The 57258-nt window shown below is 31.4% G+C and overlaps 2 protein-coding genes across 2 annotated transcripts; one reads left to right on the top strand and one right to left on the bottom strand.

Moving 5' to 3' along the window:
* Positions 1–219: 219 nt before the first annotated feature.
* Positions 220–18681, bottom strand: LOC122271137 (venom allergen 5). The gene is made up of 9 exons (XM_087162617.1): positions 18436–18681; positions 16860–16947; positions 13886–14064; positions 12739–12842; positions 9198–9307; positions 5474–5608; positions 3325–3581; positions 1116–1279; positions 220–223 (listed from the first exon to the last, which is right to left on the bottom strand). The coding sequence occupies exons 1-9, from the start codon at positions 18535–18537 to the stop codon at positions 220–222; spliced, it is 1143 nt and encodes a 380-aa protein (XP_087018743.1). The 5' UTR covers positions 18538–18681.
* An 11775-nt stretch (positions 18682–30456) lies between these two features.
* On the top strand, positions 30457–56493 carry LOC107453071 (cysteine-rich venom protein AnHyalC). Its single transcript, XM_043051334.3, has 9 exons — positions 30457–30601; positions 32389–32680; positions 34210–34297; positions 39646–39842; positions 42167–42270; positions 46542–46660; positions 47767–47904; positions 54093–54349; positions 56259–56493. Exons 2-9 carry the CDS (start codon positions 32405–32407, stop codon positions 56370–56372), a joined length of 1293 nt encoding a protein of 430 aa, XP_042907268.1. The 5' UTR covers positions 30457–30601; positions 32389–32404; the 3' UTR covers positions 56373–56493.
* The last annotated feature ends 765 nt before the right edge of the window (positions 56494–57258 follow it).

The following is a 57258-nucleotide window of genomic DNA, read 5'->3' on the forward strand; positions in this document are numbered from 1 at the left end:
AGAAAACAAAACGATGTCTAAGAAATTATTTCGACTTCTTAGACATCGTTTGGCATTAAAGAAGGGAAAAAACAAATTTGGCATTAAAGAAGGGAAAAAAAGCTTTTATCATGACGCGTTTATTTTGCAGGAGTAAGAAGGATATTATTTCTAAAAGCTTACACATGATCTTTCAAATTGTGTCAATAGTTATGCTATGTAAAATCTTTCGCAACAGTTTCAGCTAAAACAAACATTTTGTTGCATAGAGTTAGTATAGATGTGTTTCCATAATTTTTTTCAATCCCTGTATTTTCAAGTAAAGCATACTTTAAATTCATGTAAACATTTAGAAAACAAAACGATGTCTAAGAAATTATTTCAACTTCTTAGACATCGTTTGGCATTAAAGAAGGGAAAAAACAAATTTGGCATTAAAGAAGGGAAAAAAAGCTTTTATCATGACGCGTTTATTTTGCAGGAGTAAGAAGGATATTATTTCTAAAAGCTTACACATGATCTTTCAAATTGTGTCAATAGTTATGCCATGTAAAATCTTTCGCAACATTTTCAGCTAAAACAAACATTTTGTTGCATAGAGTTAGTATAGATGTGTTTCCATAATTTTTTTCAATCCCTGTATTTTCAAGTAAAGCATACTTTAAATTCATGTAAACATTTAGAAAACAAAACGATGTCTAAGAAATTATTTCAACTTAATGCAGGGATGTCAAGTGCTCTGCTTTATGCAAAATATTTTTTGAACAGGTCGAAAATTAGTGATTAAAACTTTCTGAATCTTGCATTAAGTAGAAATCTTCATAACTGCTCAAACCTCAATTAACGGAACCAATCGGTATTTTATAGCTGTATGTCTAAATTATTTGTGCATAGTGTTTAATAAATTTTGTTTCCTTCATTTTTATTAAAACATTAAAATATAACTTTTACTTATGCTGGAAAAATAATTATGCAAATCAGAGTAAGCTGCATTTCCGATAATAAATGTGGCAAGTGAATGTATAAAAAGGTGAAGAGTTTATTTTTCTATGATAATTAATTAATCCAATTTATAAAACACAATTTTGATATTTCATTTATTGATTATAATTGAACAATCAATATTGAAAACTAACAATTTAAATAAATGAATCAATATGATTAATCCTATCAAATGATAAATCATTTTACTGTACTCAGAGTGTGCATTACTTTTACAAGGTTCGCTGTCCAATTCAATCTCTTTGATTTCAAAAAACTGCGGAGGGGCACCGGCTGGTACGCTCATCTTTATGCTCAACTGAAATACAAACAGGTTGGAAGGTTTTATTCAGGTTAATTTGTCCTCTTTTTTCTTTTAATTCTACAATAATTAAAATAAAAAAGTGGCCACCCTGCATAACTTTTGATCTAATGATTGGATTTTCACGCTGTTCACGAGATGCAGCAAAATATGTAAAACGTGATATTGTGACTCAAGGGATAGAGCGTTCTCCTTCCAAAGAGGTAAACCGAGTTCGAATCCCAGCGATGACTGGTGGATACCAGGGATGCCAACTTCTCCGCCTTCTGATAAAGTTTTAATAAATTGGTAGCGAATTAAATTGTAAGACTTGTAGAATAAGGATAATTTAACCTAATCAAAAGTGTAGCCACGTAATAACTGCAATTAAGTTACTTTTAGTATGATGCTTAGAACATTTCATATGTAGGGGCGGAAAAATTACTTAAAATAAATAATATTAAACTAAAAATAATTTAAATTTTGTTACCACTAGAAAATATTTATTTACAAAGCGAAGCAAGTTGGGATCTCTACGATGCGAATTCCAAACCCGGCTCGCACCGACCAAAGTGCTGACGTAAAATATCCTCAGTGGTAGACAGATCATGAGTTAGAGTCCCCTTGCCATCAGGCTAACTGTGGGATATTTTCGTGGTTTTCCTTTCCATGTAACGCATGGGCGGGTAAGTTCCCTCAATAAGTCCTTCACGAGGTCAAAATTTTTTAAATACTTGATGCAGAAGTTCCCTTGTCTTCTGGATTAGGTTCAAAATTACAAGGATACGGAGCTGATCATTGGTAGTCGTAAGCCCGAAATTAGGTCGGCTATTCAACGGCGGTTATTAGAAGAAATTAATTAATAATGATTAACATAAAGGTAGGGCATGAAATTTCTTTTTTGAAAATGCTAACCAGACAAAAAATTTCCCTCGCTACTTGGCACAAAAATATAACTATTTTTTTTAAAAATAAAGTTAACAAGTGAAGTATGAAGAACATTTAGGATGATTAAATCCAAGAAAGAATAGAGACAAATTTAAACTCCTTTGTAGCAAGTAAAATAATATTTATTTAAAATTAGGTTTCAATAAGGCTTTAATGATTCCAATATCATCCATTAAAAATCTCTTTTTAAAAAAAAAGAAAGAAAAAGATCCTAAATGTTCCTTTACTTTTAACACTTTATGTTTGTATATCGCTGCTTTTCGGCTCTTAAATAGCATGTGTCAAGGTTAAAACATGCTGAAGAGGGATGCATTTCTAAAAAGTTTGAATAAATCATTGAAATTTCGTAAGCGTTCATTTTGATCTGATGCGTAGGGACCGAGGGAGATGCGGAATCAGTTCTCGTTAAACTGTTTTACCGTAAAGAACTAGACTACGTAAGCAGGTCCTCGGGCTAGTGAAGCAGAAGAGCTATGCCCTCTTCAGAGGATCAAAATTTTGATGGTATGTCTTTGGGTCATCCTCAGGGATGTTTACTAGACCGTCACTGCAGAGTTATAGTGCATAAATAAAGTACCTAAATAAAGTAATATATAACGTAGATAAAGTATTGACCTACCATTGCTGTTAATTGATTTCAGACTCATACTGTATTGTGCTTTTTTTAGTATAGTTCATTCAAAATAAATTTAGATGACGTAAAGTTCCTGTATATAATTTCTAAATACTTTTGTTACATAGTTGTTTAATCAAGTTGAGTTTTTACAAAAATAATCTTTGACTGTGCTGGGATCGCAGAGGAATTTGAATTTATGGATATACTGTTGTAAATTTGCTCCATGAATTCTGCTACCGTGCATAAAAGTAGCAAGAGTTGTTAAGATATTGTGCTAAAATAATTAAATTATTCTTACGTTTATGATTAATTGATAATTTTTTTGAATTATTATATCATGAAAATCCTGTTTGACAATCAGCGTACATAAAAACAAAGAATATTAAAGATCAGCAACACCCTCAAATTGAACAGAAACCATTTTCCTTAAAGTTTTTAAATTTTAGATTGTCTAACAAATGTTCAGTATTTTAAACATGTATGTAAAGTGTCCATTTACCTTAAAATATCCTTCGAAACCCATTGGTAGGGAGCTTTTAACAAATTGCCAAGGTGGATAGGAGAAAATCTGAATCGCTCGTTTCCCATTTTGTCGTTCAAACTCAAGTTTCAAAACGCTGGCATCAAAATCACCATCGACGTTTGGACCTTTTCGTATATTCAGTCTTAAACAAGATCCATTTCTTGCATATATCCACTGCTGAAAATTGGCCACAGCACTTTGTTGTTGCTGAACAACTGTGCTCAGTATAATACCTGACACATACACAAGAGAAGAAGTATAATTTTAGGAAGCTATACATGGGAAATTTTCAGTATATATATATATATATATATATATATATATATATATATATATATATATATATATATATATATATATATATATATATAAACACAAATTAACATGAAAAACATGAATAAAATAAAAATAAAAAACTAAATGGTAGAGAAACAAGAATGGTAGAAGCAAAATAGTCGTTGTCAAGACACATCTAATTGCCATAAATAATGCGATATTTCTGAATAAAGAATAATTATCCTAAGATAAAAATTATTCTTTATATGTGTCGATATCGCAAAAAACCTATTGTTGTAAAAAATCATGAAATAAAAGAAAAATGTAAAAGGAAATCAAACTTACCGGCGTGAATTAAAACGCGGTTTAGGTTTAAAAGTACAATAATAAAACAGTTAACAAAAATCACGAAGATGTAAAATATTGCTTATAGCTTGAATCGAATATAATAAAATTAAAAAAACATTTGATCGAAGAAGAAGAAAAAAATGTTTAGGTAAAATATTAGTGCTGCCATCTATGAGAAACAATTAGTAAAAAGGTAATAAAATTGAAATAATAATAATATATATATATATATATATATACATACATATATATATATATATATATATATATATATATATATATATATATATATATATATATATATATATATATATATATATATATATATATATATATATATATATATATATATATATATATATATATATATATATATACACCGAAGAGCCATTACATTATGATCACCCTGCTAATAACATATAGGACCACCTTTTGCCCTCAAAACTGCTAGCACCCGCCGTGGCATTGATTCCACAAGGTGCTGATAGGTAGTCGGAGGTATCTGGTACCAAGCGCTCACCGACCGGTCCTACAATTCCCTCACAATGCGAGGGCGTAGCGTGGCAGCAAGAATTTGCTTTTTAAAGTAGGACCACAAATGCTTTATTGGATTAAGGTCAGGTGAATTTGAGTGCCAAGACATGACTTGAAAGTCACTGGAATGTTCCTCGACGATTCTACCCTTATGACATGGGGCATTATCCTGTTGGTAAACACCATCTCCCGCAGGAAAAACTGTTGCCATGAATGTGTGAACCTGGTCTGCAACTATGTTTAAGTAGCTTACAGACGTCAAGGATTGTTCTATGAGGATTATGGGTCCTAATGTGCCCCATGAAAACATTGTTCCTCGGCGAGAAATCGTGAAAACCTGGGTGAGCCCATTGTTATAGATGGAGGGTGGTCATAATAGAATGGTTCTTTGGTATATATTATTTTTTCTCCTATTATGCGTTTTGTTGCTCAAGTAATTAAATTATTATGTGAACTGAAATATAGTTTACTTCATATTTGCTCTATTAAATATAATTTTAAATTTTTTTTTTATGATTTAAGCTATAAGCACTGTTTTATATATTTCTTTCTTAGTGAATTTTTATTAACTGTCAGATTAGTATATGTATTTTTAAGGCATTTTAACTTTACACCACGTCGGTAAATTTGCTTTCTGCTTTTTTTCTTTTATCTCAAACTCATTTTCATTTGAATTTTTATTTTTTGACGATATAGATGCATTATAAAGAGTAAGTTTTATCTCAGAATAATTATTCTTTAATTTGAAATAACGCATTTACCATCGTAAACGAATGCGTCCTGAAGTGAACCTTTACGTTTTACCATTAAGAAAATTTCTATTTTATTTTATTTTATAATTCTTCATTGTGTTTATATATATATATATATATATATATATATATATATATATATATATATATATATATATATATATATATATATATATATATATATATAAACACAATTTATATATATATAGAATTACCATCAATTGTTCTTACGAATTCCCATGTTGCAGATCCTTGTGGATAAAACAAGCAGTTCGAATCTCCTTCCTGAAATGAGCAGTAGAAGAGGCGTGTTTGTTTGGGAGGCAGAATCGGTGGCGTGCCTGATAGTCCTGGAAAAAAGTACATTTAACCCTTTCGCTCCATCTGTCACAAATACGTGCCAGCATGAAACCGTATCAATCAGGATAAAAAGATAAAACTGGTAATCAAAGTAATTCTTTAGCAGTTTATTTGTGGGCGGGGTTGTAATTGATTTATTTAATTCACCTTTACTTTAATTCAAAATGAAATTATTTAGTTATACTTTGAATTAACATTGATAATATATATGATTAAACTAACAATATTTAAAGTTAAAGCAAAGTAATTCTGTCAAATTAGCAACGCCTGCATTTAAGCTACCGTTTTTTTTATTTAATTACATTCTGATTTTGTACGAATGCTTTTATGAATCACCCGCCCTCAAGGGGTTAGTGGATACTATGGACGGTTAACTCAGAATAAATTAAAGGGTTCCCCACGGACTTTTAAAAAGCACAACAAGAAAATAAAGTTTAATTTGAACCTCTTTTGGCAATTACGAGGATGTCAAAGGGAATTTGAATATCTGACTCTGAGGTCATGTATTTAACATATTCATATTCATAATACGTCGGTTAGGTTCTGAAAATACGTCGGTTAGAGGTCAGTAAGAAAAGATGGTACGGACTGTCAAAAGCATAAGAAATCTTAATGAAACTAAGCTCTGATATTGTATTTTGAAACGTTCCTCACTATATTAACTACTTTGTGTTAACACATCTAGATATTAAAGAACAGAATTTGAATTAATTAAACTTAAAAGAAAAGTAAATTTAAAGAAGTTGATAAAACAAGTTTATCATTTTCTGCGGATCAAAGAATCGTGATCCCCGATGAGTTTTATGAGAATTTTTAGAATTCATCTGGTACAAAACTCCTTTTCCAATTTTTTTCTTGAGGAAAAAATTATTCTATCTTTTTTTAATAAAACACATACTAAATAATGAATTTATATAACATGAAACTACCACTAAATATGTTAAATACATGAATATAAATATTTTGAATTTCGTATTTCTCAGGTAGAAAATTTTTCAACTGTGTAATTCATGTTATTGATCCCGACTTCTTAGACAGAAAGTGGGAGGTAATAAGAAACTGATTCAATTCTTATATGGGCCCGAGGGGTAAAAAATATTCTGTACTTTAATAACTTTCTATAGGGAATTATCTTGCATGTTTTACTTTTTTAAAAAGGAATTTTAATGGATTATTTGTTAAAGGAAACCACAGTAATATAAAATAGAGTGCGATTTTTAAGATTTTCTTTCCTTAACCGGTTAACGCCCCCAGAGTCATACATTTAGGACAGTTCCTTTTTTCAAATGCATTCATTGTGGTGGGAAACTTTTTTCAGGATTTTCATTTATTTGGGTGAATTAAAAGATTCACAGATACCACAATGATTTAGTTATTTATTATTACATCTATAATTATAAGGAGCAAGTACTGTTACATCAATCAAAGACTTTTTGAATGCCCAAACAGTAGAAAAACCAATTAATTTCGATAATATATCATACCTGCCAAGTTTTACTCTTTCCGAGAATGGATTTTCAGAGTGGTTGTAAAACTATAAACGAAAAACAATCTGACTCAAAAATAAATTTATATTTTGATCCCGTTGAAATTCGCTAGTGCAAGGATTATTATGCTTTGATGTAATTATTAATATGTAGTGGTGGTCAAACTCATATTTAATTATCATTATAATTCAAAAAGTTATTTGGAATAACCCGAGTATTGCTACCACTTTAAATATAAAAATAAAATCTTCCGGAAGAGTTGGCAGATATGTAATATTCATACATAAAATAAATTTTAAGTCATATATTTGCTACCACTTTCTTATTTTAACTATATTCTTTATGAAATGACTCGTTCGATAAGTGGATATCCTTCACAGTGGTCTGATCGGAATAACTGTATAAAACCGTGTGGAGGCTCAAGATAATTCAAGCGGCGTTGTATTTAATGCTGCTATAGTTTTTCACACTCGAATATAATCGAGTATTGAAAATAACAATGTGAAAGCTATGAAAAAAAAAGTCGTTTTACTGATATTTATCATTTACATAGGATTGCAAGCTATAACACTTATTTATTCAAGAATAAAATGTAGCCTTTTTACATGGAACGAAAGTGCAGTGTATTAAAATTGTCCACCAAAAGTAAAGTTGAACCAGAAGAGGCAGCAAATGGAAACCTTGTTCTAAAGTGTGTTTTTTTTACAAAAAAAGTGATTTTTTTGGCCTGTTTTATTTTTAAAAAATCTGTGCATAAAGGGGTTAACCTAAATGACTCACTACAAATTCCAGTATCTCAAGATTATATAATGGAAAAAGGTCACACCTGAGGTCTCAGACTCCCAGTTCGAAGTTTATGTCTGTGACTAAGGCAAGTATTTCCTATCCTAGATTTGCATTTTACTGTAAATTGTTATTTTATTTTGATAATTTTTTTTATCATAATAGATCAGCCTTAGTAAACGCCCCCTTCCTTTTCCGTAAATTTTAAATGAAGGGTCAGATAAACCTCAGGGTGAGATTCCGAAAATGATTTTATATAGGTATAGGAAAGCATGCATTCATCCGTAACAAAGCGAAGAATTTTAAAAATGAAATGTGAGTAAATCTTTTTATACTTGAAAAAAACGAAAGTAAGATAATGAAAAAAAACTCATGATCACAGCTCTAATTGTAGAAGCAATAATTTGTGAAGGTGCATTAATGGGTTAAAGCAACACCACCTAGAAGAAACAAGGTTTCAGCACGGATCAATTTAGTAGTTCGATGTAACGAAAATAAACTACGCAGTGGAGGATAATAAGAAAGATATCACTACGTTCGTGTTACTAAGCAGTGGAGGAAAAAATGAAAAAATGTCACTACGTTCAGGTTACAAAGCTGCGCAGTGGAGGAAGAAATAAGAAAGAGATCACTACGTTCGGGTTACTAAGCTGCGCAGTGGGGGATTATTACGATAGATGTCATCAAATGCCGTCGGTGAACAGCCGACCCAATTTTTAGGGTTCATGACAACTAATGTTCAACAACGCAGCCTTGTAATTTTGAACTCAATCCAGAAGACAAGGGAACTTCTGGATCAAGTATTGGGAGAAATTTCCTTTGTGAAGGACTTTTTGATGGAACTTACCCGTATTTGCGTTACATGGAGTGGAAGACCACGAGAACCTCCTTAGGTTTACCAACCGGCAAAGGGACTCATGATCTAACCCATCATCCGTCACTAACCCATAAATGATCTCACCCATGAACGTTTTATCCCCTAAGCCATCTCGGGGAGGCATTGGTTAAAGTAGGAGTGCATAAAATAGGTTTATAGTTGAGTTGGCATGCATGCAAAAGGAAAGTTACGAAATCGAATAATAATAGTAATATTAAGAACATAGCTGCTCGCATGCCATATATATCAAATGCCATCATATTTATCCAAATAAAAATGTATCTCAATTAAGTATCAGAAATTTTCCTGCATAATAAAAGATGTTCGTTGAGGCATAAAAAATGTGTCATATCGCTTTTGTTAAGTGTATATTATAGAATGGCACCAACTTAGTTTAATTTATAATGTAAGAATATGATAATATATATTTACGACAGAGTCCAGCGTATTTTTTGGGATCACGGCATGTCGATCCACAGCAAGAGTTGAGGGGACATTCTGAGCAGGGAGATCCTTCCTTATACATACGCTTCTCCCTTATGCTGAAAACGGAGAGAGAGAAGAAGAACGTTTTGAAAACATTGCGTTTTTTTTTATTTAAAAGAAAGGAACAAATAATGTGGTAACTTGAGTTATGAAAAGCAAAAAAAAACAAACATATTTATTATACAGTTTATATTAATACTAGATAGTGGCATCCCCTAGCAATTAGTTTTTGTTTGTTTCCGAATAAATAATTTCGTCGTAGTTTCTGTAATTTTGTATAATTTTAGCAGAAAGCAGAGTTTCCTACAAAATTGAAACTACATTCCTTAGCCATATTATTAGACACACAATAAGATTCTGTGTGAAATTATAATTATCACGTGATACTATAGGGGAGATTGGGGTCAATTGTAACAGAGCAAAAATTTCGAGTGTCGGGTTCTAGATTTGGTTCCTAGGTGGCGCACTAGGTGTATTTAATAAATCTACATGTACACACCTGATGGCAACCATTTTTATGTACTTTTGAACGAGTTACATCCCAAAAGATATTTTCACGCTACGCAAGTACTTTTTTGGTATTAGAATATTATATTGTAGCAAAGTAATTTTGTTTAAACAAATGAAAATTAGTAACCGAATATGTAAGTGGACACCTTAATTAACATTTCAATTTTAAAAAAGATTAGTTTTGCTAATTAACTAGCATTGTTTTTAACAAATGAAGCTGAAATGGAGTCTTGGGGACGATTGTAACAATAAGTAAAGGGACGATTGTAACAGCTGAAAATAAATAATCTTATGTTTACAAACCATTACTTAACTCTTTAAGAGCCACCAGTAGTTTCCTATATCATTTATATTATGTTGCATGTGCATTATTTAATTTGTCACCTTTCACAGCATAAATTAAAATTTTTAACCCCTTAAAGTTATAGGTTTAACCCTTTAGGTCTCTGCTCATTATTATTTTTACTCCTAAAATATCGGTACTATTTTGATCAATAAAAAAATATATCACAACTATGATAATATGTATAATTAACTATGTTTTAGTTGAATTTATGAACTGTTACAAATGACCCCGTAAGTGGGGACAATTGTAACAAGTGCACGACTGTCAAAAATTGTTAATAACTAATATAATAACATTTAAAATAAGGTATTTATTTATTTTTTCTGGTAGAGGATAGTCTACTTTACTCGTCTGTCAATTAATACTAATAATATATTGGATTTTTTCTTAGTTAAAAATAGTTAAGTAAAAAATGTTACAATTGACCCCACTCTCCCCTACAGCTTTATTGTTTTTACTCGGATGAAACAGGTTTGCACTTATTTACGCTCCTGTATCAATTGGTTAACATTGTAATATGCAATACGTTAAAAATAAACACAAATAGGAAGTATATAAAAAATCTCCTGAATTAAAACCCATTACATGTATGTTTAAATATAAAAGTATTGCATATAAACTCGTGCAAAACATGCAATTATTAAAAAACTACAGCGCGTCAAATAATTTGATCGAATAATTATAATGTACTGATATAATACTTGATATAATAAATATTCCATATTTATATAATATATCGTCTAATTTATCCTATCGTCAAATTTATATTACATACATCGTCTAATTTAACCAACTGATACACAAACGTAAGCAAGTGCAAATCGGTTTCAGTCGCATAAAAACAATAAAGCTGTATAGTATCACCTGATAATTAAGATTTTACATCTTAGAGTGCGTCGAATAATTTGGGCAGGGACTGTATACTTTATTACAAAGTTCATTTTAGTACATATGCAAGTAAGCAATTTACTTATATATGCAATAAAAATAATTGTGTTTGCTTACGCATTCGACGTCTAAACCTTTCCCTTAGAATATTATAAATATCTGTTGGGGAACATAAATTATTTTGCTTAGTAATCATGTTCTTAAAATAATATTTACAGTTAAACGTTTATTGCTATAACACATTTAGTGACCGCCATTTAATATTTTCGCTTATCAAACATGGAGGAGCAATTTTTCATACGCAATTGCTCCTCTGTGCATGGAGTTGATCGTTAAGTTCTAAGAATTATTTATTGAATCAGTAATTTTTTTACAATCGATAATCCCTCTCATTTTTGGCGATTTGATGCCAAAGTTTCAATTCTTGAGTTTCGGACGAAAGATATAATTTTTTCTCTATTCAAATGTGCATTTTTCTCATCGAATAATTCCGCTAGAGATGTAACATTCTTTTTTAGTTTAATTATTACCAGAGATGCTAACTTGCTAAGGATAAATATTTTCGAGTGGTAGTCTTTTAATGCGTGATTCTTGTTTTAAAAATTCCATTTATAGGGTAGATACTCACCACTACATCCAAAAAATTCGAAGGCTTATGTGATACGCCACTTTGTAGCAATAATGCAATTAAGGCCTGTCGAAAGTTTATGTTAAATCTTCACGTTCTTGAATCACGACTTTTGTATATACATAATCATCATTTATTAATTCTCATATTCAATTTTCTGTACATATTTATGGCAATTAATGTAAATATCTTTGTTCAAGTTGTAATTTTTTCGAATCAACGTTATATTTTCTGTACATATTTTCATGGCAATTACTGTAAATATCTCAGTTCAAGTTTGTATTTTCTCTAATCATGGTAATATTATTGTAAAGCTACCACAACGACTGCTTATATTCAAAATGTTTTTACCTCATTGTTGTAGTTTCACGATGAATGGGATAGGGGCCGCTGCGCGGCCCAGGTGCCCAGTTGTTTTTAAATAAAGTAAAAAAGCAATAATACAATTGAGCTTTCTAAAAAGCTGGCAGAAATATCTGAAATTCTGCAATTTTTTATTTGTCGATCTCTATCGTTATTTAAAATATTTTTCCGTATCCAGAGCAGTTGGCATCTCTGTATTACTTACAGAATGCGAACGAATACAATTATACAGGGTACGCGTGTAACTGTAAAAAAAACTGTAAAGCTGTAAATAAAAAGCTGTATTTTATCATGTTTGTAATTACCAGAATATTTTAATAACTATAAGAGAAGGTTCTTAAATCTGAAGTCTCGTTACAACTATCCTACCCCAGATTTATTCTGTATATAACCTTTCACTAAATTAATTTCACCATGTTCATTTGTTAACACAAACTTACCACCTTCAAACTATATATTTCCGACGAAGTATATATTCCTCAAACTATATATTTCCGATTTTTCTTTTTTTTTGATATAATTCATAGGAATCGTCCTATGAATTTTAATTCTAAAGTGAAAAGATAGTACTATTTAAATAATTTCAGCTAAACAAACAAAAAAAGAAAGGATAATATTTTTCAACAAAACTGGTATGACTTAGTTTAGATATATCTATTGCATTAGCGAAAAATGCAGTATATAATGTCTATCTAGTTACCTATGCAATATGTAACTATGCACTATGTAATATCTATCTAATGAATACTTACGCTGCCGGTGCATAGTCACATACATAAAGTTGTTTCGCAGTTGATCTTCCAACTCTATAGGATGTATATCCACAACCAATTCTATAGGTCTCCGCCCATGTCATCTATGAAACATAAAATGTTTATAATTTTTCAATTCATATGAAGCGTATTAAAGTACACTATGATGCACATGATCATGATGATGCATATTCAAATACGCGAATGATGATACATATCATATCAAATACGTAAATGATGATACGTACCATATGATGCGCATTCATAAACAGATAATTAATTGGCTATTGAACTATTGGATACTTAGTAATGATCATACTTAAACATGTTTAGAAGATTATAAAAACTATACAATTATATTATAAAAAGAATATTATAAAAACAATACAATTACAACGACACACAAAATTTTTTAACAAAATAGCGGGTTAATATCTGAATCGCGGGTTTTCAAACGGATAAATATAATTATATTTTTATACAAAAATTGGTAAAATTCTTATAGTAAGACAAGGTTTTGCCTCATTTTAAAAGAATAAATTTGCCGAGGCTCATTCGCAGTGAGAAAAACTTTGTTTAACATGGTCAATCCAGGGAGCATTTTTAAAATTTATGTTTACGCAATTTTTATTTTATATGTACGGAATGCATTTTGTTTTATTTTATACAATTTAATTCTGAGTTCATGATTATCAATGTTCAACTCCATAGCCTAGTAATTTTGAGTCCAACCCAGAAGATAAGGGAACTTCGTGATTAAGAATCGGGACAAACTAGCCTTCGTGGATGACTTTTTGATGGAAGTAACACGCATTTGCGCTACATAGAGGTCAAAACTTCCCACGTTTAGCCAGATGGTAAGGGGATTCAAACCCATGATCTGTTAACCCCTGAGGATAAGCAGCGTGGTAACGTCAGCAACGTGGTACGGGATAAAATGAATATTTCAGTCTGGCAGGACATAGGCAAGTGAAACCTCAGATGGTACATTCTAAATGAAAGCGACATACATTAGTTCTCTGTTGTTTAAAGAAAAGGGGTTACAAAACGTATAAAAGCAATTAGTTTTACATTTCTAGTGGGTTGTAACATTTGTTGAATTAGTGTTGCCAGACTTGTTAAACTGCAAAAGAATGGGTTAACTTACCGTTACAAAGTGGCCGTAAATGGGATCAAACTTAATAGATGGTATGAGACTTTTACTGAAATCCTGCACTTCGTTGTACCACGCTTCAATCATTGTTTTCCAGTCATGTTCCATCACTTCGCAATCTGCTTGACAAGAATATGTAAGTTCAGCCAAATTCTGTGAAATGGCGTAACTTCCTGGAAAAATAAAACTCGAAATCTTTCTCCGAGAAAAGTAGCACGTGGTTGGACAGTCATAATATTTTACATTAAATTCTGTTATCACACTTTTTATTATTCATCTAAAGCTTTTTTTAACTGTATTATCCTAAACATTGTCAGGACCATGAGCACATATACGTGATCACGTGATTCTCCTTTCATAGCCCATTGTATCCTATCTTATACGAGGCTTTCCGCCTCTAGCGACCCAAGATTACACTGGCGTAATCTCAATATGGTACTCTCATATAAGTCTCGAATTAAATGGCATACGTACTGTTTAGTAGTATGTATACACTAGAAGCATGCAGTGATAGTACGCAATCTCACCTCGTATATCTAGAACATTAATTTCGATTCAACGCAAATTCCTTTTGAATATTACCAGAGCTTACCACTCTTCCCCCACCGCAGCTCTTCATGTTTTAACAAATATTCCCCCTCTTCCAGACCAGATTATGCTCTTGTCATGCTCAACAACATTAACTCAAATAAAAAAAAATGCAATCTTCAATCATATAAGTTATAATCATCAGGACTATGAAAATAAATTAAAAAGGCCAATTTATCACCCATCTTATTATATTAAAAACAAAATCTCTTTAACTGAACAAGGTAACTACGATTTTAGAAAAGAAACTAACTACTTCACTGACGGTTCCAAAACTAAAACAGGCACTGCATTCGCATTTCTTAACAAAGCTCATTCAAAAACTTTCACCTTGGATATTAACAATTCTATTTTCCAAGCCGAACAATTGGCAATATTAGAATGTGTAAAACACATCAAAAATAACTTAAACTTTAATAGACAAATAAAATACATAATCTGGTCAGATTCTAAAGCCTCAATAACATCAATTAAAGACGCAGGATCAACCAACCTCATAACCAAAGACATTCAACATGCACTAATGGACACCGCCATTCAAATCTCTTGGATTAAAGCGCATAACAATAGAGAAGGTAATGAGAGAGCGGATGAATTGGCCAAAAAAGCAACAGAAAACATTAAAAATTACTCCTTTCCTCTCCCTGTTTCACACCTAAAACAATCTCTTAAAAAATCTTTATCAAGTAATTGGCAAAACCAATGGAATAATTCCGATAGAGGACGACGTCTGTTTAGCATCGTCAATAATGTCAACTTCTTCAAATCAATTCCAATTAAACAAGTCATCTGGTTCCTAACAGGTCACGGTCCCTTCCCTTCTTTTTTTCATTACCTGCAAATCTCGGATACAAACCTTTGTACCTGTGGTCATCCAGGTACACCAGAGCATTACTTATCAACTTGTCTTTACACAATATCTTGGCATACACGCCTTCCAAACATTAATAATTTATATATTTGGCAAAAAAACTTTCTTACAAATAAAACATTAAAATCTAAATTAATTAACGTAATGAACTTTCTAGCAGAAAATGACTCCTTATTAAAATTTTAATCAAATCGGACTTTTTAAGTAATCTTGATAGTGTTTATAACCTCTTAAACTTTTTTGATATAGTATTCAACCTCAGTTTCTGTATACAAAAAAGCAAAGAAAAAGAGAAGGGGGGGGATCTTTTTCAAAATTGTTTATTTAGTTAAGGCAATAACAAATAGTTTATGGCCTTTAAGTTTTTTTTCCTTTTATACTTCTTTTATTATTTTTGTTATTATGTGTTATTAACTTGCACCATATTTAATCTTTGTATTTTTTTAAAATATTGTGACTTTGTACTGATCTAAATTCTTAATAAATTCTTGCTGAATGGGCTCGTTCCTAGGCTGGAGTGGAGCCGGACCAGTAGCCAAGCTTTGGGCTATATGGTAAAGGGTCCATAATGACCTAGGTACATGTCCAAAGCTTGGAGAAAAGAAAAAAGAAAAGTGATAGTACGCATACTCTTATCTTTGTGCAAGAACTTCTTCCTCATTCAATGAATAAATTTTTTATAAATAATTTTTAATAATTATTTATTAAAATATGCAATCAGCATACTCGTTGACCCCATAACATCTTAAATTCTTAAACACGACGAATAAAAATAGTGAATATGTAATAAGCATATTCATTTACAGCATAATATCTTAAATTGTTAAAAATAAGGAATAAAAATAGTGAATATGTAATGAGCATATTCATTTACAGCATTATGTCTTAAATTGTTCAAAACGATGCATTAAAGTAGTGAATATGTAATAAGCTTATTCATTCACTGCATAATATCTCCTATTGTTAAATACGAGGAATAAAAATTGTCTTAAGTTGCAATTCAAGCAAAAATTAAAAAATTACTTTTCCAATATAAAAAAATTTTTTGTTAAATTTGCTTCCTAATAATTTAGTGTTTTGTCTTGCATGAATCACACATGAAATTGTATCATAGTTTTGCCATTTTGCTGATCTTTACTGGAACTTTTTGAATAATAAATACGAGAAATATTCCATTGTAGTTAGTTTTTCGTCTCTCCTTTCTAGTTTTCAAACGATGTGTTTATTTTTGGAACTGAAGAGCAAGTATAGGATTCAAATAAAATTTAAGCTATTTAATTCACTATCTGCTTATGGAAAATAAGCAAATCTTTCGGATCGTGTTTTGCACAACTTTTACTTACTTGTTTCGAAAATATAGATTGTAAAAAAAGCTTATGACGTGTAAGTTCAAGAAATTCTACAGATGAATTGTTGAAAAATTAGCTCCAAATCAAATAAATAAAAAAAAATAAATTAAACAATAAAAATATATTTTAGAAAATTCTGCAAAAATATTCTTTAGCTTACTCGAAGAACGGCATGGCCAACATTCATGCTCAAAAATACATTGTTCTGCCCATTTCTGTGCTATGTAAGCAAGTTCTTCATCCCATTCCTATAAGGAAAAAATAAAGCCATGTAATTGTGCTTTTTAGCATGATTCTTCGGAAGTTCTTTCGCAAAATAAAATTAAAAAACGCATAGTTCAAGTCATTAGACTCGAAGCGTAACTATAATTTTAAAAATTTTTTTTTGCAAATTTTTATGACTCCAGATAATGCAAGCATTGGAGTAGTTTTTAAATATTAAATAATTAGACCACAATTGCTTTCTAAGAATTGTCTCTTGTAACATGGTTTCGGATTGATAAAGTTTTGAGTAGAGTTTATCTTATTTTTGTTTTGGACATAGTGTCCAAATGAACTGTTGGAGTGTCAAAACGTGTTCGAAATCCCGGCTTATCATTTTATTCCATTTTTTCATGATAGTTGTTTTTTAAAAAAAAATTAACTTGTGAGTAATGAGGATTCACATATAATTTCCGAACGCGCCCTTTTTAAGACTAACCTTAGGGGTTAAATATATATACTCTAATTATCGAACATTGACAATGAGCTATGCTCAGTTTTGCTTATTTGGACGTTTTCCCCAAAATACATGCTTTTCAATAAAGATATGGTTGAAAATGGCGATTATATGACAACCGTGACCTTAAACTACAGTTTCATAGAAATTTTCAGCATCATGGTTGTCATGGGTATTTGAATTGTTCGAATTTTGCTAGCGGAGCAATGCAGTTTTTTTAGCACATTTGGAGTACCACATGACCACCACCAGCAAAGAAGCCAGACATATGACAGTAGTGCACGCAAACGAAGTGATCTCGATAAAGCAGGCGTATTGTATGGGATCCAAGCGTCCACGTTTGGTGGTAAGTCCCAAAAAGCAGAAGAGAAACTTTAGAGAAATTTAAAACGCGATTTCTCAGAAATCATGTTTATTGTGTTGGGCATTTAGATCGCATAAAAACTACTCAATCGATTTCGCAGAGAATTGATGTTGCTTCGGTGCGAAGAATACCTGTTTTAATAATTCTTCTAATAGCTAATTTACAAAAAATGACACAATGAGGTAAATAAATCTAGCTAAATTTAGGCAAAATGCAGTTTTTTTAGGATTTTATCACTTCTGCATCTACTGTTACTAATTTTCCCCATAAAATAAGTTTAAAATATTTTTCCTTATCTGAATTAAAATTGAAATTATTCTAACATCTAATGTAAGTAAACAATATCACGCAAAGCATGTTTCTTAAAAGTTTGTTTCTGGATGTGATAATACATTTCTGCAGTTTATGACATTAAGGTCCATGTATATTTTTTTAAGTGATATTTTCAAGGTAGGTGGCAAGTGTATATGTGTGCATATAAATCTTTACCTTTCTTGTAAACTTGTATATATTCAGGAAAAAAATCAACCAAACTAAAAGTATCACTAAGAAAACAAAACTAATTTCGGAGTTGAAATTCTCAGTCCCGAATAGGGTGAGATTAAATGCTTGTATAAATGCGGTAAAAAAATTTGTTCCTCCGTGTTATCTTACCAGCTCCAACATGTTCGATGCTGTGGGCAGACCACCTGCTCTAGATTCTTGACCCATGGCCACTTTATTCCTTTGTTGATTATGGGTGTTAAGAATGACCATTTTCTCTGTATATTGATCTTTAATGCCAATATCAATGAAGTCGCATCTACTACTTCTTTGTAGGCATACACTGTGGTGCTTGCTGAATCTTCGATAGATGGAGGGGCATTCTTCTAGTGCTGAGGCAATAAAATGGAAACCGAAAACTATAAATAATAACTGAACTTAAAACCAAATTTTTATACCAATTTAACAAAGAAAAATTTATCACTGCTTTAGCATTTTTGCATTACAGCAAAAAAACATTAAAAATACATATTTAAGAATGAAGGAAAAAAAAAGGACTCTGGGTAATGTAGTGATAAGCCACACTTTAACAAAAAGATTATCGATGCTCTAAAAATTATCAAGCGCTTCTAATCTTAAAAGGCAATCCCTTTATTTTCTACCTTATTTGAAAGGTGTTAAGCTGGCTTATAATACTATATCATCAAAAATTTGTTAAGTGTAAAAAATTATTGAAAAAACACAAATAAAAAATTTAACCTTGAATATAAGATGGCGAGGGTGGAAGCGTCTTAATATTTATTAGATTTGGGCACATTCCACTTAAAAAAAAAGTTTTTACGATATCATTTTTAGTTAAAATTCATTTGAATACTTTAACCATAAATCGTGCTGCGTAAAATTTATAATCCTGATATAATTTATATTGTAATTAAACGAATTTTGTCTCATTAGATTATAATCGCGTTATAATTAGTGTTGCATTGATTATAAATGTATAACAAGGTTATCTTACTTGACTTGCTAAGGGATATCTTATTGTATTTGCTGTTTTGCTCATCCCCCCCCCTGTTTATTCCACTTACAGAAATAACGGCTAAATTTATGTTCGTTAAAAATAGATAATGGAGTTTTCCTTAAGAAGTAACGCCTACTTTCTACCCAAAGGTTTCCGTCATCTCCCTCAAACAAAAATCGATTAAATTTCTAGGCTGCCAGCTCATGTCATTGGCTTCACTTTATGTTGAGATATGGTGCGCATTGGCATGCTTTTGTTTAACTTCGGTAACAGGTTCCATTTTCACATTTAACAGTTCAGATTTTAATATTCTTCTTATATTTATTTGATAAATTTATTATTAGTTTTATTATAGCCTCAAGAAAGAAAGGGATGCATACTTTCTACGCTTTTTGTAAACATCTAGTGACAGCTATGCTTATGTCTAACGTATTTTTATTTATTTATTTAAATTAATCTTCCACGCAACTAATTTCAAATTATTTAAAAGTTCATATACAACGCCACATTGTTCTAGCTCTTTCGAGGCGAGGCTTTGGCAAAAATTCTGAAGGCTTTGGTTTTTAAAAGTCTACCACTCTATGAAATATTTTGCCAAAAGCATAGTAGTTGGCAGGCCTGATATAACTAATAAATTTTCAAATGCGCTTATTAGCCGATTTATTATTTTAAAAACTTAAATGAAGAAAAATGGTTGTTCAATCGAAAACAATAATTCAGTTTAAATAAATTTTAAGAGGCACTGATGTCAAGAGAAATAGTACTACTGGGGTAAGGTTTTTAGGTAATTAATATAAATACCGTGATACTGTGACTGTAGACAGTATATTTTTATGCACTCGTGAATACGCAGCACTTGTGAAAACTGAAGTCTGTAGCCGAAGTCATGAAAATGGCAGTACACACCAATACATGCGATCTCCCTTCCCATATGCAGTGATGTCATTTTCTACTAATAGCGTGATCTGGCCACTTTGAAGTACTAGAGCTAACAAGCAATTATAATCATCGATATCTGTTCATAATCATTCTTAGTACTTTTCAGTACTAAGAGCTAATGAATTAACACTGTTAGACTTTTATTCTTTTCATAATGGAAGATTATGTATGCTACAGACAGAAATTCTGGCTTAAGTTCATAACCTGATTTTAAATTAACGCTTTTTCCTTAAAAAAAACCCTATAAGAGTGCAACTTTCAGTGAATTGGAATAAATATAAATAGTAAAAAGCTTTAAAATCCAAAATTTTTACTTGACAATTAGTATTTAGTCAAAATATTACATTCTCATTAAGTGTCTTTAACATGAATTATTTATAATTTTGAAAAGTCGTCAAATTTAGCAATATAAAGCACTATTTGGAAAAACTACAAGAAAATTATGTAAATAGTTTGTCATTATCTTAGTAGAAGCCAAAGGTTAGCTTTGCCATGAGTATAGATATAAGTACTTTAATGCTGTGTTTAGACTCCAGCAAAGCAATTACCAATTAGAAGAAGGCTAGGAAATTTTTCGGTAGGCCAGGCACAAGCGAAAAGTGTCCAAAAAATGCAGACCACCAACTTTTTAAATTTTTTTTAAGACATAAAAATTAAATAAAAATTGTTAATTTCCATGCGTTCGGCAAATTGAGTCAGAATAACTGAGTCGTATGCGATGATAGTTAATAAATGTTAATGAATTAGAAGTCAAACAAAATCAAATATATAACCAACTGATGAATTGTTTAACTCATAGACGTAACTTACGTAGTATGAATATTTTGTTTATTATTCACTTAGAATAGAAATCGGCTAACGCAAAAATAATTTCTATTCTAAGTGAATAATAAACAAAATATTCATACTACGTATTCAAATATTGATATTTATCTCTTCTTGTCTTTGCAAATAAAATATCCATACTAGTGTCCAAGGCTCTAGTTTTGCCCTTGGCGATAATTTTTGTCCATTTCTGATTATCATCATATACTTTGCGGTCTTTGCTTTCAATGACGTCATCTTTGGGTTACCACAACTTTTGTTTACCCGTATGAGATAACTTTTTGGTTTATTTACATATATATTCTTTTATGTTATTTACATAGATATTCATTTGTCTTATCTTAGTTACATACAGATTCGCCGAAAATGAGAGGGGCCCCCTACTGTAAACTATTGCCCTATTCAAATGCTACTTCTTTAAATTTTTAAAATGTAAGATTATTTAGAAATAAACTTAGACAATGGCAAAGTTGATCATTGATTTAAAAAATAACATTGAGAGTTTTGCTACATTTTAAAATTACTAATTAATATACTGTACAAAATACTATAGAATCAAAGCTAATTAAATAAGTAGTCATTAATTTTAAGCATCCACAGCAAATTTTAATGCCTTTCTTTTAACAATAACCTATAGCTGATAAGCGCCAATGACTGCTTTTCTGTGAAAGTTATATTGCATGCGAGGGACATTTAAAATGTCAAAATTACTTTTAGTACATGCTTCTGATAAAAACAATACTTTTCTACATTTTAAAGTTAAACTTTTCTTGTAAATATTACCTATGACTATTATAATGGAAATCCACATGCTAAGATGGTAAATATTTGAGCGATAAGTTTATGTAAACAATATTTTTGAAGAAACTTTCTTCATGCTTGATTTTTATAAAAATGCTAACCCGCATATTCTGAGACCTTAGTAAAGTAATGATTTTGAATGATTTAAAAACAAAAATCGTTACTAAAATATTTAAATAATTGTTTTTAACTAGCTGAATACTTGTTCTTCGTACGGGTTAAATGAAAAGAAAGGAAAATAATAAATGAGTACTGAATACCACTAAGAAATCATGAAAAAAACTAGAGGGCATATACAGACGCAATTGAAGAAAAAGAACTGGGTAAGTGACATTTTTAGGAATACTTATGAATCAGAGAAATTAACCCAAAGTTGCAACATTAATGTGGGTATGTTTAAAGTAACAGAATTGTTTTTGCTTTCATTTTAATCTATATTAGTTTTTAGTAATAGAGTTATAATAGTAATAACAGTGGTAGTAATAGTAATACAGAGATTTCAACTTTTTCCGCACAGTGGATAACTATTTTTGAGTGGTAGTTTTTAGTGCATGATTCTCGGTTTAAAAGTGAGATTTGCAGGATTTTTGCCCACCACTACTAAATAATTCGAAGACTTATGGTCTTCGCCATTTTGAGCTTCTTGAAAAGCTGGCAAAACTAACTGAAAATCTGCACAGTTTAGTTTGAAGTTCTCTACCGATTTTTAGAATATTTTGTCAAATCAGGGGCACTTGGCATTTCTGGTAATAATGGTAAAAGAAGTAAGGTTAATAATTATCATTTCAGTCTGAATGTATCACAGATGCTTAGTTCTTCCACTATGCTCTTCAATCAATAAAAATAAAATAATTTCAATTTTTCTTTTATTATTTGTTGCCCTTTCCTGTGGCTTTGCGTTATTATATTAACCAAAACACGTTATTTTGTAGTTCAGTTTTGTTGTTTATTCGTTAAAATACAATTAAGACTAACTGCACTTAGCAACACTTGGCGTGCTGATATTGCAGCTCAAGTTAGTCACTTACCTAGCATTTTTTTTCCTGGAACTTATTCCTTTTAAAGAGCCGTAAGTCATTTATTTCATCAGGATCGGTATCAAAACTGCTTAGTATTGGTGCAGTTTTATTAAATATTAAAAAAAATTTCAGTTTACTATTGAAAGTGATGTTTTTGTTTTAGAAATGAATAAATTGAAATTTTAGTGATATTAGTAGTTGAGATTGAATAATCAAAGAGATAATAAATAAACTAAAATACCACATTTTACATATATAGTCGTCTGTGGCATGTTAGCCACTCAGAATAACAAAAATTTGGTGAACATCCAAATGGAACTATCATGTGCATCGATAAATAAAGAAACAAAATAAATATCCGGTTAAATGACAAAACTTGATTAAATAGTCGGAGATGAACTGTATATACAACCTTCCCTCGCTGCTTTCCGTAAAAGTCGTTCGAAAGTTAGAAGGCGTTATTCAAATACTATTTCGCCAAGCACGCGTCTCGCTGAAGAGTTGTTCTTTATTTAGGTGAAGCTCAGTCATCAAACTAACGCATTAGAAGGTAGTTTGAACTTTGTAATGAATCTGCAGAATTTTAGAAAATGGGGGTTGGCGGCAGATATATGTTTATTAACCCTTTCGTGCCGACTGTCACTAATACGTGCCAGAATAAAAACGTATCAATCAGGGTAAAAAGATAAAACTGGTAATCAAAGTAATTCCTTAACAGTTTTTTTGTGGGCGGAGTTATAATTATTTGATTTATTTAATTCACCATTACTTTGTTAAAACTATTTAGTTATACTTTGAATTAACATTGATTATATATATGATTAGCTCCTTCCACTTTTTCTCATAATCCTAACATCAACGGCGAATCACCATAGAGTATTCGAAGTCAACAACATACAGCAGATCCCGATCAAAATCGAACGATTTCGAGGAGGTCTAGGACCTATACAATGTTACAACTGCCAAAATTATGGACATACGCAAAGCCACTGCAATGCACCTGCAAGGTGTGTAAAATGTGCTGGAAACCACAGGTCACATGAATGCAACAAAGACAAAACAACACCTCCAAAATGCTGTAATTGTTACAAAAGCCACACAGCCAACTATACAGGGTGCGAGACCCGCCCCAGCAGAAGGAGCCCTCGAGTAACACCAAATTTGACGCCTAAACTTGCTCACCGATTAGTGTCATTAATCAAAGAATTACAGGAATTGCTAAAAAATGAAGAAGTGCTCCGCCTTCTGCGAGGGATCATCGGAGAAACATCTCAATCGCAGTGAGTTTCATTTTTATTTTCAAGACTCTAAAGTTAAATTCACTGAACTTTTCACTGCAGACTTTTACTTACGTTAAATTAAATTACATTATTTTCTGATAATATAGCCAATTTATGCATACATATTTATTAACTTATGCACGTTAAATTCTTTTGCAAATTCTATTGTATTTAAAGAGCAATATTTCTCTGATAAAATATATTTACTGCATTTTCTCCAAATATGTTATTTAATCATATATAAAGGTATGATTTACCTATATTCATCAATTATGTCTTTCATTTTTCAAAAATCAATTATTGTACACATCAAATCATATTTTATCTTTATTTTTAATTTAAGTCTACCATCAATATTTCTAGTGCTATGTAAAAACGCCAATTTGTCATATTGAATTTTTTCATTGTTTTATTATTACACCAGTAAACGGCTTGATTTTCTTATGGCTACCACAAATCATTAAAGCATGCTAGATGGCTCCACTAAGGCTTTGCAAAATTTATGTAGAATCTTCATGATTTAGAATCCCGATTTTCTGTATATATGCTATCATCAATTTTTAATGCTCAATTCCAAATTTCTACTGCAATTAATGTAAATATCACAGATTAAGCTCGTATTTCATGTATATCCATCTAATCATTGCTGTATTCATTTTTCAATGGCAATTAATGTAAATCTCCGATCAAGTTTGTACATACTTCTAATCATGGTTACTTTATTATAATGTTACCACATTGTTACATAATTCAAAATGTTTTATTCACTGTATATAATTTTCATGATGAATGGGGTAGGGGCCGCTGCGCGGCCTAGGCACCCAGTTTTGTTTAAATAAATAAAATAAATATATATATGATTAAACTAACAATAATTAAAGTAAAAGCAAAGTAAGTCTGTCAAATTAGCAACGACTACATTTAAGTTACCGCTTTTTATTTAATTACAACTTGATTCTGATTTTGTACGAATGCTTTTCTGAATCATCCGTCCCCAAGGGGTTAATTAAGATCATAGACCCACCACCATTATAATTCAATCTATCACACCTGAATGCATTATAATTTGACACTTTTAGGTAGTATTGGGGTGTGGTATGCGTTTCTGTAATTAAGTAGTTATATGCATTCATTTCAAAGAAAGATCTTTTAATTCGTCTTCCTTATTTGTTAAGCTGCCTGTATTCCACAATACAATCGTTAATAATTTATTGCTATTGGGTGTATTAAGCATTATTGTTAACTGAGGACAAATTTGGTAATGAGTGTTGTACTTGAATTATGCTGCTATTTTTAGAATAATCAACAAGGTGCTTTATTTTGTCGATTTTAATTTTGCAATTTGTATGCAGTTCAACATTATACTTTTAACCAGAATATTTAAAAATTCATACGAGAGAATATGAAATGAATATAACTGCAATTACCATCTTGAAAAAAAAATATCTGTAGATCTTTTCGAACCTAACTAATTTCAGATGAGAAATCCTCAAATGCGAATTTTACTTTTACCTCAAATGCGAATAGTACTTTTCTTTCTTTATTTATTTAAACAAAACTGGGTGCCTAGGCCGCGCAGCGGCCCCTACCCCATTCATCATGAAAATTATATACAGTGAATAAAACATTTTGAATTATGTAACAATGTGATAACATTATAATAAAGTAACCATGATTAGAAGTATGTACAAACTTGATCGGAGATTTACAATAATTGCCATTGAAAAATGAATACAGCCATGATTAGATGGATATACATGAAATACGAGCTTAATCTGTGATATTTACATTAATTGCAGTAGAAATTTGGAATTGAGCATTAAAAATTGATGATAGCATATATACAGAAAATCGGGATTCAAAATCATGAAGATTCTACATAAATTTTGCAAAGCCTTAGTGGTGCCATCTAGCATGCTTTAATGATTTGTGGTAGCCATAAGAAAATCAAGCCGTTTACTTGTGTAATAATAAAACAATGAAAAAATTCAATATGACAAATTGGCGTTTTTACATAACACTAGAAATATTGATGCTAGACTTAAATTACAAACAAAGATAAAATATGATTTGATTTGTACAATAATTGATTTTTGAAAAATGAAAGACATAATTGATGAATATAGATAAATCATACCTTGATATATGATAAAATAACATATTTGGAGAAAATGCAGTAAATATATTTTATCAGAGAAATATTACTCTTTAAATACAATAGAATTTGCAAAATAATTTAACGTGCATAAGTTTTTTCATAAGTATGCATAAATTGGCTATATTATCAGAAAATAATGTATTTTAATTTAACGTAAGTAAAAGTCTGCAGTGAGAATAGTACTTTTAGGAAAGCAACAAATAGTTTTTAACCCCAGAGAAAACCCCAGACAAATATAAGCGATTTGAGGAGTTTAGCATGATAAATAACGCCTACTTTTTGTTTGGGGCATATTCCAAGTTAAATTGACCAATGAGAGTTGCTCACAGATTTTCAAGGTAGGAAAGATTCTTTTTGGTAGGAAAGTAGGGGAGAGGGGGGCACATGTGAACAAATTTTTTTATTTATTCATTTTTCAAAAATTATCATAAATTTCTCACAGTGAAGAAGTCCATATGTTTAAATATTCTTTTCTTTGTCTCATGGAATTTTTCGAGATTTTTCAATAAAATATTTTTTTACTTTATGATATTTTAGAAAAATGATTTCAATTGTTCACATGTGCCCCTATTGGGGGCACATGTGAACACGCCTGGGACATATATGAACAAGATTAAAAGCACGAAGCAATCATCATAGGTCAAAGAAAAAAAAATCTTTAATATAACAGATATAGATTCGCATTATACTGAAGGGGTTGTAGCTTACTATGTGAATTTTAATTGTACAACAGTATTGTCAATAAGAAACGAATTTTTCAGCTGTACAATAATTTTTCCGCTGTTGGGTTTTTCGCAACTTCATGTTCCTCAGGAGTTGTAATGGGTCTTTTTCTTTCTTCTCTAATATTCTGTCATGATTTTTTTTCTCTTCATTTTCGCTATCTTTTCATTTGTAGCTTTAGCAATTCTACCCTTCTCAGGTGTATCAGTTAATAAGCGTGATGCGCGATCAACCATTTAATAATAAATAAAAAAAATTTTAAGAAAAAATTAATAAATTAATTATGGAATATTAAATAATAATAATTTTAAATGCATGCATATTTTTTAAACTTATAATATTATGAGGATAAAAATCTTAATACTATGTAGGGGCACATGTGAACTGTTCACATCTGCCCCAGATGTTTTGTTCACAAGTGCCCCATCATCCTTCGTAAACCTAACTTGAAAAATAAAGAATTTTTAATTGAGTAAAAAAAAAATAAATAATTGTAATAAACTTACCTGAATGTTCATATAGTAGTCTGCAATAGTTAATTTTAGTTTATTAGCAGATTTATACTATGCTTTCACTTGAAGAAGCGAGTGATTATAATATATACAACACCAGCTGATACAAAGAAATTGTGAGAATGAAACAATAAAATGTCTCATTGCTCTGAAAGTTTTGCAGAGAGGTAGAACTAGTACTGCCATCAATTGAAAATTTTTCGATATTTTTTGTTTCAAATCATATTGGTAAAACATACCATGTTCACATGTGCCCCCCTCTCCCCTACTTTACGTAAAATGGCTAAAATATTTTTTCAGAACTTATGTATAAAAAATGAGGGCTAGAGTTCCAATTTGAAATGTAATTCATTTAAGCAGAATGACGTCACTTGGTGAGGTGGTTTATATGTTTGTAACCTCCATATTTTCTTTTATTTATGAACCAATTTTGGTCTGTTTGGCGTCATTAAAAAGATAAAGCTACTAGTTATGCATTAAAACTATTAAAATGTTAAACGTATAAAAAAAAGTTTTAAAATTTGCACTAAAAATATATTTTAGAGAAAATTTTGGCAAGTTTCAAGATTTTTTTGCAGAGAAGTAACAACTTTTATAAGTTTGAACTTTTTTCTCATGATGCTTAATAACCTACTTTTCAACATTAAAATAAAATAGGAGGGTGTCTTTTTGTTTTTAATCTATAAAAAAAAAAAAAAAAAAAATTGTTGAAAAGCCAAACAAAGAATTCCGTAATTTATTTACAATGGGTATCAAAACATTTTACAATATGCTCTTATTATTTATAGAATGAGAGAGGTTAAATTTAATTTTATAACTGACGTTGAACAGCTGATGCAATTTTGGGTTAAGGACTAATAATATTCAACTCCGCAGCCTAGAAATTTTGAACCCAATTCAGAAGACAAGGGATTAAGTAATGGAGAAATTTTGCTTTCGATGGAACTAACCCCCATTTATGACACATGGGGAGGAAAACCACGAAAACCTTCAGCAGTTTGTCTGACCGAAAGGGGACTCTAATCCGTCAACCACTGAGAATATTTTTACGTCAGCACTGTGTTGGTGTGAGCCAGCAACGGATTTGTTGACGAGCAATAGCTGGGATTCGAACCCGGTTCATCTCAGTGGGTGGCGAACGCTACTCCCTGACCCAGCACGACTCGACAGGTTAAATTTTTTTTAATTTTGTAACTGTCGTTGAGGAACCAATCCAATTTTTTTGGGTTTGCGATTATTAATATTCAACTCCGTAGACTTGCAAATTTGAACCCAATCAAGAAGATAAGAGAACTCCTGGATCAAGTATTGGGAGAAATTTGCCTTCGCGGTGGACATTTTGATAGAACCAACCCACAGTTGCGTTACATGGAGCAAAAAACCACGAAAACCTCCCATCGTCAGGCCATCGCAGGGATTCGAACCCGGTATACCTAATTCGAAGGCGATTGCTCTATCCCCTGCGCCACGACTTCTCCGAGAGGTTAAAATAATATGTATAATAATTATTGTGGTTTTCGATATTTCATATCACCTAATTTTCCACGTTTGGCTATAAACTTTCAAATTGAAAAGCAGCCAAATAATAAAATATTTTTGATTGTCATTAATATAAAATTGAATAATATAAATATGTAAATAAATAGGTGCAATTATTGAATGGTGCTTTTATCGAATTATATATTTATAAAAAATTTAACTATAGTTTAGTTTTTTTTTATATATAAACTGCATTTTAGTTTTTGTATAATATTAAAAAATGTAACTATATTTTAGTTTTGTTACAATATAAAAAAAATTAACGATACTTAGTGTTCATTTCGTTGTAATATAAACTGCATCAGTTTTGCAAATTTCTGTTTTGTCCTGCTGAATTCGTTGATAATTTGATAATTTTTAATTAACTATTTAAAACTTTCTTAATTTTAGTTACTTTTAAAAATGAAAGTTGTATGGTTAGACCATATTAAATTAATAGGAAAACATATAAACCAATTTGTTTCTATATTTTATTTTAAAGTTTAAACAAAATTGTATTTAATTGAAAAACTTAATGACCCACCCCTAGCTTTATGATTCCCAAAATAAGTATACAAATAAAATGCAAGATATAAATTAATGATAAGACAATAAATTATAATAAGTATACGATTTTAGATATGTAAGGCATTTTAGTTTAAAAAAATTACCCAAAGTGAAGAGAAAAATTTTATCCAAAGGAAGAAAATACCCTTAATGTAAAAAAGAAAAACCCTGCTAAAAAGATTTTAAAAATTTTTCTTACATTTCAATAGCATCAAAAATAAAAATATTGATTTTAGTCTGTTTACATTTCAATTATGCATGTTTGAAAATTTTTTTTTCCAGGAAGACTCATTGTTTTACAATCAATCATTAAAAATTCAAAACAAAGTAATAATTCTACTTAAGCTAGTTACTTTACTCCTGATATCAAGTTGCACAGAATAACACAGGTTATAACATAATGTATATAAAAGAAGAAAAAAAAAATCGAAATTTTGCTCGGAAAATAATTTTGTCCCCTTTAAAAGAAAGTAGGAACCAATCATTTGAGCAATTAAGATTGTTATTTAGGATGAGTACGTAAAAGACTGATCATCAGAACAATATATTATTTGGTGATTTTTCTAAAGCTCTTTGAATACTTACACTGCTCTCGAGGTTTTGCCAGAAAAGTTGTTTAATTATATAAATATTTTACATTTGGCGATTATACTTTTTCTTGTATTGCTCTCTTTAAAGTTAAGGCAAATTCCAACTACAAATAAATAAAAAAAATGTGTGTGAAATCATTGTTTTTGTTAACCTCTGTTCCAAAAAATCTATGATCGTGAAGAGTTAAAAGCTGGCAAATAATTTTGTCGAAACTTGCCGTCTTTAATTTAATTTATTTTCTAATAACGTTTTTGGAGATAATAAGACTTTTTATAATGTTTTCACGGAAAGAATGTTACCTAATTTACTAGTGATTTTGAGAAAATTTATCGCTGAATTAACATGTTTATTCATTTGAATATCGGGATGATGTTTATCTTTTAAAGGTATGGAAATTTTACTATCATTATTTGAAAAAACTATATTTTTCTATAAACAATTACTGATTTTGCACAGCTGTTGATTTTAAATACAAAAAGTAGAAAATCCAGGAAAACATTGCCTGTTACCATTTTCTAGTAAAAAGCAAAGTAATTGCTTTGTCTACTTTCTATTTTGTAATCTTAGGCGTAAAAGTCGCCAATGTTAATTCATCGGAAACTAGTAAATTCAATTTTTTTAAAATTTATTTTTAATTTTTAAAATGGCGGCTATGCGGAAAATTTAAATTAATTATTTTATAAAATAGCTAAATTTATTCGGGCCGAAGAAATGGAGAAGTTCTTTATTCTGATTTGATTGCAAAATGTCACTAAATTTCTTTCCCTTGAAATAAATTAAAATTTTATTGTTTATTTCGTTTTTACACGTAAATTTTAACGAAATTAACTTTTTATTCATTTAAGATAAAAACGCCTGTTTCAAAACTAATGCATTAAGAAATATCAATTTTAATATTTGAAGGGAAAAAATATCCTCCATATTTTCAACTTGAGCAAAATATTGACCTATTTTGATCCAAACTATTAGACTGTTTGATGTATCTGTGAAATATAATTTTCTTAAATTTATTATCGTCAACGCATTGTTTGCTGGCAAATTTTCAAAAAAATTTATTAAAGTTGTTAGAGATTGAAATTTTAGAAAAGTGAGAGGCAAGATTTGATAAAAGTTGGAGCAAATTTCTCACTATAGCTACAACTTCAAATTTAAAAAAAAGGAGATATTTCCGTATCGTGATCTGTCTCACCAACTACAATTGCCAAGGTGCCAAAATAACTTTTAAAATTGCAAATTTTTTTTTGAATAATGAAAAAAAAACGTGTACATGTTCGTCAGGGGCTGGCTACGAGTTATACCTTTTGAGTTGGTCCCTTTTTAGTTTCTCGCGGGCTACTGCTCGGAAGTTGCCTAGACTTATTGATTATTCTGCCACAAATCGCGATACGGAAATCTCCCCTAAAAATGACGACGAGCGATTATAGCACTGATTAAATACATACCGAATCATTTATGTTTGTGGTAACCACGAATGAATATTTTATTTGAAAAACAGAGCGGAAATGAAGTAATTTTGCGTTAACTTTTTAAATTTTTGTATGGATTCAAGAAATTTGAAAAACGTATTTTAACGCGACTCGCTTGCAATGCGTTAAAATATACTTGAAAGACCATGGTTTAAAAAAAAATTCTGAGAAAAAAATAATGATACTAAAATGAAGCAGTACAATTTCATATACTGCACCGTTCAACAAGCCGTAAAAAAACGCCAAATTGTGATAAATGAATTCGGGATGACAGAAGTAACCTCAACGGTCCGCATAAGAAATACCGAAGTCAAAGACACTTACCATAAAAATATCACAGTTGGTATCATCTGACAAATGTATACCAAACAGTAGCACTTAATTTTATAAAATATGAGTATAGGGTATACCGGGCAAATGTGCCATTTAAACTCAAAAAAGCATCAGTGTAGGGTAAACCGGGTAATGGCTTTGCATTGCTTTATTAATCGAGTTATTAAAAAACAATAAACAGCAATTTGATTATCATTATTCGTGATTAATTCGGCCAAAATAAATTTATCGCAGCCACAATGGCCACCTTCAATTGATTAGCACTCGATACTTTTATTCTTATTAATTATTTTTATTTAATTTTTTTGGAACAATATACTTTAAGGGGAGTGATTCAAACACCATGCATTAATACCACACATTTTTCTATCCAGGCACTTTATAATCACAATGAAGTCAATTTATATAGTTGTTGTCCTGTTATTTTACCAAAATGTTGTCCTCGCTCAAGAGCAGTGCCCCGCCATCTACAGGCGATTTCACAAACAGCATGTTGGATGCTTACCCAGGAAAAGTACTTGTCGATTTGTGAAAATTGGCATAGCAGATACATACAGAACAAGTCAAGAAATCTTAAAAATCATCAACGAATACCGAAGCAAAGTGGCCATGGGGGAGGAAAAGGGGGCCGGAGGTATGCCGCCAGCAGCGGACATGATTGAAGTAGTAAGTAAAATCTTCTGAAAATCTTAAAAACTACTTTACAAATTCACCCCAGAGATCGATGCAGTTTACAATTGATGAGTTCGTGGTAATAGGAAGATTTCGCAAATTTACGTTACCTTCCATCAGCTCCTGTATAAGATTTCAAGTAATTGCGCATGCGCACTGTGTCAATTCTAGAGTGAAATGTGTACGCGTCCGTAAAGAAATATCTAACTTACGTAAGTGAAAATAAGAGAGATCTCAAAAATCCATAAGTTAAAAACGCTAAAGTAGGGAAATATCATTTTAACTCTGACCACAAAATCAAAACAAACATTTACAATGGATGTATTTTATTTCTTTAAAGCTGTGGTATACGATTCAAGATGCTTTTTTACTCTACAAGATGCTTTGGTAGAATATAGATATTGATGAATTTACCGACAAAGAATGCAGTCTATTTTTATTAATTAATATATTTAAAAAATATTATTGAATTTCTATTAATTACTTAACTTCTTTTAACTAAATTATATAGTTAAAATAAATATAATATTGAAATAAAATAAACTCAGTGACACGACAGCCCATAGAGGGCCAAGGCCTATTGTGCTCACCTCAGTTTTCTTGACCTTGGGCTCTGGGGTGCAGGAGCAGATGTTCGGGTCAGGTGGTCAGCGAACGCGGACCCACAGTGTTTAGCTCCCAAGCATACTTGGTACTCATTTATCAACCCACTGAAGGGATGAAAGGCCGAGTCAACCTTGCCCGGAGCGAGGATCGAAATCAGGACCTGTGGCACGGGAGCGCGAAGCGCTACCACTCAGTCATTCAGGTAGTCAAAAAATATTTTTCCTACTTTACAACAAAATGTTAATGTTTAATATTGTCACGTAGAATAAATAGGACTTAGTCTACAAAGTACGAGAGCTTTATTCAACACCTACAAAGATTTATTTTTATAAATAAAGACTGCATCCATAAATCAGACAATAACATTGTTGGATAAATTTCATTAAAAACTACGTTTATGAAGCACAAATGAAAAATTTTTATTAAAGCCTATACGTGTTTCCAAGTCACATTTTTAGATCATCATCGGTAGTATAAATTAGTAAGGATGATAAAACAGGTAGTGGTGTAATTCGACTAAAATTACGTCACACTAAAAAAGATATAAGTACAGTTAAAGTTAGCAATACTAAACTGACAGAAAAAGTTTTTTTTTTTTTTTTTTTTTTTTTTTTTTTTTTTTAAAGAAATAATGAATTTTAAATGTTCAAAAAATATGGTATACTAACCTGATTATTAACCAAAGCTTTTAGCTTTGACAACGTGAACATTCTCAGAAATCCAGGTCAAAGCATAAAATAAATTTATAAATGATATGAGGTGAGGCGTTTTGCAATATATGAGTGGTGGTATTCTTTATTCTGGAAATTTTACTATTTGTGACTTTTAAGCGTTTTTTTAAATGAAATTTAATTTTGCCGCAGAGGATGGTTTACAGAGTATTGTCTTCATCCTAATTGTTTTCACTCTAATTTCAGACATGGGATGAGGAACTGGCATATTTGGCTCAAAAATGGACTGAGCAATGTCACTATAACCACGAATGTTGGGAATGTCGGTTGTCAAGTAAGTATTTATTTTCCTCAATATTGAATGCACCGAATTGATTACTTTTTCTGTGGAATTTTCGACCTAATTAAACATATTTGAAATTATAATAAACATATTATAATTTTACACATTTCAAGTACTATGGTGCCCAGTTATACTAGTTCTATGATCTAGTTTCAGGAGCACAATTTGTACAAACGATCAGGAAATTCCTCAAAAGTCGTGTTTATCATTTTTTGTTTAAAGTCGTGTTTATCAAGAACTAATCGATCAATTCACTTTAAAATTATACATATAACAGCTAAACATTATTATAAATGCCATTGATATCTGGTGATCATTTTGGCGCTGGTACTAACACGGAAATCTTCGTAAGCGAAAAAGCATATAATTGTTTAAATATTTAAGAATTTAGAGTTTTTATATGTAAAGAGTAATGGCAGTGTGAGGGAATTATAAATCGTAGTATAACAATTTATTTAGTTAATACTGGGTCTCATAGTCCAGTGATAGAGTTGTGGCTACATGAATAGCAATTTTTAAATAACCATTAATCACCATAAGGCATGGGAAAAAATATGAATTTGTTTTGCTTTCCAATCTTTCCATCTGTGTTTGATTACTTTTTAAATCTTCGGAATTGTTTTATTTTTTTAGAGTACAAATTAAAATTTCTATTCTCTCAAAATTTTTTTTTTGAGATAAAGCACTGTCGAACTTAAATTATGCAGAATTAAAGAAAATGTTTTACAATAACACTGAAATTTTTAATTTGTTACAGGAGAGTGTAGAATTTTTTTCCCATTCTTCTTACATTAACAACTGATTTGTGGTAATACATGCAAATTCTACTCCAAATATTGTTCATTGTTGACTGTGAAAAGAAACATGATTGTTAGAAATAGAAAAAGAATATCTATGCTTGAAAAATACTAAAATGGGTTTTTTGAAACATTGTGAAAGGCAAAATTTTAATTTCATTTATTGAAGAAACTTATTGAAAACTCTTTTATTAATTTTAAAATCTACAACATTTTCAAACAAGTATTTATGTCTGGAAATACCAATATCAATCATGTTTACACAATTTTTTTTCATATACCTTAGAAATCACTGTCTTCGTTTAACCAGTAAATGTGTGCTGGTTTAGCTACTTAAAGTATACCTGTCACTTACTATGTTTTTCTTTTTTTATTCTCGTACTGAAGAGAAATAATAAAATATTCCAATAAAAATGACATTTATTTCTTGTGGTTTTCAATCAAAACTGTTCATTTTGATGCATAATTGAAAAATAACTTTTCACAAACTTTTATTAAAGTTGAAGAGGGAAAAATCAGATGTTTTATTACGGGTGTTTTGACAAAGCTTCAATTTTGTCTTTAGTCTTTGAATCAGAATTTGAAATTAGAGGGGTTGTTGTCATCGGCAATTGAGACAGAGGGGGAGCGATTGTTCTTGTTTTCCAGTGGTGCCGCCTATGGCAAAGAATTCGACTTCTACCAGACCCATATGTCACACCCGTTCATAGGACGGACTCATTCAAACATTCATTCATTCGTTCACAAATCGTCACCTTGACTTGAAGCAGAGAACTATCAATCTCCAATTCAGTACCCCCAGAGGTTTTGATTTGTTATGGGAACATGGAGGACCTTGTTACCCGACAGATTTACCGTGCACCAATCACCATTTAATACACGGGGAATCTTTTGCCAGCAGGATTCGAATTCCCGTTCTCACGAACGTGAGTCTAGCTCATTGCCAAGCATTACAGTTTATTTTACATTCAAGCATTACAGTTCATTATAGACTACGGCAACTAGCTGGTCTGTCATTTTAAATAGGTAGAATTTCAAGTACTTCGGGATTTAAAATGGTTCAGTGAAAAATCAAGTCAATGTGGAAGCATAATAAGCTTAGTTTACTCAAGTGAGAGTAGATTTAATTTTTGTTTCTCGCATGTTCGCTTAGTATCATCAGTATCGTGATGAATTTGTTTTTAAAATGTTTCTTACAACATATGCTAATATTTAAAAAAAGGATAAATATATCAATGGCACCTTTGATTGACAATATTTGAAATTAGTAACTGTGTCAAAATCAACGGTGCACTTATTTGCTATTCGAGCCTATAAATTTCCTTTGTAAATTTTTTTTTGCCAAAACACTACAAATTTTAACCATTATAAATTTATTTAAGTTATAAGAATACACAGATCTAAAACAGTATGGAATACATTTCGAAGAAAAAATAAACGTTAAAAAATAATTTAGCTTTATGGCACTGTTCAAGAAGTAAAAGACTCCAGAACCAAAATGCTAGAAAGTTATTATCAACCTTTGTATTTATTTAACACATTTAGTTGATAATTTAAATAGACTTTAGTTTCCCAACCAGTTTTATTTAACCTTTTTAATCATAGACGAAAGTTTTTTACTATTAAAAACTTTTCTTAATATTGAGAGCATTAGTATAGTCTTTACTGATCTAAATATTAAATATGTTCATTCAAATATATGATCTTTGTAGTTTAGAACATCGATCCTTTTTTGGTTCCCAACCTTTTATCATACTTATCGGTAAAAGGACTATATGTTGGCGACTGCTTTTATGAGTTGTTACCCACAACAAACATTAAAACGAATTTTAATATCATGATTTATAAAGTTTAGAAGCTTTCACAATACTATCGTATTCAATTATTATCGCTTTGGCATAATATTCACGGTATTGTCATATTCAATGCACCTATGTGTATTATCGGACACCAAACAATCTGTGTAAAATAGAATTTGGCGTTGTTTTGCCTGTTGGAGAACTTGGTTTCATGGTACTCATAACGATAAGTACTGATTTTTTTAAAAAAAAGTTTATGATATTCTCATTTAAAGCATAGCAATATAAAGTTTGAGAATTTAAAATTTCTGACTAAAAAAGATGTGAAAAAAATAATTATTATTAATATTTGGTTTTTAAAATGTTTTAGTATTATAATTTGATAAATTTAAACATCTTTAAATCGAAATTCCGTTTTGACAAATAAGAATTTAGTATATTTCTGTTTAACATTACTTCCTCACAGTGAAGTATAATACAGTGAAGCCTGCCAAGTTGACCACCCTTGTAAGTTGGGCACCTGCATAAGTTGACCTCAATTATCAAGAACGGAATTTTTCCTATATAATATAAAGAAGCAAAACCTTTGTAACTTGACCACCTGTCTATCTTGTATGTTGACCACTGAAATAAGCCAATTTTGTCTAGGAGTATTATGAAATTCTACTCTAAAACCCTCATAAATTGACCAGAAAAAAAAATTAAGAAAATTTTCTGTCATTTTGGTAATGTATGTTAAAATGTCACTTGTTTGGTGAAATACTAGTGTAAAAAGCTAATCTAAACCCTTTCGTGAGTTGACCATCAGGGGAAACTGTAAGGGGTCAGCTTTTGATCATTTCTTTCATCCGTTCATTGAAAACAGGTGTGTTAGTTGAAAAGTTGCTCTTCCAGTTGCAATAGTGAGCATTTGAATAAACGAATGCTCTGAAATATGCTTTGATCCTTTATTTATGGTCTTTGATCTTTAAGTGTAGTAAATAAATTTTAAAGAGCTCAAATAATTTTATTTTGTTAAGGTTTTCAAATTACATGCTTTCGTGTTCTGATATTTCAAGAAATTATATTTATTAAACACTTTGCATGCATAACTAACGAAATAATTTTTAAAAAAAAAACAGTTAGATATTAGAATTATATGTATCAAATTCAGGTTTAAACACATTTCTTAAGATATCCATTTGCATATTTTCTGAATAAAATTTTTAAGTCAAGTAAAAATTTTTTTTAATATATAGCAACATGATATAGGAAACGAAAAAGTAAACAATGACCCACCCCCTCTATAAGTTGACCACTTGTCTAAGTTGACATTACCACACAATGCACCATAAGTGGTCAACTTACACAAGCTTTACTGTAATAAACTTTGCGACCGGACTATCAGCTGGATAATCGGGTACTAAATATTTATTTAAATTCTTTATGGATGATACTAGTAAAAATAATTGTAAACCTAATTGTAAATCTAATGTATTCAATTCAAAATAAAATGGTAAATCAAAGAATTTACTATCGCTTTGAATAATCATGAAAAATCTTCCATTTTAACAGTATAAATTTGGATACAAGGGACTATCAATGTAATGATGGAATTTCCAAAGCTTAGCATGAACTAAAGGTAGTAAATTTACGATAACTATGGGAAAAATATCCCTTTTTAAGATACCACTTCAGCATTAATGCAGAGTTCTCATACTGTTACAATGCTCGTGTAGTCCTTAGAAAACTCAAAATGTGGTATAATACATATAAAAAGTTACTAAATTCTTTTTATAAGCTTTCAATTTAAAATTCAATGTACCACTTTAAGACCCGGTTCAATTTGAAAGTACTTTTTTCGTGTAATATTAGTTCAGAACATAAAATATGCTAGGAAAGGTGTTTGGTTGTGAACATTATAAGAAGTTAAACACAATAATTCATGCATACTAAAATACATCATAAAATTTAAGACATAATTTTGTGTTTGCAATGGATATTTTTAAAATTGTAGCTTTTAGAATGGCAGAAAAGCTGGGTCTTCAAGGGGTGAGACAAAAGCTATGCTAAAGCTTTCGATTATATGAATGGCAATGGGTTGATTTTAAATCTCGTAAGTGTACCGCCAAAGCCTAACTAGATTCGTAAATTAACACTGTTTTTTGAAGCTCTGTCGCCAAGGAAAATAAAAAAGCCATAGTTTAAGTGCCCTACTCTTGAAGCAATGCGATGGTTATAAACATTATATATAATCTTGCCACGAAAAGTTATCTGTGCTTTAGCACAGACAAATAATTTAAATATTTTAGAAGATTTTAAACTTTTTTCAAAATCGCCAATGTAGTGAAATTTTTTCACCGTGATGAAAATTATCAAAATCACTGCCTTATTCTCAGTTTTTGCAAATTTTTATAATACCAGCTAATGCAGCCTTGGAGTAAGCTTTAAATATTTAAAAAAAAATCAGACTACAAAAGCTTCTTATTTTCACAAAACTGCGGCTTTTCTCCATATTGACGTTTTGCGCCCTTTTTCAAAATAAGAGTAGGCAGCTCTGGCTTTTGATAGGCTAAACTTGACATAACAGCTATAAAAATAACATATTATTCTTAAAAAAGCATAATTTCATCAGCCGTCTTCGAAAAACAGCCTTAACAGTTACGGATCTAGTTCAGCCATGGTACCGCTATATGAAAACGTTAGGCAACATCTGGGGCTCTCTCCCTAATTCGAGTATATTATTTGGTACATATCTCTTTAGGATCCTATGTGGTATCACAAGTCTTGGCTGAAATTCCATATTATTGCGTTGGAATAACGAAAAAAACAGATGAATGTCACGTGGAAAAAGAAAACTGGAGCCAAGCAATCGCCGAATTTTATGATGAAATCAGCGTTTTTAATAAAAAGCTCATAAAATCTATGGAGTTTAGCAGAGATTGGGGACATTTTGTAGGGGTGAGTGTGATTTGCTTCTTTATCAATGATTACCAGGGCTATTATTTGACCAAAAACAAGAAAACCGGCAAAAAATAACTTCAATTTTTATCGGAAGAATTATATTATACATAACTATTTTTTTTAATTATAATCAATCTATTTATATTGTGAATTTTTTACATGCTACATAGCTGCCAACTTGTACTGCCATTGAAAAATAGTTTTCTTAGTGTTAGTTCTTATCATAGGGGATAGCTTTCTCGCTTTGGTAGCCCGAAGAACTGCGCTCAAAATTGCGCTTTACGGTAGAACAGTTCAACAGGTACTGTTACCGGACGCTTCGCTGGCTGATAAAAGTGGTCAACTCGGATTGCCGTTACCCCTCGTATTTTAAGGGTAAAAAGTTCATTTTCATCGTAAAACAGGTGCATTTTTGAGTCTGAGTTTATTACTTATAATTGGATACTTGCACTTTAAGAAGAAGATACATATGAATTATGATGTCAGCTGATAGTTTATAAGCAAAATGGAGGGCTAAGGTTGAATAATTTTCTCCACATAAGTTAGAATGTTAATTAACGTGAAGTTAATTCCGCATCACACATGGAATATGTTGAAATTTAATTCTTTGTCGTCTATGTCTTTTATTTAACTTAGATTTATAGTTTGTTTATGCATTTTATAGATATTGTGCTATATTTTTATTTGTGTACCTGTCAACTTCGATGCACAATCAGTTTGTTTATGTTCTACATGGCTTCGCGTCTGTCTTTGTGTTCAGTAAGAATTATATAGTGAAAGAATTGAAATATATAATGAAAGAATCTTTGTGAAAGAATACAAAACTTATCACCTAAGAGAGTTTATACTTTAAGGGCTTGGTTTACTCGGAACGAAATGAAAGGAACAGTTGCAAACGTAAACAAAAGCCACGTTTCAACAACCAATCACGAGTGATATACCCGCATTACGTCACTTGCAGGTATCCCATTACATTGCCACAAGTTATGTAGAATAATTACGATTACTTACTCCAATAGTTTAGATCTTATTACATGCAATCCGATTATTAGAACAAAAGTTATTAAGGTTTTTGGTCTTTTAATTTATACTCTGTACTTTGGAACAGAGTGCAGGACATATTAAATTTCAAACTTGTTAGTTTGAGAGTGAAAACAGGGTTCTCGGGGTCCTTGAAGAGTTTTAGTAGTGGTAGTAAATTTAGGTTAATGCTAAAAGATAGTTTTAATTTTAATATAATACTTCATCGTTACATGGTTTGGAAGTTAAAAAGTTTCATGTATGCATACTTTTTTTTTCAGTGGTGGTTAAATCGATAATTAGAAAATCGATATTTGTTTTATTTTCGCTACTGCTTTTTAAAATTTTCAAGACACGCGGAAACTTTGGAAAACATCTTAACCCTTTGACGCAGGGTTAAGATAAAGGTGTCCTTTATATATATATTTTTTCTTACTCTCTAATTACAAGCAAAAATATGTTTTGATATACTAAATTGCAAAAATAGTCAAATAGATACTAAAAACATCGGCTTGATTAACGAAATTATATTAGTACTAAAATATAAAATTCTATTGGATTTTTTTTATTCATATTCAAAAATTTATCAATTATTACTGATTTTGCAAACAAAAGAAATTTTAATGATAAATTACTGTTTCCCTTCAATAACTTCAAATTAGAAAAATTATTGCTTGAAAAATTTTATCTTAAATGCAGAAAAATACACGTGTGTTTCATACTGTATTTCATAATCATAAATTATGAAAATGTTAAACATAATATTTTTCACTTGATTAGACTTAATTTAATAGAAAAAAAATTAGATAAATATGAAAAATACATTTGAAAAAAATTCCACGCCAGAGGGTTAATTCTCAGAGCGATACATGTTTGAATGCCCCAGGCTTGCGGAGTGCTTAAAAATTAAAGTGAAAGGTGCTAATTTTATTACATGGCATTAGAAATGAATTATTATTCGCCATCGTCTTTATTTGAAACAACAAGGTCACGTATTTTGCATCTATAGTTAAATCTTGGACTTCCCATCTAGATGAAAATTAAATTCATTGAATAATTCTCAATTTTTACATGGTTTTATGAATCCGAAAAATGTTGAGTAATGGAGTAATTTTTAAACTATTTTGAAATATTAATCCACAAGTGCTTTTCACTTACGCAAGATGCTTGGAGGATACGCCAAAAAAATTATTTATTTCCTGAATTGTACTACCGTTTTTAAGAATTTCTAAACACTGTACTAATTGTGAGAACACTTTTGAGAATTAATTATTGAAGTGCATTTTTTTCTTTCTTTTCAGATTAATTGGGCAGAAGTATTTAGAGTTGGTTGTGGTTACGTGATTTGGAGAGTACCGAAGTCATACTTAGCAAATCATTATTATGCGTGCGACATAGCCCCTGCGTAAGTAGTTCAGTTATTTCCACGCGGCGTAGTTATTTTTGTATTTTCTAGCACAACGTTTGTTCGTTGAGCTAGCAAACAAGGAATGAAGTGTACTAACTCTTAAATCACTCTTGAAGCGATGGTGGGTGTGATATCTTAATCGGATCGGTATCAGTTTTTTCCAGCAGTTTAAAGATTAAGAAGACGCCATACCATGAGAGAAAATGTTCACAGCAATTTCTTTTCCTCCTCCATTACTAATTGACAATTTTAAATAAAAAAAAAAGTGAGTTCAGACAAACCTAGAACAAGCCATGAAGTTTCGATTGCTGAAAAAAATTATTTCAAAATATCAAAATGCAAGCAAATTATCGGAAGAGAATTTCTCCAATGTGTAATCCTAAGCTATATTCTCATTATTTATTTTATTTCGATATTTTAAATTTCTTTTCAGTATTTGAACTTCAAAGCTAACTCTAGGTTTGTTCAACTCACTTTTTCTATGCCAGCAAGGTGGCGGAGTGGTTAGCTTGCCCTACTTCAAGGCCAATGGCTGCAGATTCGAATCCCGCTCTGGGCATGCATGTTACTTTCTGTGTGTTGTCCTCAGTTGTGTGTGACATGAGAATGTTGCATACCCTATAAACGGGTATCTGTGTTAGTATCGTGCGGGTAATGCTGCTCGCCTTTATGATTTTGGTCACAAGGTACTCACCAGACAAATGAGCAGCAGTTCCGGAACCTTCCGTGGCGAAGAACGATAGGTTCAGTGCCTGCCGTTCAAAAAATAAAATGAAAATAAAACATAAAAAACTTTTTCTAAACTTTAAATTTTAAATTAGTAATGCAGGTGAAAGAGAAAATGCAACGATTAGTTTCTCCGATGGTATGGCATGCTTTAAAATGAAAGAGAAACGAAGGGATGTAAAATTAGGAGTTATTTATTTAGCACATTAAATACATCCATTTAAATTCAGCACTAATAACTTTTCCACTGGAAATAAAGCCTTTCCAATTTTAGCCTTTTTCAGGACAATGTAAAATACTCTTAATCATTTGACTAATAATCATTTATATATACAAGGCTATTTTTTTCAATGTTCGATCAATTTCAAAAAGAAAACCATCCTAAAAATATACATTTTTTTATTGTAACATTATGAGGGTTTAAGATATCCCCATTCGGCGATTTAGTTCATTTATTCTTTCGTTACTGAACTCCACTCCACTAAAGGAAGGACTGAACGGTACATCATGCCGTGAAGTGAGCACATCGTTCGTTAGTATTTTTTATAAGAATTTTTTGTAGCTAAAATTTTTTTACTCCTAAATATAACACACAGAAGTAATTTGTTTCGACTTATAAAAACTATTAGCTCAATGAAAAATATACTTTTTGTGTTATTAATGCAATACAGATAAATGGAATATTGGCCCCGCGTCAGATTGAAGTGGATTAGAGGGGAGATTACAAAATGATTTTCATGCTGACGTAGGGTGATTTATGGCCCTCGTATACACAGGACATCGTGTGCACAAAGAATATAGAAAGGAGAAGAAGTCCACACCTTAAGATTACATAACTAACTCCGGGAACTGCTCGGTTCGGTATTCTATAACAGAAAACAATTTACAGGGTGAGCAACATACTCAGAGTTAACAGAACATCATATGTACTAACATCCAGCTCATGCTCATAGGAAGCAAAGGGACTGACAGGTGGTATGTGAATCGGTTGTTTGACAACTCCACATGTGTGGTTGGGTATTCTACCACTCGCACCGGGATTTTATTCTTTCTTTCTTTGTCAAAATGTGTTGACAGATTTAATCAACATGAATGATATTCATGTATTCTCAAGGAAATATCTTTATAAACAGTACAGTACCGTTTTGCAATAGCGTAAAGTGCATTAAAAACAATAATAAATGATAAGAGTAAACATTCCTTCTGCTCCAAAACCCCAAAAGTAGTTGAAACCCAATGTTTTTTAAAAACAAGAATATCTTTAAAAAAAGCATTATGCCTTATAATGTACTTGGAAAAGTTTATTGAAGCATATTTCAAATAAGTAAACAGCCTTTGAAAGCGGATATTCTCTAAAAAATTCATTTCATACGCACCAATTTCATAGTTGTTCCGATTTGTGGTAGCCAATTATAAACTTTTCAATACCCTCGTCATAGTAGGCAGGTTTTTAGCTATCGGTTGCAGGTCTCTCGGTTTGAAGCTCAAGTTATAATGCTGCCCTTCAAGTCCACGTTTTCAGTGAGGAAAGAGTCAAATATCGGGAGACGAATCACTCTGCATAGAATTTGTGAACTGGCGATTTCCTCAAATCGCTTAATCGACTTTCTAAGCAATACCCTCCATCAACTCCCGCTTTCTTTCCTGATGTATGCAAAATAAACTCTCTACGTCCTGTTTCAAAGCTACTGCACAATTATCTCAACTCTGTAGCCTTGAAATTTTGAACTCAATCCAGAAGGTAAGGGAACACCTGGTTCAAGTATTGGGAGAAATTTGCCTGAGTCTAATACTTTTTGAGGGAACTAACACGCATTTGCGTTACATAGAGAACAAAATCACGAAAACCTTTCATGGTCAGTCTGACGGCAAGGGGACTCTAACCCGTGATCTGTCTACCACTGAGGATATTTTACGTCAGCACTATGGTCGGTGCAAGCTGGATGCTGAATTCGAATCAACCAGCCATTACTCGGATTCGAACCGGGTTCCCCTCATTAGAAAGTGAACTCTCTATCTCTTGAGCCATCACGGCACGCAGATCGAATAAATGAATTCTGAATTACGAAAATTTCAACGTAGGCATTACTCTATACACTTTCTTTGTATTGCATACCATGTAGAAACCCGATTGTATACATGAAAAAATTCACTCTTGAAGGCTGTTTTCATTGTTATTACCATTCATACTTATGCACCTACTGAGTACTGAAGATTGGAAAGTGGGGCATGATGCGATTAACTAGTATTCGTGTAGCATATCTTCGCAAAGCTTGTTGTGAGTTTTCCATGTGGAACAGAGGTTGGACAATAAACAAAGTGAAATTTCCGAAGGCTGTACAATAATATAAAAATCCTTCTATACTAACTCTATGCAGACATTATTTCTTTCAGCAGCAAATGTTTTGGAAGATTTCCCACGACGAAACTGCTGGCATAATTCGAAAGGTCATACATGAAGCTCTTACAAATGGTGTTATTTTAAACCATGAAAAATTCGAATCGATCAAAGGAAAGGAAGTTAATGATTTATTTCTAGCTTCAGTACCAGCAGTTTTGAAATCATGCTATACTATTGAGATATTTGTATAAGAATGCTTTTGAAATTATGATGATATTAAAAAAGGAAGAAAGCTACGGTCATTTTGGGTTGATCCTGACTTTGCTTGGGTAAAAAGGACACCATTTCAAAAAGCTTCAAACATTTTTTTTAATAAATTGTGCCAACAGTTTTTCTAGGTAAAACCTTCCAAAACATTTACTGCTAAAAGAAAAATTATTAACATAGAGATATTATATAAGTGTTTTCACATTTTTGACCAACTCATACTGTATGTGGATCCAAAAATTGTCTTTATATAGCTAAAGGGAAAGCAAAATTTAAACATCTTTTTAGTACATTTGATCAAGCTTATCTTCCACTCCCTTTTTTCCTGGTCATAACAACCCTACAGGAATAGGACATTATTTTCTTAAATACCAAACACAGATCTATTTGATAAATGTTTATATGTTTTAAAGTAAGAGGTGATTATTTTCGTTATTAAGTTCCTTAATAAAATTCCCATTTACAGTTTTTATTTTATTTCTATATGATAGAAAACAAATTTTAATTTAAAATTGAAGAATATTTTTGGTGACAAATTTTCTCAGTAATTATCAGTATATTGTTTTTTTTTACGTAATAAAATTTTTTTGAAAAGCATTTCAATGAATGAATGAACACTCAAAAGGTATTTAAAGCACATAGTTTAATAAAATAAAATTAATTCTATATGCAATGGTTTTTCCTGTTGCAGATAAGAAATTCTATTCTAGATCAATATTTTTTATGTGATACGGTTTCAGAGTTAAGTTAGAGTTTATAAATATTGCCACGCGCGTTTTACTTAAAATTTTCACACTCGCAGTTTTCGGATGATTTCACTTGCTATACTCTAGTGATAAAAAAAAATGGATAAAAGTTTGAAAGCAAGCATAATATTCTAGATTTCCAAAGTTCAAATAAACGGTAGGAATTTACATTGAAATCATATTTTTAGGCCTAATATGAGAGGTGGCCGAATGTACATAGAAGGACCCACTTGTTCACAGTGCCCCATCAACTCATGCTGTGGAGGCGCAACCTGCAAGTCTGGACAGGGGTACCGAGGACTCTGTCGTAAGTAGAGCGGCACTCTTTTTATTTTTTTAATTTTGTACGATTTTAGTTTCTTGCTTTCGTATTCGAGGGAGTGATGAACTATTTTAAATCTTAATAAATATAATTAAACCTTAACCTTCTCAGGACTGTGATCACACATACGTGATTGCGCAATTCACCCTTCATCTACCTTCTGCCTGTTTCCTTAATACAATTTTATGAGTGGTCATTAAAGAACACTCTGTATTCCTAGAAATGAATATTTTTCGAAGTTTCAATGTTCATTTTATTTTCTTAATGCTTGTACAAATAATACCATCCTTGACCGCAAGACACGATCTCCACTTGATCAACGAAGTCTAGCTTCTCTGTCAGAAGTCAGTGAGTGGGTAGATAATCACTTTGATCAGACTGTGAATAGGCCGAGGGTGAACGGTATCCCCTTTCAAAAATGTAAGGTATTTTTGAGGTTTATATGAAGTAGTTTTGGGGTGTCAATGTTGATATGATGTTTAGTCGAAGTTGATTTCAAAAACAATCTTAAAACATCAACCTCCCAAGGTGTATAATCAAGGTGTATGAAGCTGTTTTATTCCTCCTTGTGGTTGTTTTGAGGTTGATGGAAATATACTTTTGAGCAAACAGCTTAGAGAGGTAGCTTTTGAGGTGTTCAGATCAATTTTTCTACTTTTCATGCAAATACGTATATTTGAGGTGTGAATAATTTCACCCGATCGAAACTAAACTTATTTCTGAGTTATATATGAGGTTGATTTTGTAAGATGTGAATGAGGTTGAAATTGAAGTTTATTAATGAGATTTTTTGGGGGGTTCAAAATAAGACCTCATTTTCTACCTCAGATGCATTTTTTTAAATCAGTCAATCTCAAAAACACATTTTTTTGTAAGTATCTGGTCTTGTTAAATTGTAGTATCATCCCACGTATGTTGTGGGGACATCAAAATGGAGAAGTTATTCCCTTGGCAGAGGATCTAACTAATCCTCAGGGGTGCTTCCCAGACCATCACCAACAACTTATTGCGAAAATGATGAGCCATGCAAATGGAAGGCTACTAAAACTAAATAGTACAATACCTCTCATCTGATTTATAATTTTTGTTAGATCTCTACAACTTCCCGCCTCTTTATCTGCCACCAAAACAACCGTTCCGGTTCCGTTGCGCTTTTATGAGGGGAGATCCCAGCTGCCATTACAGTTCAAGAGATTCACAGAAATGGGAATATGTTCAAACCATTGGTGGTGAGTTTTTAGTAATTTGTTTCAGTGCAAACTTCTAGTTTAGTTTGTACACAATTATTTATACTATATATTTATTCACTCTATATATTTGTTCAGACAATATATTTATTCACACTATATATTTATTTATTTTTTTACCTTGCAGCAGATATACCTTCGTACTAAAATGAGAAAGCGACACGCCTATCCTAAATGCACTATCACAAACTATTCTAAGAAAAATTAGGACTTTTTTAAGAAACAAAAGAGCATTAAAATCTTATAGCAGTTGAATTCAGCATTCTTCTTTAATCGGGTAATAGTTGATTTAAGGTTAGCAATTACAATTAATTTAAAAAATATTTTAACTAAAGAGTAAAAAGGTAACTTAATCGCAATTGCATTTTTAAATGGCACATGTTTTACTGAAATGACTCAAAAGTAAAATTAAATTATCAATGTTTTGCCATAATTGTAGACATTTTGTTGACATGATTGTGGAACAGTTGACATGACGGCCACAAAGCCTCTAGAGAGAAAGAAAGATTCTCATTGCCCGTAAATTTGACACACGTCTGCGAAAAAAGCAAAATTTTTAGTTCATTTTTTTAAGAAAATGCAATACTGAATTGTTTGAAGTTCAAAAAGTATTATGGAAGTAAAAAAACATATCGAAAAAATAGAAATAGTAAAGAAGAAATAAGTTTGATCACTGCAATCAGGGGAAAGGAATTTTAAGTACATCATGTGTATGAATTTTAAGCAATCAAATATTAAAGCCTAAAACTGATTCCAGACGACGGCTGAAACTAAATCATTGGAGGCGAAAATATAAACAAAGACTTGCTACTACGTTATAGCATCGAACAGTAAAAACTGTAAGCTATGTTACTATTGACTGGACCTTGCACAACAATAAAAAAACATGAGAACTCAAAGATAATGAAATGATAAAACCGAAATTTTTTAATGAGTAATCAGTGCATAACCAAACTAAGTTCAAGTCCACATTGCTAATCAATTGAAAATGTTGCGTCAAAAATGAATATGCGTGACGGTTACAGCTTAGGCATTTTTGGACGGTGTTAACCTCAAAAGGTGAATTTAAGATTAAATTTTAAACTGGGTCCCTAAAGACAGTTGACAAAATAAGTTTGAAAGTTATGCTGAAAAAGTTTGGTTTTGAAAGGAAGTTATGAAGTGATTATTTAGATTTATTTTTGATCCTTTTTATAAAAATGTCAATGGTAATTTTATAAAAGATCATCATAAATACGGTGATTTGTGTGATTTAATGGCAGCCGGACTATTTTAAATTATTTTTAAAATTTAGCACGTAAGGAAATTCGACAATATTCAGAACATCTCTAGAAAAGTATTAAAATTAACCGGTTAATGCCGAACGGCACATATTTAGGACAGTTCCTTTTTTCAAAGACATTCATTGTGGTGGGAAATTTTTTTCAGTATTTGCATTTATCTGGGTGAATTAACATGTTGAGCACAGCGTGAGCCATCGCTGGCTGACAATGGACTTTCCATTTAGGCGGCGTTAGCCGCCGGTGGCTGACACTGACCTTTCACATAGGCCGCGAAAAACAGTTGACTGACAGCGTATAATATGATATAGAACTATAAAATTTACACTCTCTTATGGAATTGCAGAAAATGTATTCAAAATTTACTTAATGTTTGTGATTCTTAGTTTAATAAATTCAATTTAGCAGATTTTTATCCACCACTATTTTTAAACAATTCGTAAGGTTATATAATTTACCACTTTTATTTGATATGTCGTGATAAATCGTCTAAAATAATAGAAAAAACCGTCTAATATTTGAAAATTTAGTCTGTAGTTATTTACCGGCCATGAGGGCACGTCATGTAAAATTACCATGGCGCTCAATGTGCTAAAAGATTCACAGATACCGTGATGATTGGGGGAGGAGTAATAATAGTTTGATTTACTTAATATATCACTACTCAATTCATAATAAAAACTATATCGTTACACTTTGTAGTTATTTACCGGCCATGAGGGCAAGTCATGTAAAATTACCATGGCGCTCAATGTGCTAAAAGATTCACAGATACCGTGATGATTGGGGGAGGAGTAATAATAGTTTGATTTACTTAATATATCACTACTCAATTCATAATAAAAACTATATCGTTACACTTTGTAGTTATTTACCGGCCATGAGGGCAAGTCATGTAAAATTACCATGGCGCTCAATGTGCTAAAAGATTCACAGATACCGTGATGATTGGGGGAGGAGTAATAATAGTTTGATTTACTTAATATATCACTACTCAATTCATAATAAAAACTATATCGTTACACTTTGTAGTTATTTACCGGCCATGAGGGCAAGTCATGTAAAATTACCATGGCGCTCAATGTGCTAAAAGATTCACAGATACCGTGATGATTGGGGGAGGAGTAATAATAGTTTGATTTACTTAATATATCACTACTCAATTCATAATAAAAACTATATCGTTACACTTTGTAGTTATTTACCGGCCATGAGGGCAAGTCAAGTAAAATTACCATGGCGCTCAATGTGCTAAAAGATTCACAGATACCGTGATGATTGGGGGAGGAGTAATAATAGTTTGATTTACTTAATATATCACTACTCAATTCATAATAAAAACTATATCGTTACACTTTGTAGTTATTTACCGGCCATAAGGGCAAGTCATGTAAAATTACCATGGCGCTCAATGTGCTAAAAGATTCACAGATACCGTGATGATTGGGGGAGGAGTAATAATAGTTTGATTTACTTAATATATCACTACTCAATTCATAATAAAAATTATATCGTTACACTTTGTAGTTATTTACCGGCCATGAGGGCAAGTCATGTAAAATTACCATGGCGCTCAATGTGCTAAAAGATTCACAGATACCGTGATGATTGGGGGAGGAGTAATAATAGTTTGATTTACTTAATATATCACTACTCAATTCATAATAAAAACTATATCGTTACACTTTGTAGTTATTTACCGGCCATGAGGGCAAGTCATGTAAAATTACCATGGCGCTCAATGTGCTAAAAGATTCACAGATACCGTGATGATTGGGGGAGGAGTAATAATAGTTTGATTTACTTAATATATCACTACTCAATTCATAATAAAAACTATATCGTTACACTTTGTAGTTATTTACCGGCCATGAGGGCAAGTCATGTAAAATTACCATGGCGCTCAATGTGCTAAAAGATTCACAGATACCGTGATGATTGGGGGAGGAGTAATAATAGTTTGATTTACTTAATATATCACTACTCAATTCATAATAAAAACTATATCGTTACACTTTGTAGTTATTTACCGGCCATGAGGGCAAGTCATGTAAAATTACCATGGCGCTCAATGTGCTAAAAGATTCACAGATACCGTGATGATTGGGGGAGGAGTAATAATAGTTTGATTTACTTAATATATCACTACTCAATTCATAATAAAAACTATATCGTTACACTTTGTAGTTATTTACCGGCCATGAGGGCAAGTCATGTAAAATTACCATGGCGCTCAATGTGCTAAAAGATTCACAGATACCGTGATGATTGGGGGTGGAGTAATAATAGTTTGATTTACTTAATATATCACTACTCAATTCATAATAAAAACTATATCGTTACACTTTGTAGTTATTTACCGGCCATGATGGCAAGTCATGTAAAATTACCATGGCGCTCAATGTGCTAAAAGATTCACAGATACCGTGATGATTGGGGGAGGAGTAATAATAGTTTGATTTACTTAATATATCACTACTCAATTCATAATAAAAACTATATCGTTACACTTTGTAGTTATTTACCGGCCATGAGGGCAAGTCATGTAAAATTACCATGGCGCTCAATGTGCTAAAAGATTCACAGATACCGTGATGATTGGGGGAGGAGTAATAATAGTTTGATTTACTTAATATATCACTACTCAATTCATAATAAAAACTATATCGTTACACTTTGTAGTTATTTACCGGCCATGAGGGCAAGTCATGTAAAATTACCATGGCGCTCAATGTGCTAAAAGATTCACAGATACCGTGATGATTGGGGGAGGAGTAATAATAGTTTGATTTACTTAATATATCACTACTCAATTCATAATAAAAACTATATCGTTACACTTTGTAGTTATTTACCGGCCATGAGGGCAAGTCATGTAAAATTACCATGGCGCTCAATGTGCTAAAAGATTCACAGATACCGTGATGATTGGGGGAGGAGTAATAATAGTTTGATTTACTTAATATATCACTACTCAATTCATAATAAAAATTATATCGTTACACTTTGTAGTTATTTACCGGCCATGAGGGCAAGTCATGTAAAATTACCATGGCGCTCAATGTGCTAAAAGATTCACAGATACCGTGATGATTGGGGGAGGAGTAATAATAGTTTGATTTACTTAATATATCACTACTCAATTCATAATAAAAACTATATCGTTACACTTTGTAGTTATTTACCGGCCATGAGGGCAAGTCATGTAAAATTACCATGGCGCTCAATGTGCTAAAAGATTCACAGATACCGTGATGATTGGGGGAGGAGTAATAATAGTTTGATTTACTTAATATATCACTACTCAATTCATAATAAAAACTATATCGTTACACTTTGTAGTTATTTACCGGCCATGAGGGCAAGTCATGTAAAATTACCATGGCGCTCAATGTGCTAAAAGATTCACAGATACCGTGATGATTGGGGGAGGAGTAATAATAGTTTGATTTACTTAATATATCACTACTCAATTCATAATAAAAACTATATCGTTACACTTTGTAGTTATTTACCGGCCATGAGGGCAAGTCATGTAAAATTACCATGGCGCTCAATGTGCTAAAAGATTCACAGATACCGTGATGATTGGGGGAGGAGTAATAATAGTTTGATTTACTTAATATATCACTACTCAATTCATAATAAAAACTATATCGTTACACTTTGTAGTTATTTACCGGCCATGAGGGCAAGTCATGTAAAATTACCATGGCGCTCAATGTGCTAAAAGATTCACAGATACCGTGATGATTGGGGGAGGAATAATAATAGTTTGATTTACTTAATATATCACTACTCAATTCATAATAAAAACTATATCGTTACACTTTGTAGTTATTTACCGGCCATGAGGGCAAGTCATGTAAAATTACCATGGCGCTCAATGTGCTAAAAGATTCACAGATACCGTGATGATTGGGGGAGGAGTAATAATAGTTTGATTTACTTAATATATCACTACTCAATTCATAATAAAAACTATATAGTTACACTTTGAACTAACATTAATAAGATATGTTAGAATTAAAGTGAAAGCAAAAACAAGACTGTTAAATTCTAAAAAATAAGCCTTGTCCAAACTTAAGTTACCGCTTTTTATTTTTTTCCCATTCTGATTCTGGTAATCCGTTTATGACTCGCCCGTCTCGAAAAGGTTAAAGTTCATACGTTTCGGAAAATATTTCTGAAAAGGGATCACAAGCTGGTTATCAGAGACAGCTAGTATTCATTAATTGACATATATTTGCAACCTCATTCTTATTTTTACTGGCTGTTCTATTAAATGGCCATTGCACTAACTGGTATAATTTCATTGTAGTCCGATCAGACTAACTTTTACCCTTTCAAAGGCCGTGGTACGTATACTTACCACCACTTTTTAAATTCCATGGCAAACTTTTTTAATACTTTTAATTTTGGTTTCCATTTGTTAGTAACTTCAGCTTTCTTGAAGTGGGTTTAAATAAATTTGGTAACCATTTGTTAGTTTAAGAAAACGTATATAATTTATTAAATACATAATTTCTTTTGAAGTTTGAAGCAGCTATACAATTTATTTTATAAATAACGGAAAATAAAAGTAAATAAGTTCCTAAGTAGGTCGTGGTAAATATACTTACCACCAAAGAAAAAAATGGTTTTAAAATTTCGATTAATTTTTTATAAACTAAATTAGTTCTTTTCGTTAGGTCAATTACGATTCTTATATCAATTTCAATTCCAAAAATACTTTAATTTACCTGTACTAGAAATAAAAGGGTTAAGAAACCGTGTAGACGCTTTCAGTTATAAGAGGCGATGGCAAATCTTGGAGTATTAACCTCCATGACCCGTAATTTCCTGCCTGTTGCGAATATGCTGTACTTTATATCTTTTTATTCGTTGCAGGTAACTTCTTAGCCATTGTTCTCAGCAGTGGAGAGAGTGCGAGTGTCCGCTTCTACTCATGGATACAAATCAGGCGTGTTTCATGTCTGCTCATAAATTATCACAAGGGTCCAAATGTACACGGTGAACCAGGTGACAGTACACTTGAAGCCATTTTGGAAATTAATGGTAAAATGGAGAGACTACCGCTTAATACTAGGAATCATTGGGAATATAATCTGGCATCCTATCATTTAATGTATGATGGATATGCAATGGTAATAAATAATTTCAAATTTATTTTACAGGTATATTTCCTCCTTATTTATAAGCGGTAGAGCCTTATAAATATGGATGAAATATATTTTTTTTAAAATTATGTGATAAGGATTCTACAGAATAGGTGGACATTCTCAGAAGGATCTACAACAATGTTTTTCAATCTAATTTATTAGTAGAACCGGTAAAATATTTCTGCGTTTTATCGCGGAAGAATAATGTGTTAGTGATTTGGACAATTGGCGATATATATATATATATCGCCAATATATATATAGGGGAAGAGCAGGCAAGATGGACCGCTTAAGGAAACTTAGTTCAAAAAATAGTAAACTAGAGCAATTTTAAATCTTTTACACTGTAAACATATAGTGGGAACATTGCTCTTACATATCTCATACCGAAAATAAATAAATAATAAAGTTCAATAATAATAACTTAACATAAACAAAAATAGAAGATTGTTCTATCTTGCCCGGGCTTGTACCATCTTGCCGAACATTGCTCTTACATATCTCATACAGAAAATAAATAAAGTTCAATAATAATAACTTAACATAAGCAAAAATAGAAGATTGTTCCATCTTGCCTGGGCTTGTCCCATCTTTCCGAATATTGCTCTTACATATCTCATACAGAAAATAAATAAATAATAAAGTTCAATAATAATAACTTAACATAAACAAAAATAGAAGATTGTCCCATCTTGCCCGGGCTACCCGGGCAAGATGGGACACATAATTATATTTCAAAAATCACTGAAATTGATGTCAGAATAAGAGAATAATCGACAAAAAAAAAACGTTCCTAAACATCACAGTTACTGCATAAGAAGCGGCCAAAAACGGAATAAGTACTGCGAGCTTCATGAGCCCATTCTAAGCAATCTTAATATTGTCTGTCAATTAATTAATTATAAATTATTTTTATAAATTTTTTTTAAATAATTTGCTAAGTAATATTTGCTAGTTCTTCTTTTTGATAATATTACCTTATTTTTTATGCTTTTTGCCAAATCCGGAGAGTTTAATTATTATATTACACTTTCAGTTTATTTTGGCCGTCCCATCTTGCCCGGTCCATCTTGCCCGGATAGTACATTTTTTAAAAAAGACATCCGCAAATTCGTTTAAATAAATAAATTTTAATTTACACTACTCATTATGTTTGTACAGTAATAACACTACATGGCCACAAATTTGAAAAATTTGTTGCAATGTATTAAACAAATAATATCAGCATACAAATCAGGAAAAATATTTTACCACGATATAAGAAACGATATAAGAAGCAACACCTTGTGAACTGACGAAAAAACTTGTCCATATTGAGAACAACAATATTTTCTTTCCGAAAACGCACGTTAGATGTCGCTATCGTGATGAGCATGGAAAAAAAAAAGCGATGTCCCGTCTTGCCCGGTGGTACCAACTTGACCGACCTTCCCCTATATATTGAATTAAATTAATTACATTAGAAGGATGACATTATTAAAATTAAAACTGCTTTATTAGAAATGGAGGTGTGATTTATTTGATGTTAAAAACTCTCTGAAATCACAGGCCACTATACGATTCCACCTTACGATCCTTCATTCCTGTCCTATGCACATAGTAACTAGAATGGGCGTCTCAAGGCTTTAAGCATTTCCCTCCTCTCCGTTACCATGGTGTATCAGAATCCTCCCACTTCTTTTTAAAACGCAGTTGAAAAGACACAATATTTACTCTAACCATTGTAACGGTGAGAGAAAAAGTGTCGAGAATGGGAAAATCGCAGAACCTTGAGACGCCTATTTTTTTTTTCTTCACAAAAAGTATTTTTTTAGTAACGTAATCTTATTCATTTGTTTTAAGTATTTGGATTAAGACTCATATTAACGTTATTTTTTTATATCTTTTGTTTTAGCTTGAACTCAAGTTCAGTGTGATTCCTGGTTCTTATCCGCAGTATTTGGAAATCAAGGAGATCAAAATTACTGCCCAGCCCTGCGGAGCACCAGAATGTGTCTGTCAGAAATAAAATAAAAAACATTGTTTCAAATTTTGCTGACATTGGATATTATCAAATCTTTTACGCCTTTAAAGCATCTTTTAATGTCATATTTTTGCATTCTTATTTATAAAGCAAATTATAGTAATTGAAATTATTTGTTAAATATTTTAATATTGTTGCTTGGAAGTTCTTTAATTGGAAAATTGTTAGGTTTGGTCACACAACAAGGTTGTCAAAATTTCAAGCAAGATTTGATTTTCGGACTATTTATGTTAAGCAGCTAAAAATTCAGTGTTGAAAAAAAAGAAAAACAGAAGGCTACTTGAAAAATTTACGATTTTTCGTTGTTACAAGTTGAACCATTCATTGTACTCGTATTTTTCCATTTTCTGATTGGATTCGGCCTCTATGTTTATACAATTTAATACTATACTGCATTTTAATGTTTTTTTTCAAGCTATTATTTATTACCATGTCAGGAAAGAAGAAAATCAGCGTAGCGTAGCTGACAATGCTTCGATCTGAAGTAAATATGTGCCTTTTGGGATGCCTTCCCAAGCAAATAGGGGTTTGTTTACACATTGATGCTATGGAGAATTATTCCTGATAAGTACAGGATCTTTCGCAATATCACAATTTAATTCACTCATATTGCAGTCGAGAAAAGTTGTCCACGTGCTCCAATGGAGTCTAGTAATCTCCTAAGGGGAACTTGCTATCCACTTATAACCTCACTCTAACCTTGATAGGGCACTGAGTCGTCTTGCGTCACGCACACTAGTTCGCGAGAACAGCAACCACACGTCCTTCTCATTCCGAGGTTGAGACAGTGATATCCTCACCGAGCTGATGAACAATCCCTGATGATGATCTTGACCAAACGGAAGCCTCCTTGATGATCAAGGTACAACCA

Source organism: Parasteatoda tepidariorum, chromosome 5 (assembly GCF_982258835.1).
Source record: "Parasteatoda tepidariorum strain Cologne lab strain chromosome 5, Ptep-v5.0, whole genome shotgun sequence".
NCBI lineage: Eukaryota > Metazoa > Arthropoda > Arachnida > Araneae > Theridiidae > Parasteatoda > Parasteatoda tepidariorum.

Coding starts and splice junctions, on each gene's coding strand:
- LOC122271137 (XM_087162617.1), bottom strand. CDS start 18,537: ATGGTCATTCTTAACACCCATAATCAACAAAGGAATAAAGTGGCCATG. Junction 3,582..5,473: donor ATTCGTAAGAACAATTGATG/GTAATTCTATAT, acceptor TGTATGTGTCAG/GTATTATACTGAGCACAGTT. Junction 1,280..3,324: donor GTTTCGAAGGATATTTTAAG/GTAAATGGACAC, acceptor TTTGTATTTCAG/TTGAGCATAAAGATGAGCGT.
- LOC107453071 (XM_043051334.3), top strand. CDS start 32,405: ATGAAGTCAATTTATATAGTTGTTGTCCTGTTATTTTACCAAAATGTT. Junction 32,681..34,209: donor CAGCGGACATGATTGAAGTA/GTAAGTAAAATC, acceptor CTCTAATTTCAG/ACATGGGATGAGGAACTGGC. Junction 47,905..54,092: donor ATATGTTCAAACCATTGGTG/GTGAGTTTTTAG, acceptor TATTCGTTGCAG/GTAACTTCTTAGCCATTGTT.